General features: G+C 39.5%; 6 protein-coding genes and 1 pseudogene across 6 annotated transcripts; all 7 read right to left on the reverse strand.

Annotated features, from left to right (window-relative positions):
• Positions 1-1,364: 1,364 nt before the first annotated feature.
• Positions 1,365-2,371, reverse strand: LOC110538047 (interferon beta-like). Its single transcript, XM_021624609.2, has 5 exons — positions 2,228-2,371; positions 2,045-2,131; positions 1,764-1,913; positions 1,579-1,671; positions 1,365-1,475 (listed from the first exon to the last, which is right to left on the reverse strand). The coding sequence occupies exons 1-5, from the start codon at positions 2,351-2,353 to the stop codon at positions 1,368-1,370; spliced, it is 564 nt and encodes a 187-aa protein (XP_021480284.2). The 5' UTR covers positions 2,354-2,371; the 3' UTR covers positions 1,365-1,367.
• Positions 2,372-6,410: 4,039 nt separating this feature from the next.
• On the reverse strand, positions 6,411-13,023 carry LOC110538045 (interferon beta). Its single transcript, XM_021624607.2, has 7 exons — positions 12,975-13,023; positions 7,704-7,765; positions 7,459-7,604; positions 7,276-7,362; positions 6,995-7,144; positions 6,810-6,902; positions 6,411-6,707 (listed from the first exon to the last, which is right to left on the reverse strand). The coding sequence occupies exons 3-7, from the start codon at positions 7,582-7,584 to the stop codon at positions 6,600-6,602; spliced, it is 564 nt and encodes a 187-aa protein (XP_021480282.1). The 5' UTR covers positions 7,585-7,604; positions 7,704-7,765; positions 12,975-13,023; the 3' UTR covers positions 6,411-6,599.
• Positions 13,024-22,439: 9,416 nt separating this feature from the next.
• On the reverse strand, positions 22,440-24,363 carry LOC110510821 (interferon a3-like). Its single transcript, XM_036939661.1, has 5 exons — positions 24,229-24,363; positions 23,947-24,024; positions 23,672-23,821; positions 22,932-23,024; positions 22,440-22,717 (listed from the first exon to the last, which is right to left on the reverse strand). Exons 1-5 carry the CDS (start codon positions 24,361-24,363, stop codon positions 22,622-22,624), a joined length of 552 nt encoding a protein of 183 aa, XP_036795556.1. The 3' UTR covers positions 22,440-22,621.
• Positions 24,364-28,301: 3,938 nt separating this feature from the next.
• LOC110538046 (interferon beta-like) lies at positions 28,302-29,387 on the reverse strand. Its single transcript, XM_021624608.2, has 5 exons — positions 29,262-29,387; positions 29,079-29,165; positions 28,798-28,947; positions 28,608-28,700; positions 28,302-28,503 (listed from the first exon to the last, which is right to left on the reverse strand). Exons 1-5 carry the CDS (start codon positions 29,385-29,387, stop codon positions 28,396-28,398), a joined length of 564 nt encoding a protein of 187 aa, XP_021480283.1. The 3' UTR covers positions 28,302-28,395.
• Positions 29,388-36,346: 6,959 nt separating this feature from the next.
• LOC118936262 (interferon a3-like) lies at positions 36,347-38,389 on the reverse strand. Its single transcript, XM_021622406.2, has 5 exons — positions 38,255-38,389; positions 37,972-38,049; positions 37,722-37,871; positions 36,882-36,974; positions 36,347-36,667 (listed from the first exon to the last, which is right to left on the reverse strand). The coding sequence occupies exons 1-5, from the start codon at positions 38,387-38,389 to the stop codon at positions 36,572-36,574; spliced, it is 552 nt and encodes a 183-aa protein (XP_021478081.2). The 3' UTR covers positions 36,347-36,571.
• A 1,615-nt stretch (positions 38,390-40,004) lies between these two features.
• On the reverse strand, positions 40,005-45,742 carry LOC118937822 (annotated as a pseudogene).
• Positions 45,743-52,843: 7,101 nt separating this feature from the next.
• LOC100136140 (type I interferon) lies at positions 52,844-63,476 on the reverse strand. The gene is given in 5 exon segments (NM_001124433.1): positions 52,844-53,162; positions 53,377-53,469; positions 62,752-62,901; positions 63,027-63,104; positions 63,310-63,476. Coding segments are annotated over 5 exon segments (552 nt in total). The 5' UTR covers positions 63,445-63,476; the 3' UTR covers positions 52,844-53,066.
• Between the last annotated feature and the right edge of the window lie 7,904 nt (positions 63,477-71,380).

Consider the following 71,380-nt stretch of genomic DNA (forward strand, 5'->3'; position numbering starts at 1 on the left):
GCAGAACAGAGTCAGACAGACGCACATCCATTTCAAGCCATGTTTCTTTTGATAGAACTTGAGAGCAACAGACATTATAAATGATTAACAACCTATTATCTTGATTCGATATGATACGTACATTGTTGAAGTATAAAACCAAGTATCGCTCCATGAAGATATAAAACAATTATTTGTGTTGAAGAAGGTTGCATTGTTCAGGCTTTTGCTTCACTTTATAAGCCCACATTTTCAGTGAGTGATTCTTAATTATTCTATTGTGAAATGAATCAGATGAATATAATGCAAGTGAGCAGTTTTCATACATGTCTATGCAAAGAATTGCATTGGAGCAGTAAGTAACAGTAACAGTAAGCAGATATTTAGCGGGCAATAATTGAATATGAAAAACGAATAACTGTAACACAATGGTGCAGGTCTCTGTCTTATTAAATGAGGGCCATGTTCAATATAAATATGCTGAAATTGTGCATATTGCACACCACACTTTTCAGATTCTGTGTAGGGTTAGCTAGATCCGTTGTTTCAAATGACATTTCACAGAGACCACATTTTGCTCACACAATATGTCTGTTGACTCTCTTTTAATCAGATTGCAGTGCAATCTAAACATATGGCTGTTCGGTATTTGTAAAACACATATTTGAAATGTAAATGCATGTTATTAATAGAGAGACTGATAGTGTTGAATGAAGGCTAAAGATCGACCATTTTACCTCACTGCTTGTGAAATCACTGTGCACCTGTTCAGTCTATTCAGCTAAAATTGTTCCGATTACGGTATTGATAGTGGATCGCAATTCCACAGAGTGGGTTGGAACCATAGAATTAGGATTTCGAATCATTTAATAGGATCTCTAGAGTAGGAACTGAATTCGTATAGGAACTCTAAGTACAACGTTCAAAACAGGTCCGCCATGTCCAGTGCTAAAACACACTTAACTGAAAAAAGGATTTTCAATAAAACCACATTTTGAGAAGATACATTTGACTTGATTTTAGGGCTTTCCATGATGGATTCGTAGGCTAAAGCACTAAATGTACTGCAATCCATATGTTCTGAGCATGTTTAATACAAATATGAATGTTAACACATCGACTGACTTGGCTACAGAATGAGAACTCCGATTAACAATATTTAAAAGTATAGAAGTGTTTATTAACTTAACATTTGATGAAGAGCAACATATTTTCAAATAGATAAATCAATAAATTCATGAATAGGCATGCATAAAAACATAACCTTGTTAAATAAATAAATAAATACATGAATAATATTGCTGTTTGACGTTGCACACTACATGATTGTAGAATAGTAAGCTTTTAAAATCAAACACAACTGTAAAAAAAGATCTGCAAGTTCAAATTCATGTTCTGTTGGCCCACAGAAGGCTATCAGAGTTGTGTTCCAGAATGAACTGTAGGCTGTACAGGAGCTCTTTTCGAACCACTTCCCAGGCGCAGTAACTAAAATTCTGTGAAAATACAAATAAACTGTTAGCGCAATGTAGGGTAATATTGTCCAATGTAGAGATATTATCAAAAAAATGGTCTATTTGTGTTAAACCTATAGTCTACCTTTTCGTTTAGGACTGCTGCAATGTTCCCAAAGTACGTATTCAGTCCTTCTGTCCTGATGAGATAATCACTTGTATCCACACTGCCCATCATCTGCCAGAAAGAAAAAGGCAGGCGATGAATAATAATAAAAATGCCACAATACCACAATTAAACAGTTAACCTATGTTGGCATAGTAACTCACACATTTGCTCTCTTCAATCTGGCGGTATACAATATTCTGAAAATTCTCTAACTTCCGTTGGTCCCACTTAGTAGGCAGGTCGTCAGCTCCAAACAATGTGTCGATGTTCTTCAATGTCTCATAAATAGCCATAGCACCACTGCTGCTCAACTGAAACGGACAACAACAATAATTTCAAATAACATAAATGGCAGTTTAAAGTTTTCTACTTTCTTATCCTAACGGCTGCAAATACTCTTTCATGCTGTAAAGAACACTCGGATGTACTCGCTTGCCCTTACCTGTGGCGCACCGGAGGTTGCAAATGCGGTGGCTGGGAATGCCACGAAGACATTCTCCTGCAGGCACTCCAGAGGAAAATTACCCCCCTGAAAGTTAGAGAAAACACAGCATTCACGTTGAGCTATTCAGTTAAACATAGTTGGATAATACTTCTCAAGACAAAAGTAATTTAATAAATGTACCATGTCTCTCAGTAGGTTGTGGGTTATTCGCACCAGCTGTCCTTGTAGCTGGCAAGGCATGGGCATTGAGCAAACTTGCGCGAGGCAGAGGAAGGCGCTCATCCAAGTGACAGTCTGAAGTGTCATTCTTATTGTAGTTAGATGATCTGTAGCAGATGATCATTGTTAGTAGAATATAATCCTGAAAATAATTCATTATTTGTATCCTGAAGCAATTATCAAATGATAGCATATTGCTGACTCACCTGTTGCCAGTAAATTGAAAATGTCCTCCAGTGAGAATGTGGTTTGTGTTCTGATCCCATATCTGTGGATGAATTTAAATAGTGAGGATTGAAAGGATGTACAAAAAGTGAAAGGGTGTCTCGCTAAATTAAGTGTTAAAATGAATGAATTTGGGAAAGTTTTGCCTAGTGAACCGTAAGACCAGATTTCTCTTTCCTTGTGCTTCACTACCCTCTCATCGTGTTTCGAGTGTTCCTTCATGGGAGGCACGTTGTCCTAAGTAGTTTTAAAAAATGTAACTCACAGCTGGCCTTGTGAAAGCTCAAACGTTTCTAAGAAAGACAGGGCGAAGGAGAGAGAGGGAGAGAGAGAGAGAGAGAGAGAGAGAGAGAGAGAGAGAGAGAGAGAGAGAGAGAGAGAAATGCGACCCCTTAACTTTACAATGAATGCAGTAGACCTCTTTAAGTCTTTATTAACACCAACATTAAACTATTGGCACTTTTATGGACTAAGGGTAGGCCTACTACAATGTTTGTTTTTCAATCACAAAACTGCTATTTGCTTATTTGTTTGTTTCTCTCTCTCTGTGGGTGTGTGTGTGTGTCTGTGAGAGGGAGGGAGGGAGGGAGGGAGAGAGAGAGAGAGAGAGAGAGAGAGAGAGGGAGATGATGATGATTTAATATGATCTCGTTCTGTTTGGATCTTCTGTCTTTAATCCCATTCATGTCTATACATTTGAATTAAACTTTTGGTAACAACTGATGATTCAATAACTGATGAATAATCAGGCTAACATTAACATTTGACTATTTATTCCTTACGAGAGACTAGCAAGAATATTCCTATAAATAAACCAATGTGCCAATGTGTTGTGATGACGTTATCGTAGGTTTATTAGAAAAATAGCTAAATCCTAATAATACTACTTTTCATCGTCTGGGATATGCTTAGCAAAAGGGGACATTTCTGCGATTGCTACATCCCATATAGACTTTTAAATTAATGATACACAGGCTTATTGACTCTTGAAGAATATATACCTTTTAAATGCCTCATGAGCTTCGTTCACCTGTCTTACCTCAACAGAACCCAAAATACTTTTTTATGACATTGTTTGAAACAACGTACATCTAAACAAACATGGTATAGCTTCAAAATGTAGTTAAAATTAAATGTTGAACTCTTGGATGGTCATTACTTGAATCAATATCTCTGACAGTGGTTACTTTTATTGAAACCTATCACTCAGCTATTTACCAAAATAGGGGTTGAGTGACCACTATGCTGTTGTTTTGAACTGCATATTGCCTGTAAACAAATTAATGCATGAAAGTCTGAATGGATGAATGCATGGATGGCTGAATATGTAAATTAACACAAACAATATGATAATAGATGTATGTTTTTTTCTTTTAATTTTAGTATAAAATGGTAAAGGAATAAATAAATACATAGCCTTCACATATAAATAAATCAGTCAGTCAGTAAATATATCATTCAGCAATCTATTAGCCAGCCTCAGGTACATGTCACACGTCTCTGATGATGATGTGGTTTGTCCAACAGACCGCTTCTTCCTCACTGCTTGACTCTGCAGTCGATTCGTCACCGCTTGACTCTGCAGTCGAGGAATTTTTGAAGCGAACCTCAACCCCACGATCTCACATGCGCATGCGCTGTGTTGCTGGTATGCAAACAAGACATGCATTTTTTAAGTTAACTCAACCACAGCAGGTGCTGCGCCAACGCATCCGACGGCAAAAACGGCATTTGGAAGTTCCATGTTTCACATGTGAGTTGTGGCAGCAAAATTCATCCGGTTTGCGGTTATGTAGAACTTGCATATGATTAATTTAGCCTCTTTTCGATGACATTTGATATTGGACCCACCTTTTGTTTCAAGACGGTGCTCAGCTTGTCGAAATATGTTTTCATGACGCGTTGCCTGAAGTAACCGAGCCTCCATCTCCAGAGGATGCCCCAACAACACACCCGACCTGGAGACAATATTAAATGGTGGTCAGTGAATTAGTTCTGTCTTAAGATATGTTCTGAAAATATTATGAAAAAATGATTTAGATTAAATCACAATTTAAAGACCCGTGCCAATTATTATCTGCCCCCCAAATATAGCTAAGTTTACACCATGAGGGATCATACTTACGCATCCCTCTAATTTCTATTTAACTAGGTAATCTGTTAATGAACAGGTTCAGCGTTACCTTGTTCCACGCGATAGGACTACGGTCATTATTTAATTGGACAATGTATCCCGAAGCCTCTAATGCAACCACAGAGAGGTCCTCGCCCTGCATGATAGAAAACAGGGTTTTAGGCATTAGGGTGTCTCATAAATTCCATGGTTAAACTTCCAATTTATCATTTTGAAATGGTAAAAATCATATACTATAGTTTAGGCTATCAAAATCTTGCTATATGATACTGAAGTGTATCCTGCCTGTGTGTTCTTGTAAACATGCGGTGGAAACATGCGCTCGACTTTTCCTTTAGACACAGAGCTGGAACGTGTCCACTCTGAAATAAAGTCATATCTATGTCAAAAAATGAACTGTATTGGAATAGTAACCTTACATTAAACGTTGTGGTACAGATAGTGAACGCATTGGTTAAATAAAATGTGTTATAATGAAATAAAATAAATGTAGGCCTAAAATTGAGATGTAAATTGTGTTCCCCAAAGAGCGGACTGGTGCAAAATTTAGCGGGTTGGTGCGTGAACTGCGTCCACCTGCACCAATCGGAGCCTGCTGTGCCTCGGCCGAACAGAGTCAGGCAGATACTCAATAGAACCATGTTTCTTTTTATATCATTTAAGTGTAGCAGACTTTCGAAATGATTAACAACCAATTATTTTAATCTTGATTCGATATGATACCTACATTGCTAAAGTTGTCCATCTTCTATAATAATGATGAAGTAGCTTTGTGGTGAAGCAGGCTGCATGGTTCAGGCTTTCGCTTCTCTTTATAAATCCAACTTTTCAGTGGTTGATTCTTAATTATGCTATTGTAAAATTAATAAGAATGTTTTTTGCCCAGCAAGATAACAGTTTTCATACATGTATTTGCAGAGAATTGCATTGGAGCAATGCATTTCATGAGGTCAGACAGCAGTTATTCAGCAAGCAATATTGAATATGAAACACACAACAAAAAAAACAGTAGCCTATTTATACAATGGTGCAGGGCTTCATCTTAGTAAATGAGGGCCATGGTCAATATTGTGGACATTGCTCACCACATCTTTTAGATTCTGTGTAGGGTTAACCAGAAACTTGTTTCAATAGGCGAGGAACAGCGATCATATTTTGCTCACACGTTAAGTCTGTGGTGACTTTCTTTTAATCGGGTAGATCAATCTGAAGCATGACTGTTCAGTGTTAATATGGCACATTTTTTATAATTAAACACATTCCATTGACAGAGTGACTGGTAGTTAACTGGTAGTGTTGAATGAAGGCTGAAGCCGACCCGCCTCTAAAATCGAGAGTAGAGGGCGGTGGTATTGTCTTCACTTTTCCTTTTCTCTCATGCGGTTCATTCTTATTACATTGATTCGGTAAATTCAAACTTTTTACAATTTGGTCATTTCTAGTTGATAAAAGGGTATGTGCCCTAGATTAACCTTTATTGGGCGCTTACCAAGACGACGAAAATGATGACGATGATGTGTGAGTTTGGCCTAATGTGAATGAGTAAGAAAGTCTGATATATAGACTCATATAATGATGCTGTTGCTGATGGTGATGTGATGATGACGAAGACGTTAATTGGAGATGTAGGCTTCTGATTATGCAGCTTTTATATTAATATTAAGTATTTATCTTATGAAACTTTGCAACAACGAACTGATCATGGCATTGATAGAACAACATTGTATGCCTATCAACAAATTAACTATAGAAATGTTTATTAATTTAACAATTGAAAAAGAGCAACATATTTTCAAATAGATTAATCAATAAATGAATAATAGGCATACATAAATAAATAACCTTGTTAAATAAATAAATACAGATTTAATATAGCTATTTGACGTTCCACATTAGATGATTGTAGAAGAGTAGGCTTTTAAAATCAAGCACAATCGTAAAACACAATTGTAAAAAAGTTCTGCAAGTTCAAATTCATGTTCTGTTGGCCCACAGAAGGCTATCAGAGTTGTGTTCCAGAATGAACTGTAGGCTGTACAGGAGCTCTTTTCGAACCACTTCCCAGGCGCAGTAACTGAAATTCTGTGAAAATACAAATAAACTGTTAGGGCAATGTAGGGTAATATTGTCCAATGTAGAGATATGATCAAAACATGGTATATTTGTGTTTAACCTATAGTCTACCTTTTCTTTTAGGACTGCTGCAATGTTCCCAAAGTACGTCTTCAGTCCTTCTGTCCTGATGAGATAATCACTTGTATCCACACTGCCCATCATCTGCCAGAAAGAAAAAGGCAGGCGATGAATAATAATAAAAATGCCACAATACCACAATTAAACAGTTAACCTATGTTGGCATAGTAACTCACACATTTGCTCTCTTCAATCTGGCGGTATACAATATTCTGAAAATTCTCCAACTTCTGTTGGTCCCACTTAGTAGGCAGGTCGTCAGCTCCAAACAATGTGTCGATGTTCTTCAATGTCTCATAAATAGCCATAGCACCACTGCTGCTCAACTGAAACGGACAACAACAATAATTTCAAATAACATATATGGCAGTTTAAAGTTTTCTACTTTCTTATCCTAACGGCTGCAAATACTCTTTCATGCTGTAAAGAACACTCGGATGTACTCGCTTGCCCTTACCTGTGGCGCACCGGAGGTTGCAAATGCGGTGGCTGGGAATGCCACGAAGACTTTCTCCTGCAGGCACTCCAGAGGAAAATTACCCCCCTGAAAGTTAGAGAAAACACCGCAATCACGTTGAGCTATTCAGTTAAACATAGTTGGATAATACTTCTCAAGACAAAAGTAATTTAATAAATGTACCATGTCTCTCAGTAGGTTGTGGGTTATTCGCACCAGCTGTCCTTGTAGCTGGCAAGGCATGGGCATTGAGCAAACTTGCGCGAGGCAGAGGAAGGCGCTCATCCAAGTGACAGTCTGAAGTGTCATTCTTATTGTAGTTAGATGATCTGTAGCAGATGATCATTGTTAGTCGAATATAATCCTGAAAATAATTAATTATTTGTATCCTGAATCAATTATCAAATGATAGCATATTGTTGACTCACCTGTTGCCAGTAAATTTCAATTTTCCTCCAGTGAGAATGTGGTTTGTGTTCTGATCCCATATCTGCGGGTGAATTTAAATAGTGAGGCTTGAAAGGATGTACAAAAAGTGAAAGGGTGTTTCGCTAAATTAGGAGTTAAAATGAATGAATTTGGGAAAGTTTTGCCTAGTGAACCGCAAGACCGGATTTCTCTTTTCGTGTGCTCCACTTCTCTCTCAGCATGTTTCGAGTGTTCCTTCATGGGAGGCAGGTTGAAAGAAAGTAACTCATAGCTGGTCTTGTGAGAGCTCAAACGTTTCTAAGACAGGTAGAACAACGACCCCTTAACTTCACAATGAATGCAATAGTCCTCTTCATGTCTTCATTTTACTAGGAAAGTCAGTTAAGAACATATTGAACAAATAAACTAATGTAAAAGATTATAAAAAGTAACACAATAAAATAACGATGGTGTAGACAGGGGGTACCAAGTCAATGTCTGGGGGTAATTTGTTCATGTAGGTAGGGGTAAAGTTACTATGCACAGATAATAAAGAGCGAGTGACAGCAGTGTAAAAACAAATGGGGGGGTTGTCACCACGCGGCCATTTTATTAATTGTTCAGCAGTCTTATGGCTTGGGGGTAGAAGCTGTTAATGAGCCTTTTGGTCCTAGACTAGGAGCTCAAGTACAGTACCGCGTTCAGTGCAGTAGCAGAGATCACAGTCTATGACTTGGGTGTCTGAAGTCTTTGACCATTTTTTGGGCTTTCCTCTGACACCGCCTAGTACATAGGTCCTGGATGGCAGGAAGCTTGGCTCCGGCGATGTACTGGACCGTGCGTACTACCCTTACGGCCAGATGCAGAGCAGTTGCCATACCAGGAAGTGATGCAAGCGGTCAGGATGATCTCTGCTGTATAACTTTTTGAGGATCTGGGGACCCATGCCAAATATTTTCATTCTCCCGATGGGGATATTGGCCACTCTATGGAAAGGAGAGACTTACACGATATGATAATGCTCTTCCTTTTGCTCTACGACCCCCACAAGTGTCAAAGGACTTGTCTGATGTCGGTACCATCAATGTGCCAACTTCTGTTCGTAGGTCAAAACCGTTTGGACTACAAATTAATGTGAACCCACTGTGGAACGTGGAGATTCTCGTTTTGCTCTAAACTCCCCATTAATGTCACAGAACTCATCTGAAGGTAACCAGTGCTGGTAAAAAAAATGGAAGTATGGAGGGAGTTTTGTGCCTACCCCAAAAATATATTTCCTGAGCGTTGTTTTTTTTAACAAGAAAGCTAAAACTGGTTTTGAGAAATGTTTGAAAATGAATTACAAATTTAAAACTGAAATAACACATTTACATAAGTATTATGACCCTTTACTCAGTACGTTGTTGAAGCACCTTTGGCACCGAGTACAGCCTAGTGTCTTCATGGGTATGACGCTACAGGCTTGGCACACCTGTATTTGGGGAGTTTCTCCCATTTTTCTCTGTAGTACCTCTCAAGATCTGTCAAGTTGGATGGGGAGCGTCGCTGCACAGCTATTTTCAGGTCTCTCCAGAGATGTTCAATATGTTCAAGTCCAGGCTCTGGCTGGGCAATTCAAGGACATTCAGAGACTTGTCCTGAAGCCACTCCTGCGTTGTCTTGGCTGTGTGGTTAGGGTCATTGTCCTGCTGGAATGTGAACCTTCGCCCCAGTCCGAGGTCCTGAGCTCTCTGGAGCAGGTTTTCATAAAGGATCTCTATGTACTTTGCTCTGTTCATCATTCCCTCGATCCTGACTAGTCTCCTAGTCCCTGCTGCTGAAAAACAACCCCACCATGTGATGCTGCCACCACCATGCTTCACCGTAGGGATGGTGTCAGGTTTCCTCCAGAAGTGATGCTTGGCATTCAGGCCAAGAGTTCAAACTTGGTTTCATCAGATCAGATCATCTTGTTTCTCATGTTCTTACTCCAATAGGTGCCTCTTGGCGAACTCCAAGCGGATTGTCATGTGCCTTTTACTGGGGAGTGGCTTCTGTCTGGCCACTCTACCATAAAGGCCTGATTGGTGGGGTGCTGCAGAGATGGTTGTCCTTCTGGAAGGTTCTTCCATCTCCAAAGAGGAACTCTGGAGGTCTGTCAGAGTGTCATGGTGACATTTAAGTTCTTGGTCACCTTCATAACCAAGGGCTTTCTCTCCCGATTGCTCAGTTTGGCCGGGCGGCCAGCTCTAGGAAATGTCTTGGTATTTCTGTTTTTATTTTTAATACATTTGCAAAAATGTCTAAAAACTTGTTTTCACTTTGTCATTGTGTGGTGTTATTTGTAGATCAATGATTATTGATTTTTAGAATAAGGTGTAATGTAACAAAGGTGTAATGTAACAATATATGGAAAAAGTCAAGGGGTCTGAATACTTTCCGAATTCACTGTATCAAACAACCTGACAATGATCCACATCATATGGGTAGAATCGAGGCCTTTCCCTGTCATGAAATACAGAGCAGTGTCCCTCTTGGTTCTCATTGGCGAAGACTGAACTCAAGTTAGGGGTCATGTCAGACTCTCCTATACCACTTTGCCCAACATGTTATACCCCAGAGGTTGTAAATACACCCTTTTTAAGTTGATATAACTTGCATTATTACTATAGGGCTGTGAAAACCATAGACTAAAGGCGTCAGACTGAGCATTTGTCACTGGAAATTGCTGATGACATTGAACATAGTTTGGGATTAGGGTATTTCATTCATTTCAGTCTCTCTATTCTGCCCTGGAATTGCATTCCTATGCAAAACTAGACAGATAGCTAACAACTAAATCTTCAATAAAACTCCCAAGGCGTGACTTTTCTGGATTTAATATGTTGAAAACGTTTAAATACAACGCACATGCCAAGGTACCATATGTCTGGCATGATGCCAAACCAGACGACAATTACCATATGAGTTGCAACTAGCCAACTCGTTCACTACTCTAATAATGTGCAAACACCTCTGTACAATAACAAAGCATATTACACTAGAAACAGTAAGAAAACTACAGTATTGTATTTTTACAATTCGTTTAATGAAGCACGAGAGCAAACTAATACAGCTGACGGCATACATGAAAGGCAAGGCAATTTGTGTGAGTAAATGCAACCAACTAACATTGCAAGCAATTCTATCAATAATAATATTATCATCACTAGCAATATGCTTGAATCTAATTTACAAATAAATATTTTCTGGTGCTGAAGCGTAACAAGAAATAACTGCACAGAAAGAACAGCACCGTAGCGTTGCTTTTAGCTGCATCTCTCTGCGTGCAGAAAGACGACTCTATTCTACTTTCTGTTTCCGTACAGTCTAAGTACCAGAAAGCTCCAATAGGAGGCGACAAACACCATGGGACACAATGAAAATCAGTTTTAACCACCGTAATAAAATAATATGTTACCTTCTAACAGGATGGCAGCACTGTTATAAAGAAATTGTGCCGTTATGAAATAAAACATGTATCAAGAAACAAATAATGTCCTTTTATAAAAATTTATATTTTGTCTCTAGGATGCTTCAAAAAGAAGAACAACAATCTCTGAGATTGGTCTCAGAAACACGTTAGCAGCCTCTTGCTTGACAATTTTTTGTTCTACTTTCCTAACCTTTTTGTCAGTCATTTCTGTGCACCTGACTGTCTTTCAATAAGACAACATCTCCCACTTTTACATTTGTCTTTTCTGCGTCTCTGCAGCGTTGTCAGGTACTCCTGTCTCCATCTTTTCCAAAAGGTGTCAGCGATACACTGGACTTGTTCCACTGTTTTCCATTAAGGTTGTTCATGCTGAAGTATCCAGAAGGGGCTCAGGAAGTGCTGGCCTCTTGTGTCAGTTACATTGAGGGTGTGAAAATGGCAGGCATGTCAGGGTCGGTTAACATTGACGTGAGGGTTCTCGCATTGATTATTTCCATAAGAGTGCTCAAGACCTCATGTGTGAGATGAGTGGAGCACGTCTGAAACAGCATAGCATTTGGCAACCCCAATGAGTCTCTCCCAAGAACAACCCATTTGAGACGAGTGTGGGGGATTAAATATTTAAGTACATCCCTTGTCTGAGAGGTATTTAGTCAGTTCTGAGTCATTTGTTTCTATTCCGAGTTCCTTGCAGGCACCTATGAAGTTTGAACCTCAATCAGAGCATAGCACTTTTGCTGGACCACGGGATAGACAAAAAACGCCTCAGTGCACTGATGAATCTGGATGTGGACATGGATTCGATGAGGTCAATATGGACAGCTCTAGTAGACATACATGGAAAGAGCACCACCCAGCGCTTGGAGTCTGCACTACCACCTCTTTTATTTTTTTAATTTCACCTTTATTTAACCAGGTAGGCCAGTTGAGAACAAGTTCTCCTTTCCAAATGCGATCTGGCCTGACCTCTAGTGCTACGAGTTATGACATTCCATGGTCCAAACACATCAACTCCAGCGCTGGTGAATGGTGGTTCAGATGTGAGTCTGTCTGTAAGTCAGCCTTGTTTTGGTCAAGTATCCTCCCTCTAACTTTACAGCAGGTGACACACTTGTGAATGATACCAGAGACCAGACGTTTGCTCCCAATAATCCAGAAGCCTGCTGCTCGAATAGCTCTGAAAGATTAGTGGAATCTGTGTGAGTAGCTGGACAGGTAGGATGACTGACAGTGAAGGTGAACAGGTGGTCACGTGTCAGGTGACAGAGGAATGGATGAGACTGAGGCAGGAATTCCTTTAACCATAAAGTGGTATATTTACTGAGTAGTCTGTGCTGCATCACAAAGGAAACAAATAACATGTATCCAATCAGATTCATAATCAAAGATCAAATCATATCATTCATTATTAACACAAGTTAGGGAGGTCAACAGTTCAGTTCATTAAGTCAATAGTAATCATCCGCGAGACATTTAGGCTCGTAACTATTTATCATAAATCATGAAAGAATACAAACAGGGAATTGTTATACAATCTATAATCCCCATGATCAAAGTCTATCAGTTAGCAAACAATGACGTTTCTCATTTCACTCTTTCAATTATCTTCATGTGTACATATAATCAATTTCAATACATATGAACCATATCGGTTGCATAATTGGCCTATGAGGATCCGTAGGGCCGTGATCATTGACAATTCACATTACACAATATGTTTGAAGCGTGCGCTCCAAGCCGCGCTCCGCGGTAAAACCTATAAACAATAACTGAATGGCCCACTCTCCCGATCGCCACAGATAATTCAGATGAAAGGTAACATAGTCGGTGGACTTACGTGGATTCATGGACGCACAGAACTTCTGGATCAGATGGAGTTAAGGAAGAGAAAGCAGCGAGATCAGGCGATGGCAATTTCCTCCTTTTATGGAGTTGAGATCTGTCGGACATTTCCACCTGACCTAATTAGAGCGCCCTGGTCCAGCTGAGTAAATGGCAATGAATTAAAGGAGTATTCCACCAACTCCATGGGCCTTTTCTACAGCCACCCCGGAAATTTGTTAAATTCCACACTCCTCAAAAAAGGCTCATTGCTACCCGTCCTCTGTCATCTCAGGGAGAGGAATTAGTCGGGCAACTGGCCGGATATATGTCCGGTTCTTCACTGATCTAACACGACCATCGGTCCCAGGCATAGTCTTAGTTATACGGCCCACCGGCCAGGAGGCTCGAGGCAGCTGAGGGTCCACCATCATTACTACTTGGCCAGTTTCCAGGCTGGCCATTTCTCTCCGCCATTTCCCTCTGTGCTGTAGACTTGGTAGGTAATCCCGAATGAATCGGGCCCAAAAATGGTCAGCTAAGATTTGGCTGTGTCGCCACCGGCGTCTGCCTACGAGGTTGGTATCAGCATACATGGCTTGAGGAAGTGACGCATCTCGGCGTCCCATCAAGAGCATATTCGGTGTAACCGGATCGGGGTCAGCGATGTCTGCAGAGAGATATCCCAAGGGTTTGGAGTCAATGATAATTGGGTGGATAGCATCTGGGTCCAAAACCTCTGCTTGGCGCAGCCTCCCTCCGACTCTGATCACTCCAAGGATTGGATCATATTCTGGGGCAAGAGAGAGAAGATGGCTGTCCTTAGCCACTTCCCTACCGGCTTTCAGAGCTTTTAACTCCTCAGGGAAGCTAACTGCTTGTGCTTGCTGGAGTAGTGTCTCTGCCGCGAGGGAGGTAGGTATAGAAGCCACCCCATCTGAGGTCTGGTTTGTGGCAGTGATCAGATCCGGCAGTGTTTGGGATTGTGTTAGGTCAGGGAGAGCCGTTGTTGGTTCCGTAGAAATGCTGTAGCATTGGGCGGACCTCCTTAACTCATAAGCTTCAGTTGGTTGCGGAGGGGCCGTACGCCTGGGGGCTGTCGGCCACTCGTTCTCTGGTTGGGACAAGCCTGCCTTCACAAGGTTATGAATCTCTCGGTTATGAACTTCTGCAAGCTCAGGATTCTTCACCAGGCGTCGCTCCGTTCCACGCAGTAGTGGGAGTACAGCCCGTGTCGTGGTTGCCAGAGGAGGATGGTTGGGCACCCGTAGCAGTGGGGTTGCATACCTGCAAACGCCATCCATTTCAGTGGTGGTGGTGCTCTTCTCCAGGAGGTCTAATGCATAGGAGTCATGTTTCGAGCGAGTGACCTCCTGTAGCTTCCGGTTGGAGAATGTGTCCATCTTCCAGAGCATCTCAACATTCCGCAGGAGGTTAGTGGCTGCATCTGGATTGCTTCTGGTGAAGAGGACTTGCTGTGACTGTACAGCTTGGGTGGAGAGAAGTAGATGGGATGGACCTTGCACAGCCCAACCCAAGGATGTATGGACAGCAATGGGCCCTCCTTCTGGTCCAGCTCGTATAGGCTCAGTCGGGGTAACGAGATGTGGGTGGTCTGACCCAATCAGGATAAGTGGCGCTACTCTGGCCAGGTTAGGAAGAGGCAATCCTCGTAGATGAGGATATTGTTTCTGTAGAAGACTTACCAGGCAGGAGTGCTCTGCGAGATTCAAGCCATCTGCCGTGAAGGCATTGGTGATGTTATAGGCCACGTCCCTGTTTCCTGAAGGTGAAATGCTAAATGTTACAGCAGAGCCTTTCATTTGGATAACATCATGTCGCAACGTTCTGAGATTAAGGGTCTCGGGGGTCCCCTCCAGGTTAAGCTGACGGGTGGCCGCCGTGAGAATGATTGTTCTTTCTGACCCATCATCTAGAACAGCGAATGTATCAATGCTTCTCCCTTCACTTTTCAGAGTGACCTTGACCACCTTCAACATGACCCTTGGAGACCGGTTCTGCTGGTCGAGGTACAGCTCCTTTGCAGCTCCTACCATGAGCATATTCTGCTCCTTCTGTGCTTGCGGAATTAGATCATGCAACACGGTGAGATGGATTCCTTTACAGTGGTTGCAGGGTTTCCTCAATGTGCAGGTCTCCGCCTTATGGCTACGGGCACACTTGTAGCATCGCTCGCCTGAAGTGATCCAGGCCTTCAATTGAGTTTGAGTGAGCTTTTTTACCCTGGGGCATGAGCCAAGGAAGTGCCCCTTACTATTGCAATATGGGCAGTAAGGCTGGAATTTGATGTTCTTGCTCTTGAGAGGGGTCTTCTTCCCGGGTTCCTCCCGGGCCTCACTATTTAAGTACATGGTAGTGGGATTTGGCCTTTTCTGTCCCTCCTGGTGTTCAAATTCCTTCCTTCCCCCGGTGGCTATGGCTGAGATTGTGGCCTGGTGAGCGATGCTCTTCGCCTTCACCTCCAACCATGCGGCCAGGTCTCTAAGAGCATAGGTGCTTCTCGAGCCCTCTTTCAGGATGCCCTTATTCAAACAATGTTCAATGAAACTGTCTCTGAGGTACACTGGAAGTTTGCTAAGAAGCCTGTCCACGTGGGAGCCACATTTCAGCTCGTTCCCGTCTTCTCCTTCAACGGATTGGAGCATCGAGGTCAGGGATTGGACAGCCAGGGAGAATTCTTGGAAGGCAGCATGGTCTCCCATTTTAATTGGAGATGTGTTCAGGATGTTGTTTAGTTCATTCTGGACTAGCTGACGTGGCTCACCATATCTCACCTTCAGGGCCTGGAGAGCAGCAGTGTATGGTGTTGCGGAGTGCATAAAGGATTGGGCCAGCCTGTATGCACTGGGAAACCGCAAATGATCCAGTAGTACTTGGTATTTGTAGCGTTCTGACAGATGACTGTGAATACCCAGTAGGCTCTCCAATGCCATTTCCAAAAGGACAAATTCACTCTCCTTTCCGTTTTCAAAGTATGGCAGTTTGGGTCTGGGAATTCCATAGGCTGAGGCTACTAGAAGTTTCATAATGTTGGCTCCCTCTTCTGGTTGCGTGAAGGATAAACCCGGGACTTCTGATGATCCCACTGTGGCCTCATTGGGCCGGTCCCCTACTTTCCCAGACCCACCATTTGTGGCAGCCGGAATTGGGCGAGAGCCCTCCGACCTGTTGTTTGAGGACTGGTCTGGCCCAGGACGAAAGGAACGATTTGCCTTGGTTGGTAATTGGTGGAAAGGCGAAGGAGTGATGCTTTGTCCAGATGGAGGAATGCTAACTTGTGTCACTGGCATAGAGGGCGTTGGCGGAGCGGCCTGTCTCCCGTGCTCCGTGTTGGCTGTTGACCGCGGAGCCTCCGGGGACTGTGTGCCATGCTGTACCAGAGGGGCAGATTGGGAAAGAAAGGCAGACAGTTCAGGTCCATGTGGAGGGGTGGTCAGGTCAACTCCCTGTTCGTTCCTCTCCAGGAAGGATGATACCATCCGTGCCTCCTCCAATTCCCTTCTGGCTTGACGGTGCCTTCGCTGCTGTGCCAGGTCCTTGGCAATGAATTCCCGTTCCTGTAGAGCTCTACGGGCCTGCACATCCAATTGGTGACATCGTTCATCAGCCTGTCGTTCCTCCTCAATCTGACGCTCAATTTCTTCCAAAGCTAATAGTTTCATCCTCTCTTGTAGGACAGCGGTCTGTGAATCGCTGAGGGCTAGTGAATGGCGGCTGCCATGGCCACTCCCAAAGGGGTATCCACTGGTCGAACTCCCACTCCGTCTAGAGTGCTTCGATGATTTCCCATAAGTTAAGGAGTGAGTGTATTTATGCTGCAGTAGTTTATGTGTCGGGGGGCTAGGGTTAGTTTGTTATATCTGGAGTACTTCTCCTGTCCTATTCGGTGTCCTGTGTGAATCTAAGTGTGCGTTCTCTAATTCTCTCCTTCTCTCTTTCTCTCTCTCGGAGGACCTGAGCCCTAGGACCATGCCCCAGGACTACCTGACATGATGACTCCTTGCTGTCCCCAGTCCACCTGGCTGTGCTGCTGCTCCAGTTTCAACTGTTCTGCCTTATTATTATTCAACCATGCTGATCATTTATGAACATTTGAACATCTTGGCCATGTTCTGTTATAATCTCCACCCGGCACAGCCAGAAGAGGACTGGCCATCCCACATATGCTCTCTGTAATTCTCTCTTTCTTTCTCTCTCTCGGAGGACCTGAGCCCTAGGACCATGCCCCAGGAATACCTGACATGATGACTCCTTGCTGTCCCCAGTCCACCTGACTGTGCTGCTGCTCCAGTTTCAACTATTCTGCCTTATTATTATTCGACCATGCTGGTCATTTATGAACATTTGAACATCTTGACCATGTTTTGTTATAATCTCCACCCGGCACAGCCAGAAGAGGACTGGCCACCCCACATAGCCTGGTTCCTCTCTAGGTTTCTTCCTAGGTTTTGGCCTTTCTAGGGAGTTTTTCCTAGCCACCGTGCTTCTTCACCTGCATTGCTTGCTGTTTGGGGTTTTAGGCTGGGTTTCTGTACAGCACTTTGAGATATCAGCTGATGTACGAAGGGCTATATAAAATAAATTTGATTGATTGATTGATTGAGTGGAGCCTGCCTCAGGAAGCTGGTCGACCTGTGCGGTGGGAGTTACCTCCTCCATAGGTTCTTCATGTAGACCACTTTCCTGCTCCAAAGCAGTTTCCAGTCCTTGGCTCAGAGGGGATGGTTGATGGCTGAAACATATAGTTGATCCATCAACACTTTGATCTCTGGTGGGCTTGCCCTTTGATGTCGGAAACTTGACCACATAATCCGAAAGATAACCAGGTGCTTGCCTGGTTCTTCTGGTGCTGCTGGTGATTGAGGATGAAGCCTTTGTTGCTTTAGGCTTAGCTCCTGGATATTTCCTTTGTTCCAAGACCTTTCCCTCAGCTGCTCTCTCCTCCTCTCTTCTTCCTTCCAGTGGAGACAATTCTTCCCTCTCCGCCTCCATTTCCTTTTCACCTGTCTTTGGTTCAGTCATCATCCGGCTCAAAGGACCATTGAAAGATTAGTGGAATCTGTGTGAGTAGCTGGACAGGTAGGATGACTGATAGTGAAGGTGAACAGGTGGTCACGTGTCAGTTGACAGAGGAATGGATGAGACTGAGGCAGGAATTCCTTTAACCATAAAGTGGTATATTTACTGAGTAGTCTGTGCTGCATCACAAAGGAAACAAATAACATGTATCCAATCAGATTCATAATCAAAGATCAAATCATATCATTCATTATTAACACAAGTTAGGGAGGTCAACAGTTCAGTTCATTAAGTCAATAGTAATCATCCGCGAGACATTTAGGCTCGTAACTATTTATCATAAATCATGAAAGAATACAAACAGGGAATGGTTATACAATCTATAATCCCCATGATCAAAGTCTATCAGTTAGCAAACAATGACGTTTCTCATTTCACTCTTTCAATTATCTTCATGTGTACATATAATCAATTTCAATACATATGAACCATATCGGTTGCATAATTGGCCTATGAGGATCCGTAGGGCCGTGATCATTGACAATTCACATTACACAATATGTTTGAAGCGTGCGCTCCAAGCCGCGCTCCGCGGTAAAACCTATAAACAATAACTGAATGGCCCACTCTCCCGATCGCCACAGATAATTCAGATGAAAGGTAACATAGTCGGTGGACTTACGTGGATTTATGGACGCACAGAACTTCTGGATCAGATGGAGTTAAGGAAGAGAAAGCAGCGAGATCAGGCGATGGCAATTTCCTCCTTTTATGGAGTTGAGATCTGTCGGACATTTCCACCTGACCTAATTAGAGCGCCCTGGTCCCGCTGAGTAAATGGCAATGAATTAAAGGAGTATTCCACCAACTCCATGGGCCTTTTCTACAAGCTCCATCTGAAAAATGACGGCCCTGGTGAGCCACTTGCTTGTGATAATGTCTTACCAGCAGAGCGGCAACATGATGTGATGATGAGAGGATATTTTCCGTCTTGTGACAATGTAAGAAGAGAATAAGCAGCCTCCCACCCTCAGCAATCCATCCTCATCATTCACTGGGTTCAGCTTTTTGAGTGTACATTATTTTAGGAACTCTTTTAATTTTTCAAGGCATTTGAATTCCTTTTTGAAGGATTCATGTTGCACACAGTGAATGATTGCTGTTTTGGCTTGTGACAACTCACTTGTACTGCATGGTTTACTGCAGTCATGCCAGCCTCTGCAGTTGGTGTCGTCCGCACCTTCATAGAAGGATCTGGCAACATGAATGAGTCGTGCTGTGGCTTGATTGAGAGCTTTCCAGCTTGAGAACCTCTCAAAGCGATGAGGGCCGAGTTGAGCTTCAGAAATCTTAGTGGCAAAGGCAGTGACGTCTGCTTGAATCTTTGTGATCTGTGTGAGGCTCTACAAGGTCAGGATTGATTGTCTCAGACTCACTTGAGTTTGCTTGGGTCAGGAAAGGTGGACATGAGAACCAACTGGTGTGCTTTAAGAGCACAGCTAGTATGGGCCTGGTTGCATGGTCTGCTGGACTGCTGTTGGTGTTTACATAACACCACTGGATGGGTAGAATTCCTGATGTGAGTTACCCTATTGGCAACATACACATAGAATCTTTTGGTGACATTGTGGATGTAACCGAGAACTATCTTACTGTTTGTGTAAAACTCTGATCAGTTCATACATCTCAACAGCTAGCACAGCCTCACACAGTTCTAGGCGTGGGATAGTGTTGGCCGGCTGAGGGGCCAATTTTGATTTCCCCAAGATAAATCCAACATGGCATTGACCTTTCAGAGTCAATAACTCTCAGGTAGGCTACCACTCCTATGGCTACTGTAGAGGCATCCGAGAAGATGTGCAGCTCTCTTCTTTGAGTGGTAGACAAGGAGACTGGGGTGTTCATCCTGTACTCAGTTATGTTTTCTATCTGGGTTGTTGTCTTCATACCAGAGAAACCTTAAGTAATCTCTGTGATCCTCACGTACACCAAAACAGTAAATCATTTGTTACACATCTGCCGTTAGTGCAATACAATCCTTGCGGAAGCGCATTAGGACGCCCAAGAGTGTGTTTTTTAAGTCTGGACCACTGAGCAGAACGTTGTTAAGTGACACTCGTTGACGCTTAGCACTGGAGTCAAACACTACTCTTGTATGTTCAGGCTTTTGTGGATAGTGAACACCAAATATGGACAGATACCAGTGTTCTTTGTCTCCCATCTTTTGCATGAAGAATAAAATGACATTTTGTGTCAGGCTTTTTGTCAAAAGTCCTGCGAAGTGATGTGAGACAGTTCATGACCTGCATGGCCTATCGTCTGGCATCATGTCACAGTCTATCAGAGTAGGGAGAGTGAGCTGCATGTGTCCGTCTATAGACTCCACCATGAACTTGACGGCTCTCCTGCCTGAAGTCTCTGTTACCCCAGAACAGGTCTTCATGGTATATGGAGCAGAGTTGTCATTGATGTTGAAGAGATTCAAAAACGCTGTCTTGGCCAGAGATTTGTTGCTCTGTTCATCAAGCACTACATGAATGTTGACGACTCTCTCTCTATTGTCCCAGCTGGATAAGATTTGACTAGGCATATTTTTGACTAAAATCAATTTGGATTTGCTTAACACTTTTTTGGTTACTACATGATTCCATATGTGTTATTTCAAAGTTGTGATGTCTTCACTATTATTTCACAATATAGAATATAGTAAAAATAAAGAAAACCCCTTCAGGAATATATAAAGAAAGAGAATTGTAGCCCTAGGAAGAATAAATAAAGACAATTGTGTAATGTACTGTAGTCTCCACGAACTATCAAATGCATTATGAAGACAATTGTAAAGGCCTACAGTTGGCTACATGAGAAAAGGGTCTTTCTGACTCCAAATACACCAGTATCCTAAAGAATTAAGAGAAAACAAGCATTGGAAAGGGTTTTGGCATTAAGAAAAATTTTAAAAACAATATAAGGCTTCTATTATAATATAATTATTTTGGTGACAACCTGGTTGATGAACAATATTTGGTGTTATCACGTTTTTTTTTTTATATATAAGTATATATGGGACAACAAAAAGGCAGTTGCTCATCAAGCATTACTCAAATAACTTTGAAAAGATTGTTACAAAGTTTGACACCCAAAAAAGTTTGTTCCAATGAATGAAGTTGCACAATAATGTGTCTTTTCCTACGTATTAACTAGCACAAAATGTGTATATTTTCACTCAAATTAAGCCACATTAAAACCCACAAAAATACTTGAAATATGCTAAATTATTTTTGTACATATTTGCACGAAATGAGTGTGAGATTGTGTTGCAACACAACAAACCAATGTACAAACGTGTTTTACACCATTGGTTGAAACAATGTGATTATTAAAAAACACCATAATCTGTACATTTTTCCATTTCCACACGATTTCATTTCGAAAAACCTCACAAATTCAATAACTGTTGTCCTGAAATGATGAAACCCCACAGTCAATTGAATTGAGTAAATGTACCAACGAAAAAGTGATTCAAATACAACCATTCAATATAGGCTTCTGTGTTATTTTAAGCCTTTGCTATTAGAAGTAGATTCATTTTGCTAAAGTAGGGTTTTGCAGAACGATGAAGTGTCTCCATGAAAACGTATAGAATGGTAGAATTCTCGTCTGCAACTGTTTGAAACGATTCAATGTAGTAAGTGGTATTGTCACATCAAAGAAGGCATTTTAAGTTGCTAGCAAAAAATCATACTCATGCATTCAGATACAGTCGTTATCTGTCTGAAAATTAAATTTCTTAAGTAATCCTGGTGCCTTTTGTTCCATGACAGAGTTTGACTAGAACGAGCAAATACAGTACCCTTCTCACTTGATATTAAATGACATATGCTGTCAAAACCATCTCTCTCTGTTGGGAAAAATAAATGTATGTAAATTAATGTGCTACACAATTCTTTGGCTACTTTAAAAGTTACAGCCTTTACCGACCTGTTGATAATGAGTGTCTTCAAATAACAAATGAATGTTGAATGTTGATGTACAAATTCGACCGCTCTAAGGTATCAAAATGAAAATGGTAATGGTCAGGCAAGATGTCAATTGTGTCCAGATGTAGACATTTTACAACCACTGTACATCTTCAAAATGTAGGTCAAACTAGAATTGTGATTTCATGGATCATCCTTCCTTGCATCTATAGTTCTGTGACGGTGGTTATTTTTTCAACCCCATCTCTCAGCTATTTACAAAAAGAGTGTTTGAGTGTGTGCTTTGGTTTAGTTTGAACTGCAGAGTTCCATTTAGAAAGTCGGTCTATAAAAAAATGTATGCATAAAAGAAATGAATGGATGAATGCAGGCATGCGTGAATAAATTATTTAAGTGAATGAAAACAATATGAGAATAGTTGTACGTATTTTTTATTTAAATGTATTATAAATAAAACACGAATAAATAAATACATTGTGTATACATAAATATCCATCTACCAATATATATAAAATAAATAAATCAGTCATTCAGTCAATCGAGCAGCCGAACAGTCAGTCAGTCAGTCAGTATATATATCAGCCATCAATCTGTTAACCAGCCTGAGGAATATGTCACGTTTCCAATGATGATTATGTGGTTCTCCTCACGGCTTGACTCTGCTGTCGATGAATTTCTTGAACTGCACCAAGTTTTCGCGAATCTCCTTTCGCACAATCTCCCATGCGCATGCGCTGTGTTCCTGGAGAGCGTACAAGATTTACATTTTATTTCAGTCAACTCAACCACTGCAGGTGTTGTTGATCCAGCGCATCCATCGACATAAAAACGGCACTTGGCAATTCCAAGTTTCAAATGTGAGTTGTGGCATTGAAATGCGTCCTATTTGTGGTGATCTAGAACGTTTGCTCAGATTAATTTAGCCTCTATTCGAAGACATTTGATATTGGACCCACCTTCTCTTTCAAGACGGTGTTCAGCTTGTTGAAATATGTTTTCAGAGTAACCGAGCCTCCATCTCCAGAGGATTCCCAAACACCGCCTACGACCTGGAGACAATATAAAATGCTGGTTATGAAAATATATATATTTTTTATTGTAGTGTATAAATTATTATTATGTATATACCAATGCCCACGATTGTCTGCCCCAAAATGTGTACACCACATTAGTAACACGTTCATAACATTGAGTTTCACCCCGTTTTACCCTCAAAACAGCCTAAATTCGTCAGGGGCATGTGTTCCACGGCGATACTGGCCCATGTTGACTCCAATACTTCCCACAGATTGGTCATGTTGGCTTGATGTCCATTGGGTGGTGGACCATTGTTCATACACAAGGGAAACGGTTGAGCATGAGAAAGCCAGCGGCGTTGCAGTTCTTGACACATTCAAACTGGTGCGCCTGGCACCTACATCCATACTCCTACATCCAGACATATTTGTTCTTGCACATTCACCCTCTGAATGGCACACGTACACAATCCATGTCTCAATTGTCTCAAGGCTTAAAAATCCTTCTTTAACCTGTCTCCGCCCCTTCCTCCACACCAATAGGAGTGGGTCTAACAAGTGAGGGATCATTGCTTTCACCTGGATTCAGCTGGCCAGTCTATGTCATGGAAAGAGCAGGTGCTAATGTTTTGTTCACACAGCGTATAACCTATAGACTACACAAGAGGGATCGTACTTACACATAACTCTAAGTTTTGAACTTGACGATATATGACGTTTTGGAACATGTTAAGTTTTATTTTGTTCCACGTGACAGACGTCAGACTGTTGTTATATAATTGGTCCACATATCGCATAGCCTCCAATGCAACCACAGAGACGTCCTCACCCTGGATAAAATAAAACAGGGTTTTAGGCATTGGGTGTCTAAATAAATGGTTAAACTTCCAATTTACCATACTGTACTTTAGTTATACTGTACTTTAGTTTATCAATATACTGAAGTGTATCCTACCTCTGTGTTCTTGTAAAGATCCTCTGGAAACATTTGTTCGACGTTTTCTTCTGCACACATAAGTGGAAAGAGTCCACCCTGAAATAGAATTCATATCAATATCAAGAAGTAAACTATATTGTGATAGTAACCTTAAATGAAACTTTGTGGTACAGAAAGTGAAAGTATTGCTTAAAAATAAAATTAGCTATAATGCAAAATAGAAATATAAATATTATTGCGAATTTTCGTCATAAATTTGTGCACATCAAATAGCGGACTGGTGCAGTTTAAATTCCTCACCATATCTGAGAGCAGGTCTATGCTCACATCGTTCAGCTTCCCCAACCTAAACTGCGTCCACCGGCAAGGTTTTGATGCTGCTGTGCCTTGGCAGAACAGAGTCAGGCAAATGCTCAACCATTTCAATACAGCCATGTTTCTTTAATAAGAACTTGAATGGAACAGCTAGTATAAATGATTAACGACCGATTATCTTAATCTTGATTGATATGATACCTAGTCTGTTGATGTTGCCCATTTTATATAACCCAAGTATCGCTACGTAAAGGTATCAAAATCCCTTTGTGGTGAAGAAGGGTTTCATGGTTCAGACTTTCGCTTCCCTTTATAAGCCCCAATTTTAGGGGGTAATTCTTAATTATGCTATTGTAAAACTAATCAAGAAAATGTTTTCCTATCAAGTTAACAGTTTTCATATGTAGAGAATTGCATTGGGGCAATGCATTTCATGCTAACATATTCAGCAGGTGTTAAAATGTAGGCCATTTTGAATATTAAAAACTAAGAAAACCGTGGCTGATTTGTTATTTCTATAATACAATGGTACAGGGCTCTCTCCTATGAAATGAGGGCCATGTTTAGTAAATATGCTGTAGTTTTGGACATTGCACACCACATTTTTCAGATTCTGTGTAGAAAAGTATTTTTGATAGGAGTAGCATGGAGATCCATTTTTGCTCACACTCGTTTAATCTGTTGTCGACTCTCTTTTCATCCGGTAGTGCAGTCTGAATCATTACTGTTCAGTGTTAATATTGCAAATGTTTTAAATAACAAAACGTTTTATTAATAGAGTGACTGGTAGTGTTGAATGAAGACTAAAGCCGCCGCCTCTAAAATCGAGAGTAAAGTGCGGTGGTATTGCGGTGGTGTTGGCAGCATGCTGGGGAATTACTTTTCCTTTTCTCTTATGCGCTTCATTCTTATTAAATTGATTCGGTAAATTCCAAGAGGTCCTTTTAAAGTTGGTTCATTTTTGTTTAAAAAAAGAGTTATATGCCCTAAATTTGCCTTGACGATAATGTGCGAATTTTACCGAATGCTAATGATGGTTGTAGCTATATTTTTCCAAACTTTTTTTAACCATGAAAATCCCATTCAGATATAAAATCATATGACAATGATGACTACGACGTTAATTGGAGGTGTAGGTTTCTGATTATGCCGTTTTTATGTTAAGCCTTTATATTAGGTTACCTTGTAACCTAATGCCATTGATTGTTTTCAAACTTGAGATGAATTTCACATTACACATGTTGTTAAATGGGTCAACAGGTTTATTTCGGCAGCCTACAGTCGTGGTACGAAATAAATATATTACATCTGCTTATTTGTAGTGCATAGACTCCACTATGTTGTTGTTTTGAACTGCATATTGCATATGAACAAATTAATGCATGAAAGACTGAATGGATGAATTAATATGTAAATGAATACAAAACAATATGATAATAGATGCATGTTTTTTTCATTTAATTTTAATATAAATAAATTACAGAATAAATAAATACATAGCCTTCACATATAAATAAATCAGTCAGACAGTAAATATATAATCCATCAATCTATTAACCAGCCTCAGGTACATGTCACATGTCTCTGATGATGATTATATGGATTGTCCAACAGACCGCTTCTTCCTCACTGCTTGACTCTGCAGTGGATTTCGTCACCGCTTGACTCTGCTGTCAAGGAATTTTTTTAACTGCACCTGTTTGTAGCAAACCTAAGCCCCCAAGATCGTACATGCTCATGTGCTGTGTTCCTGGAGCTCAGACAATACATTCATTTTTTAGTCAACTCAGCCACAGCAGGTGACGCGCTTACGCATCCTTCGACTAAAACGGCGTTTGGAAGTTCCATGTTTCACATGTGAGTTGTGGCAGCAAAATTCATCCGATTTGTGGTGATCTTTTCCTGTGATTAATTTATCCTCTTTTCGAGGACATTTGATATTGGACCCACCTTCTGTTTCAAGACGGTTTTCAGCTCGTCGACATATGTTTTCATGATTCGTTACCAGAAGTAACCGACCCTCCATCTCCTGAGGATGCCCCAACACCACACCCGACCTGGAGACAATATAAAATGGTGGATAGTGAAATAGTTCTGTATTAAGTCAAGTTCTGACAATATTAGGCAAAAAATAATTTAGATTAAATTACAAATTAAAGACCTGTGACAAGTATTGTCTGCCCCCCAAATATAGCTTAGGCTACCACGAGGGATCATACTTACTTTCTTAACTTAACTAGGTCATCTGTTTTTGAACAGGTTCAGTGTTTCCTTGTTCCACGTGACAGGAGTCAGGCCATTAAATAATTGGGCCGTATGTCCCGAAGCCTCTAATGCAACCAGAGAGGTCCTCGCCCTGCATGATAGAAAACAGGGTTTTAGGCATTAGGGTGTCTCATAAATTCCATGTTTAAACTATCAATTTATCATTTTGAAATGGTAAAAAATCATACGCTATATTTTAGGTTTAGAACGTGTCCACTCTGAAATAAAGTTATATCAATGTCAAAAAGTGAACTGTATTGGAATAGTAACCTTACATTAAACTGTGTCCACTTGCACCGGTCGGAGTCAGCTGTGCCTCGGCAGAGCAGTCAGGCAGATACTCAACTATTTCAATAGAACCATGTTTCTTTTGATATAATTTAAGTGTAACAGACTTTCGAAATGATTAACAACCAATTATCTTTATCTTGATTCGATATGATACCTACATTGCTGAAATTGTCCATCATAATATATCCCTGGTACTGCTGTACTTTGAGGTATAAAACATTCCTTTGTGTTGAAGAAGGCTGCATGGTTCAGGCTTTCGCCTCGTTTTATAAGCCAATTTTTTTAGTGGGTGATTCTTAATTATGCTATTGTGAAATTAATAAGAATGATTTTTTTGTCCAGCAAGTTAACAGTTTTCATACATGTCTTTGCGGAGAATGTATTGGAGCAATGCATTTCATGAGGTCAGACAGACAGCAGTAAATCAGCAGACAAAATGTTACATGAAAAACTAATAAAACAGTTGCCTATTTCTACAATGTTGCAGGGCTTCATTTTAGCAAATGGGGGCCATGGTCAATATTGTGGACATTGCTCACCACATTTTTCAGATTCTGTGTAGGGTTAACCAGACAGTTGTTTCAATAGGCGTAGCACATGTTGCTGTTGTGACTTTCTTTTAATCAGGTAGATCAATCTGAAGCATGACTGTTCAGTGTTTATATTGCACATCTTTGAAAAGTAGACACATTTTATTGACATAGTGACTGATAGTGTTGAATGAAAGCTGAAGCCGACCCGCCTCTAAAATCGAGAGTAATATGCTGTGGTATTGGCTTTACTCTTCATGTTCTCTCATGCGGTTCATTCTTAATACATTGTTTCTGCAAATTCCAACTTTATACAGTTTGTTCATTTCTGGTTAAAAAAATTGTATTTGCCCCAGATTAGCCTTTATTGGGCGCTGACCAAGACGACGAAAATGATGACGATGACGTTTGAGTTTGGCCTAATGTGAATGAGCAGGAAAATCACATTGATATCTCGTCTCATATAATGATGCTGATGATGATGCTGATGTGATGATGACGACGACGTTCATTGGAGATGTAGGTTTCTGATTATGCAGCTTTTATATTAAGTATTTATCTTATGTAACTGTTAAAATGAACTGGTAATGGCATTGATAGAACAACATTGTATGCCTATCAACAAATTAAGTCGTATAGGAGCTCAAAGTACAACGTTCAAAACAGGCCCGCCCTGTCCAGTGTTAAAACACACTTCATTGACAAAAAGCTTTTGAGTATAACTACATTTTGTACTGTCATCCATATGTCCTGAGCATGTTTAACACAAATATGAATGTTCACACATCGACAGACTTGGCTACAGAATGAGCACTCAGATTAACAATATTAAAAATTATAGAAATGTTTATTAACTTAACAATTGAAAAAGATCAACAGATTTTCAAATAGATGAATCAATAAATGAATAAATAGGCATACATAAATAAATAACCTTGTTAAATAAATAAATACATATTTAATATAGCTATTTGACGTTCCACATTAGATGATTGTAGAAGAGTAGGCTTTTAAAATCAAGCACAATCGTAAAACACAATTGTAAAAAAGTTCTGCAAGTTCAAATTCATGTTCTGTTGGCCCACAGAAGGCTATCAGAGTTGTGTTCCAGAATGAACTGTAGGCTGTACAGGAGCTCTTTTCGAACCACTTCCCAGGCGCAGTAACTGAAATTCTGTGAAAATACAAATAAACTGTTAGGGCAATGTAGGGTAATATTGTCCAATGTAGAGATATTATTAAAACAATGTGTATATTTGTGTTTAACCTATAGTCTACCTTTTCTTTTAGGACTGCTGCAATGTTCCCAAAGTACGTCTTCAGTCCTTCTGTCCTGATGAGATAATCACTTGTATCCACACTGCCCATCATCTGCCAGAAAGAAAAAGGCAGGCGATGAATAATAATAAAAAATGTCACAATACCACAATTAAACAGTTAACCTATCTGTGTTGGCATAGTAACTCACACATTTGCTCTCTTCAATCTGGCGGTATACAATATTCTGAAAATTCTCCAACTGCTGTTGGTCCCACTTAGTAGGCAGGTCGTCAGCTCCAAACAATGTGTCGATGTTCTTCAATGTCTCATAAATAGCCATAGCACCACTGCTGCTCAACTGAAACGGACAACAACAATAATTTCAAATAACATAAATGGCAGTTTAAAGTTTTCTACTTTCTTATCCTAACGGCTGCAAATACTCTTTCATGCTGTAAAGAACACTTCGACATGCTCGCTTGCCCTTACCTGTGATTCGCCGGAGATTGTAAATGCGGTGGCTGGGAATGCCACGAAGACATTCTCCTGCAGGCACTCCAGAGGAAAATTACCCCCCTGGAAGTTAGAGAAAACACCGCAATCACGTTGTGCTATTCAGTTAAACATAGTTGGATAATACTTTTCAAGACAAAAGTCATTTAATAAATGTACCATGTCTCTCAGTAGGTTGTGGGTTATTCGCACCAGCTGTCCTTGTAGCTGGCAAGGCATGGGCACGGAGCAAACTTGCGCGAGGCAGAGGAATGCGCTCATCCAAGTGACAGTCTGAAGTGTCATTCTTGTTGTAGTTAGATGATCTGTAGCAGATGATCATTGTTAGTCGAATATAATCCTGAAAATAATTCATTATTTGTACCCTGAATCAATAATCAAATGATAGCATATTTTTGACTCACCTGTTGCCAGTAAATTTTAATTTTCCTCCAGTGAGAATGTGGTTTGTGTTCTGATCCCATATCTGCGGGTGAATTTAAATAGTGAGGATTGAAAGGATGTACAAAAAGTGAAAGGGTGTTTCGCTAAATTAGGAGTTAAAATGAATGAATTTGGGAAAGTTTTGCCTAGTGAACCGCAAGACCGGATTTCTCTTTTCGTGTGCTCCACTTCTCTCTCAGCATGTTTCGAGTGTTCCTTCATGGGAGGCAGGTTGAAAGAAAGTAACTCATAGCTGGTCTTGTGAAAGCTCAAACGTTTCTAAGAAAGACAGGTAGAACAACGACCCCTTAACTTCACAATGAATGCAACAGACCTCTTCATGTCTTTATTTTACTAGGAACCCGGCCATTTTTTTAATTGATCAGCAGTCTTATGGCTTGGAGGTAGACGCTGTTAAGGAGCCTTTTGGTCAAGTACAGTGCAGTAGCAGAGATAACAGTCTATGACTTCGGCGTCTGAAGTCTTTGACAATTTTTTGGGCTTTCCTCTGACACCGCCTAGTATATAGGTCCTGTATGGCAGGAAGCTTGGCCCCGGCGATTAACTGGACCGTACGTACTACCCTCTGTAGCGCCTTACGGCCAGATGCAGAGCAGTTGCCATATCAGGAAGTGATGCAAGCGGTCAGGATGATCTCTGCTGTATAACTTTTTGAGGATCTGGGGACCCATGCCAAATATTTTCATTCTCCCGATGGGGATAATGACCACTCTATGGAAAGGAGAGACTTACACGATATGATAATGCTCTCCCTTTTGCTCTACGACCCCCACAAGTGTCAAAGGACTTGTCTGATGTCGGTACCATCAATGTGCCAACTTCTGTTTGGAGGTTAAAACCGTTTGGACTACAAACTAATGTGAACCCACTGTGGAAAGGGGAGATTCTCGTTTTGCTCTAAACTCCCCATTAATGTCACAGAACTCATCTGGAGGTAACCAGTGCTGGTAAAAAAAATTGAAGTATGGAGTGAGTTTTGTGCCTACCCCAAAAAAATATTTCCTGAGTGTTGTTTTTTTAAACAAGAAAGCTAAAACTGATTTTGAGACATGTTTGAAAATGAATTACAAATTTAAAACTGAAATAACACATTTACATAAGTATTATGACCCTTTACTCAGTACGTTGTTGAAGCACCTTTGGCACCGATTACAGCCTCGAGTCTTCATGGGTATGACGCTACAGGCTTGGCACACCTGTATTTGGGGAGTTTCTCCCATTTTTCTCTGCAGATCCTCTCAAGATCTGTCAAGTTGGATGGGTAGCGTCGCTGCACAGCTATTTTCAGGTCTCTCCAGAGATGTTCAATCTGTTCAAGTCCAGGCTCTGGCTGGGCAATTCAAGGACATTCAGAGACTTGTCCTGATGCCACTCCTGCGTTGTCTTGGCTGTGTGGTTAGGGTCATTGTCCTGCTGGAATGTGAACCTTCGCCCCAGTCCGAGGTCCTGAGCTCTCTGGAGCAGGTTTTCATCAAGGATCTCTCTGTACTTTGCTCTGTTCATCATTCCCTCGATCCTGACTAGTCTCCTAGTCCCTGCCGCTGAAAAACAACCCCACCATGTGATGCTGCCACCACCATGCTTCACCGTAGGGATGGTGCCAGGTTTCCTCCAGAAGTGATGCTTGGCATTCAGGCCAAGAGTTCAAACTTGGTTTCATCAGATCAGATCATCTTGTTTCTCATGTTCTTACTCCAATAGGTGCATTTTGGCAAACTCCAAGCGGACTGTCATGTGCCTTTTACTGGAGCGTGGCTTCTGTCTGGCCACTCTACCATAAATGCCTGATTGGTGGAGTGCTGCAGAGATGGTTGTCCTTCTGGAAGGTTCTTCCATCTCCAAAGAGGAACTCTGGAGCTCTGTCAGAGTGTCAGAGTGACATTTAAGTTCTTGGTCACCTTCATAACCAAGGGCTTTCTCTCCCGATTTCTCAGTTTGGCCGGGCGGCCAGCTTTAGGAAATGTCTTGGTATTTCTGTTTTTATTTTTAATACATTTGCAAAAATGCCTAAAAACTTGTTTTCACTTTGTCATTGTGGGGTGTTATTTGTAGATCAATGATGATTGATTTTTAGAATAAGGTGTAATGTAACAATATATGGAAAAAGTCAAGGGGTCTGAATACTTTCCGAATTCACTGTATCAAACAACCTGACAATGATCCACATCATATGGGTAGAATCGAGGCCTTTCCCTGTCATGAAATACAAAGCAGTTTCCCTCTTGGTTCTCATTGGCGAAGACTGAACTCAAGTTAGGGGTCATGTCAGACTCTCCTATACCACTTTGCCCAACATGTTATACCCCAGAGGTTGTAAATACACCCTTTTTTAAGTTGATATAACTTGCATTATTACTATAGGGCTGTGAAAACCATAGATTAAAGGCGTCAGACTGAACATTTGTCACTGGAAATTGCTGATGACATTGAACATAGTTTAGGATTAGGGTATTTCAATCATTTCAGTCTCTCTATTCTGCCCTGGAATTGCATTCCCATGCAAAACTAGACAGATAGCTAACAACTAAATCTTCAATAAAACTCCCAAGGCGTGACTTTTCTGGATTTAATATGTTGAAAACGTTTAAATACAACGCACATGCCAAGGTACCATGTGTCTGGCATGATGCCAAACTAGACAGCCAATTACCATATGAGTTGCTACTAGCCAACTCGTTCATTACTCTAATAATGTGCAAACACCTCTGTACAATAACAACGCATATTACACTAGAAACAGTAAGAAAACTACAGTATTGTATTTTTACAATTCGTTTAATGAAGCACGAGCAAACTAATACAGCTGACAGCATACATGAAAGGCAAGCCAATTTGTGTGAGTAAATGCAACCAACTAACATTGCAAGCAATTCTATCAATAATAATATTATCATCACTAGCAATATGCTTGAATATAATTGACAAATAAATATTTTCTGGTGCTGAAGCGTAACAAGAAATAACTGCACAGAAAGAACAGCACCGTAGCGTTGCTTTTAGCTGCATCTCTCTGCGTGCAGATCGACGACTCTATTCTACTTTCTGTTTCCGTACAGTCTAAGTACCAGAAAGCTCCAATAGGAGGCGACAAACACCATGGAACACAATGAAAATCAGTTTTAACCACCGTAATAAAATAATATGTTACCTTCTAACAGGATGGCAGCACACTCCCCGCCTGGTATAAAGAAATTGTGCCGTTATGAAATAAAACATGTATCAAGAAACAAATAATGTCCTTTAATAAAAATTTATATTTTGTCTCTAGGATGCTTCAAAAAGAAGAACAACAATCTCTGAGATTGGTCTCAGAAACGTTAGCAGCCTCTTGCTTGACAATTTTTTGGTTCTACTTTCCTAACCTTTTTGTCAGTCATTTCTGTGCGCCTGACTGTCTTTCAATAAGACAACATCTCCCACTTTTACATTTGTCTTTTCTGCGTCTCTGCAGCGTTGTCAGGTACTCATGTCTCCATCTTTTCCAAAAGGTGTCAGCGATACACTGGACTTGTTCCACTGTTTTCCATTAAGGTCATTCATGCTGAAGTATCCAGAAGGGGCTCAGGAAGTGCTGGCCTCTTGTGTCAGTTACATTGAGGGTGTGAGAATGGCAGGCATGTCAGGGTCGGTTAACATTGACGTGAGGGGTCTCGCATGGATTATTTCCATAAGAGTGCTCAAGACCTCATGTGTGAGATGAGTGGAGCCCGTCTGAAACAGCATAGCATTTGGCAACCCCAATGAGTCTCTCCCAAGAACAACCCATTTGAGACGAGTGTGGGGGATTAAATATTTAAGTACATCCCTTGTCTGAGAGGTATTTAGTCAGTTCTGAGTCATTTCTGTCGATTCCCAGTTCCTTGCAGGCACCTATGAAGTTTGAACCTCAATCAGAGCATAGCACTTTTTCTGGACCACGGGATAGACAAAAAACGCCTTAGCGCACTGATGAATCTGGATGTGGACATGGATTCGATGACCTCAATATGGACAGCTCTAGTAGACATACATGGAAAGAGTACCACCTCTTTTATTTTTTTTATTTCACCTTTATTTAACCAGGTAGGCCAGTTGAGAACAAGTTCTCCTTTCCAAATGCGACCTGGCCTGACCTCTAGTGCTACGAGTTATGACATTCCATGGTCCAAACACATCAAGTCCAACGCTGGTGAATGGTGGTTCAGATGTGAGTCTGTCTGCAAGTCAGCCTTGTTTTGGTCAAGTATCCTCCCTCTAACTTTGCGGCAGGTGACACACTTGTGAATGATACCAGAGACCAGACGTTTGCTCCCAATAATCCAGAAGCCTGCTGCTCGAATAGCTCCATCTGAAAAATGACGGCCCCGGTGAGCCACTTGCTTGTGATAATGTCTTACCAGCAGAGTGGCAACATGATGTGATGATGAGAGGATGTTTTCCGTCTTGTGACATGTAAGCAGAGAATAAGCAGCCTCCCACCCTCAGCAATCCATCCTCATCATTCACTGGGTTCAGCTTATTGAGTGTACATTATTTTTAGGAACTCTTTTCCTTTTTCAAGGCATTTGAATTCCTTTTTGAAGGATTCATGTTGCACACAGTGAATGGTTGCTGTTTTGGCTTGTGACAACTCACTTGTACTGCATGGTTTATTGCAGTCATGCCAGCCTCTGCAATTGGTGTCGTCCGCACCTTCACAGAAGGATCTGGCAACATTAATGAGTCGTGCTGTGCTGAGTTACCCTATTGGCAACATACACATAGAATCTTTTGGTGACATTGTGGATGTAACCGAGAACTATCTTACTGTTTGTGTAAAACTCTGATCAGTTCATACATCTCAACAGCTAGCACAGCCTCACACAGTTCTAGGCGTGGGATAGCGTTGGCCGGCTGAGGGGCCAATTTTGATTTCCGCAAGATAAATCCAACATGGCATTGACCTTTCAGAGTCAATAACTCTCAGGTAGGCTACCACTCCTATGGCTACTGTAGAGGCATCCGAGAAGATGTGCAGCTCTCTTCTTTGAGTGGTAGACAAGGAGACTGGGGTGTTCATCCTGTACTCAGTTATGTTTTCTATCTGGGTTGTTGTCTTCATACCAGAGAAACCTTAAGTAATCTCTGTGATCCTCACGTACACCAAAACAGTAAATAATTTGTTACACATCTGCCGTTAGTGCAATACAATCCTTGCGGAAGCGCATTAGGACGCCCAAGAGTGTGTTGTTTAAGTCTGGACCACTGAGCAGAACGTTGTTTAGTGATACTCCTTGACGCTTGGCACTGGAGTCAAACACCAGTCTAATTTGTTCTGACTCTTATGGATAGTGAACACCAAATATCGCCAGATACCAGTGTTCTTTGTCTCCCTCGAGTGGTGGAGAAGGTTTGACTTGCTCGTTATCAGCATCTTTTGCATGAAGAATAAAATTACGTTTCATGTCCGGCTTTTTGTCAAAAGTCCTGCGAAGTGATGTGAGACGGTGGCCTATCATCTGGCATCATGTCGCAGTCTATCAGAGTAGGGAGAGTGAGCTGCATGTGTCCGTCTATAGACTCCACCATGAAGTTGACGGCTCTCCTGCCTGAAGTCTGTTACCCCAGAACATGTCTTCATGGTATATGGAGCAGAGTTGTCATTGATGTTGAAGAGATTCAAAAACGCTGTCTTGGCCAGAGATTTGTTGCTCTGTTTTATCAAGCACTACATAAATATTGACGACTCTCTTTATTGTCCCAGCTGGATAAGATTTGACTAGGCATATTATTGACTAAAATACATTTTGATTTGTTTAACACTTTTTGGGTTACTACATGATTCCATATGTGTTATTTCAAAGTTGTGATGTCTTCACTATTATTTCACAATGTAGAATATAGTAAAAATAAAGAAAACCCCTTAAAGAATATATAAAGAAAGAGAATTGTAGCCATAGGAAGAATAAATAAAGACAATTGTGTAATGTACTGTAGTCTCCACGAACTATGAAATGCGTTATGTAAACAATAGTAAAGGCCTATTGTTGGCTACATGAGAAAGGGGTCTTTCTGACTCCAAATACACCAGTATCCTAAAGAATTAAGAGAAAACAAGCATAGGAAAGGGTTTTGGCATTAATAAAAAAAACTATGTAAGGCTTCTATTATATAATTAGTTTGGTGACAACCTGGTTGATGAACAATATTTGGTGTTATCACGTTTGTTTTTTTTATATAAGTATATATGGGACAACAAAAGGCAGTTGCTCATCAAGCATTACTCAAATAACTTTGAAAAGATTACAAAGTTTGACACCCGAAAAAGTTTGTTCCAATGAATGAACTTGCACAATAATGTGTCTTTTCCTACGTATTAACTAGCACAAAATGTGTATATTTTCACTCAAATTAAGCCACACAAAAAAACACATAAAATACTTGAAATATGCTAAATTATTTTCGTACATATTTGCACGAAATGAGTGTGAGATTGTGTTGCAACACAACAAACCAATGTACAAACGTGTTTTACACCATTGTTAAAAAAAAGCGATTATTAAAATCCACTTTACATTTTCAAAATGTAGGTAAAACTAGAATTGTGATTTCATGGATTATCCTTCCTTGCATCTATAGTTCTGTGACACTGTTTTTTTTTTTTCAACCCCATCTCTCAGCTGTTTAGAAAAAGAGTGTTTGAGTGTGTGCTTTGGTTTAGTTTGAACTGCAGAGTTCCATTTAGAAAGTCGGTCTATAAAAAAAATTATGCATAAAAGAAATGAATGGATGAATGCAGGCATGCGTGAATAAATTATTTAAGTGAATGAAAACAATATGAGAATAGTTGTACGTATTTTTTATTTAATTGTATTATAAATAAAACACGAATAAATAAATACATTGTGTATACATAAATATCCATCTACCAACATATATAAAATAAATAAATCAGTCATTCAGTCAGTCAATCGAGCAGCCGAACAGTCAGTATAAATATCAGCCATCAATCTGTTAACCAGCCTGAGGAATATGTCACGTCTCCAGTGATGATTATGTGGTTCTCCTCACGGCTTGACTCTGCTGTCAATGAATTTCTTGAACTGCACCAAGTTTTCGCGAATCTCCTTTCGCACAATCTCCCATGCGCATGCGCTGTGTTCCTAGAGAGCGGACAAGATAAACATTTTATGTCGGTCAACTCAACCACTGCAGGTGTTGTTGATCCAGCGCATCCATCGACATAAAAAGGCACTTGGCAATTCCAAGTTTTCAAATGTGAGTTATGGCATTGAAATGCGTCCTATTTGTGGTGATCTAGAACTTTTGCTCAGATTAATTTAGCCTCTATTCGAGGACATTTGAAATTGGACCCACCTTCTCTTTCAAGACCGTGTTCAGCTTGTTGAAATATGTTTTCAGAGTAACCGAACCTCCATCTCCAGAGGATTCCCAAACACCACCCACGACCTGGAGACAATATACAATGCTGGTGAGGGCATGCATTTTGTCTTATGAGACGGTTATGAAAATATTAGAATATGTTTTGGTGTGTTTGAAGTGTTTAAATTATTTAAATACCAATGCCCACGATTGTCTGCCCCAAAATACACTGAGTGTACACCACATAAGTAAAACATTCATAACATTGAATTTCACCCCGTTTTACCCTCAAAACGGCCTAAATACGTCAGGGCATGTGTTCAACGGCGAGACTGGCCCACGTTGACTCCAATACTTCCCACAGTTGTGTCATGTTGGCTGGATGTCCTTTGGGTGGTGGACCATTCTTCATACACAAAGGAAACTGCTGACCTTGAGAAAGCCAGCAGCGTTGCAGTTCTTGAAACATTCGAACTGGTGCGCCTGGCACCAACATCCATTCTCCCGTGAAGAAAGACACTTACATCTTTTGTCTTGCCCATTCACCCTCTGAATTGCAAACATACACATTCCATGTCTCAATGGTCTCAAGGCTTAAAAATCCTTCTTTAACCTGTCTCCGCCCCTTCCTATACACCAATAGGAGTGGATCTAACAAGTGAGGGATCATTGCTTTCACCTGGATTCAGCTGGAAAGTCTCTGTCATGGAAAGAGCTCTTTCACTTGTTAGATCCACTCCTATTGCTGTATAGGAAGGGGCGGAGACAGGTGTTCCTAATGTTTTGTACAATCAGCGTATAACCTACAGCCTACACAAGAGGGATCATACTTACACATAACTCTAAGTTTTGAACTTGACGATATATGACGTTTTGGAACATGTTAAGTTTTGTTCTGTTCCACGTGACTGGCGTCAGACTGTTGTCATATAATTGGTCCACATATCGCATAGCCTCTAATGCAACCACAGAGACGTCCTCACCCTGGATAAAATAAAACAGGGTTTTAGGTTTTAGGCAATGGCTAAACTTCCAATTTACCATACTGTACTTTAGTCTATCAATATACTGAAGTGTATCCTGCCTCTGTGTTCTTGTAAAGATCCTCTGGAAACATTTGTTCGACGTTTTCTTCTGCACACATAAGTGGAAAGAGTCCACCCTGAAAAATAATTCATATCAATATCAAGAAGTAAACTATATTGTGCTAATAACCTTAAATTAAACATTGTGGTACAGAAAGTGAAAGCATTGCTTAAAAATAAAATGTGCTATAATAAAAAAATAGATATTTGAATATCATTGCGAATTTTGCTCATCAATTTGTGCACACCAAATAGCGGACTGGTGCAGTTTAAATTCCTCACCATATCTGAGAGCAGGTCTATGCTCACATCGTTCAGCTTCCCCAACCTAAACTGCGTCCACCTGCAAGGTTTTGATGCTGCTGTGCCTTGGCAGAACAGAGTCAGGCAAATGCTCAACCATTTCAATACAGCCATGTTTCTTTAATAAGAACTTGAATGGAACAGCTATTATAAATGTTTAACGACGGATTATCTTAATCTTGATTGATATGATACCTAGACTGTTGATGTTGCCCATTTTATATAACCCAAGTATCGCTACGTAAAGGTATCAAAATCCCTTTGTGGTGAAGAAGGGTTTCATGGTTCAGACTTTCGCTTCCCTTTATAAAGCCCAATTTTAGGGGGTAATTCTTAATTATGCTATTGGAAAACTAATCAAGAAAATGTTTGCCTATCAAGTTAACATTTTTCATATGTAGAGAATTGCACTGTATCAATGCATTTCATGCTAACATATTCAGTAGGTGTTAAAATGTAGGCCATATTGAATATTAAAAACCATGGCTGATTTGTTATTTCTATAATACAATGGTACAGGGCTCTCTCCTATGAAATGAGGGCAATGTTCAATATAAATATGCTGTACTTTTGGACATTGCACACCACCTTTTTCAGATTCTGTGTAGAAAGGTATTTTGATAGGAGTAGCATGGAGATGAATTTTTGCTCACACACGTTTAATCTGTTGTCGACACTCTTTTCATCTGGTAGTTCAATATGACGCATTATTGTTCATTTTTAATATTGAAAATCTTTGAAAAAAGATAATCCGGTAGTGCAGTCTGAAGCATTTACTGTTCAGTGTTAATATTGCAAATGTTTGAAATAACAAAACGTTTTATTAATAGAGTGACTGGTAGTGTTGCATGAAGACTAAAGCCGCCGCCTCGAAAATCGAGGTATTGCGGTGGTATTGCGGTGGTGTTGCCAGCACGCAGGGGAATTACTTTTCCTTTTCTCTTTTTTTTCTCTTATGCGCTTCATTCTTATTAAATTGATTCGGTAAATTCCAAGGGTTCTTTTTAAAGTTTGTTCCTTTGTGTTTAAAAAAAGAGTGTATGCCCTAAATTAGCCTTGACGATGATGTATGAATTTGACCTAATGTGAATGACGATGATGCTAATGATGGTTGTAGTTATATTTTTCTATACTTTTTTTTAACCATGAAAGTCCCATTCAGATATAGAATCATAGGATGACGATGATGACTACGACCTTAATCGGAGATGTAAGGTTTCTGATGATGCAGTTTTCATGTTAAGTCTTTATATCAGGTTAACTGGTAACAATGAACTATCTGATCATGACATTGATTGTTCGAGTTTTTTGGCCAATCAACTAATTAAAGATTGTTTTCAAACTTGAGATGAATTTCACTGTACTTGTGCAGTCAGTTAATTAAAAATGTTGTTAAGTGGGTCAACAGGTTTATTTCGGCAGCCGACAGTCGTGGTAGGAAATAAATATGTTACATCTGCTTATTTTATAGTGCATAGACTCCACTATGCTGTTGTTTTGAACTGCATATTGCCTAAACAAATGAATGCATGAAAGACTGAATGGATGAATGCATGGATGACTGAATATGTAAATGAATACAAACATTATGATAATAGATGCACGTTTTTTTTTTTATTATATATAAATAAATTACAGAATAAATAAATACATAGCCTTCACATGTACATAAATCAGTCAGTCAGTAAATATATCATCCATCAATCTATTAACCAGCCTCAGGTACATGTCACATGTCTCTGATGATGATTATGTGGTTTGTCCAACAGACCGCTTCTTCCTCACTCAGCAATTTGTTTAACTGCCCCAGTTTGTTTGTAAGCCCCACGATCTCACATGCGCATGCGCAGTGTTCCTTGAGCGCATACAATACATTCATTCTTAAGGCAACTCAACCACAGCAGGTGCAGCGCCAATGCACCCGTCGACTTAAACGGCGTTTGGAAGTTCCATGTGTCACATGTGAGTTGTGGCAGCAAAAATCATCCGATTTGTGGTGATCTAGAACTTTTCCTGTGATTAATTTAGCCTCTTTTCGAGGACATTTGATATTGTACCCACCTTCTGTTTCAAGACGGTGTTCAGCTTGTCGACATATGTTTTCATGACGCGTTACCAGAAGTAACCGACCCTCCATCTCCAGAGGATGCCCCAACACCACACCCGACCCGGAGACAATATAAAATGGTGGTCAGTGAATTAGTTCCGTATTAGGTAAACTTCTGAAAATATTATACAAAAATAATTTGGATTGAATCACAAATTAAATACATGTGCCAATTAATGTCTGCCCCCCAAATATAGCTTAGGCTACACCACGAGGGATTTTATTTATTTTATTTATTTTTATTTTACCTTTATTTAACCAGGTAGGCTAGTTGAGAACAAGTTCTCATTTACAATTGCGACCTGGCCAAGATAAAGCAAAGCAGTTCGACAGATACAACGACACAGAGTTACACATGGAGTAAAACAAACATACAGTCAATAATACAGTATAAACAAGTCTATATACAATGTGAGCAAATGAGGTGAGAAGGGAGGTAAAGGCAAAAAAGGCCATGGTGGCAAGGTAAATACAATATAGCAAGTAAAACACTGGAATGGTAGTTTTGCAATGGAAGAATGTGCAAAGTAGAAATAAAAATAATGGGGTGCAAAGGAGCAAAATAAATAAATTAATTAAATACAGTTGGGAAAGAGGTAGTTGTTTGGGCTAAATTATAGGTGGGCTATGTACAGGTGCAGTAATATGTGAGCTGCTCTGACAGTTGGTGCTTAAAGCTAGTGTTTCCAGTTTCAGAGATTTTTGTAGTTCGTTCCAGTCATTGGCAGCAGAGAACTGGAAAGAGAGGCGGCCAAAGAAAGAATTGGTTTTGGGGGTGACTAGAGAGATATACCTGCTGGAGCGTGTGCTACAGGTGGGAGATGCTATGGTGACCAGCGAGCTGAGATAAGGGGGGACTTTACCTAGCAGGGTCTTGTAGATGACATGGAGCCAGTGGGTTTGGCGACGAGTATGAAGCGAGGGCCAGCCAACGAGAGCGTACAGGTCGCAATGGTGGGTAGTATATGGTGCTTTGGTGACAAAACGGATTGCACTGTGATAGACTGCATCCAATTTGTTGAGTAGGGTATTGGAGGCTATTTTGTAAATGACATCGCCAAAGTCGAGGATTGGTAGGATGGTCAGTTTTACAAGGGTATGTTTGGCAGCATGAGTGAAGGATGCTTTGTTGCGAAATAGGAAGCCAATTCTAAATTTAACTTTGGATTGGAGATGTTTGATATGGGTCTAGAAGGAGAGTTTACAGTCTAACCAGACACCTAAGTATTTGTAGTTGTCCACGTATTCTAAGTCAGAGCCGTCCAGAGTAGTGATGTTGGACAGGCGGGTAGGTGCAGGTAGCGAACGGTTGAAGAGCATGCATTTAGTTTTACTTGTATTTAAGAGCAATTGGAGGCCACGGAAGGAGGGGAAGGGATCATACTAACTCATTTCTAATTTCTTATTAACTTAACTAGGTCATCTGTTTTTTAACAGGTTCAGTGTTTCCTTGTTCCAGGTGACAGGATTCAGGCCTTTAAATAATTGGACCATATTTCCCAAAGCCTCTAATGCAACCACAGAGATGTCCTCGCCCTGTATAAAAGATAAACGGCATTAGGGTGTCTCACAAATTCCATGGTAAAACTTCCAATTTGTAATTTTGAAATGGTAAAAAATCATGTACTGTAGTTTAGGCTATCAAAATCTTGCTATATGATACTGAAGTGTATCCTGCCTGTGTGTTATTGTAAACATGCTGTGGAAACATGCGTTCGATCTTTTTCCTTTAGACACAGAGCTGGAACGTGTCCACTCTGAAATAAAGTCATATCAATGTCAAAAAGTGAACTGTATTGGAATAGTTCCCTTACATTAAACGTTGAAGCACAGATAGTGAACGCATTGGTTACATTAAATGTGTTATAATGAAATAAAATAAATGTAGGCCTAATAATGAGATGTATTGAGCATCAAATTGTGTTCACCAAAGAGCGGACTGGTGCAAAATTTAGCGGGTTGGTGCATAAACTGTGTCCACTTGCACCGGTCGGAGTCAGCTGTGACTCGACAGAACAGAGTCAGGCAGATACTCAACTATTTCAATAGAACCATGTTTCTATTGATATCATTTAAGAGTAACAGATTTTCGAAATTATTAACAACAGATTATCTTAATCTTAATTCGATATGATACCTACATTGCTAAAGTTGTCCATTTTATATAATTAACCGAATTATCGATGAACTTCAAGTTATAAAACATTCCTTTGTGGTGAAGAAGGCTACATGGTTCAGGCTTCAGCTTCCCTTTAAAAGCCAATTTTTTTTAGTGGGTGATTCTTAATTATGCTATTGTGAAATTAATAAGAATGTTTTTTTGTCCAGCAAGTTTAACAGTTTTCATACATGTCTTTGCGGAGAATTGCATTGGAACAATGCATTTCATGAGTTCAGACAGCAGTTTTTCAGCAGACAATATTGAATATGAAAAACTGATAAAACAGTAGCCTATTTCTACAATGGTGCAGGGCTCTATATTAGCAAATGGGGGCCATGGTCAATATTGTGGACATTGCTCACCACATTTTTCAGATTCTGTGTAGGGTTAACCAGACAGTTGTTTCAATAGGCGTAGCACAGCGATCACATGTTGCTGTTGTGACTTTCTTTTAATCAGGTAGATCAATCTGAAGCATGACTGTTCAGTGTTAATATTGCACATCTTTAAAATAAAAACACATTTTATTAACTGGTAGTAACTGGTAGTGTTGAATGAAAGCTGAAGCCGACCCGCCTCTAAAATGGAGAGTAGAGGGCGGTGGTATTGTCTTCACTTTTCCTTTTCTCTCGTGCGGTTCATTCTTATTACATTGATTCGGTAAATTCCAACTTTTTACAGTTTGTTAATTTCTGGTTAATAAAAAAATATGTGCCCTAGATTAGCCTTTCTAAGGCGCTTACCAAGACTACGGAAATTATGACAATGATGTTTGAGTTTGGCCTAATGTGAGTGAATAGGAAAGTCACTTTGTTATATAGACAAGTAGAATGATGCTGGTGATGATGCTGATGGTGATGTGATGATGACGACATTAAATACCTGTTGTAAATTTAATTGATCTGACATGATTTGGAAAGGAACACACCTGTCTATGTAATGTCCCACAGTTGACAGTGCATGTCAGAGCAAAAACCAAGCCATGAGGTCGGAGCAATTGTCCGTAGACCTCCGAGACAGGATTGTGTCGCTGCACAGATCTGGAGAAGGGTATCTGTAGACCCGTAAATAGCTGTGCAGCGACGCTCCCAACCTGACAAAGCTTGAGAGGATCTACAGAGAAGAATGAGAGAAACTCCCCAAATACAGGTGTGCCCAGCTTGTCGCGTCACACCCAAGAGGACTCGAGGCTGTAATCGCTGCCAAAGGGGCTTCAACAAAGTACTGAGTACAGGGTCTGAATACGTATGTAAATGTGATATAATGTAATTGCAAAAACGTGAGATTAATGTAACTGTATTTGTGCAGTCAATTAATTACAAATGGGTTAGATTGGTCGACAGGTTTATTTCGGTAGCCTACAGTCGTGTTATTAAAGGTATATTTCATTGTATGTTGGTTTATAGAATGGAGTATAATCTGTACATTTTTCCATTTCCACACGATTTCATTTCGAAAAACCTCACAAATTCAATAACTGTTGTCCTGAAATGATGAAACCCCACAGTCAATTTAATTGAGTAAATGTACCAACGAAAAAGTGATTCAAATACAACCATTCAATATAGGCTTCTGTGTTATTTTAAGCCTTTGCTATTAGAAGTAGATTCATTTTGCTAAAGTAGGGTTTTGCAGATCGATGAAGTGTCTCCATGAAAACGTATAGAATGGTAGAATTATCGTCTGCAACTGTTTGAAACGATTCAATGTAGTAAGTGGTATTGTCACATTGGCATTTTAAGTTGCTTGCAAACAAATCATACTCATGCATTCAGATACAGTCGTTATCTGTCTGAAAATTAAATTTCTTAAGTAATCCTGGTGCCTTTTGTTCCATGACAGAGTTTGACTAGAATGAGCAAATACAGTACCCTTCTCACTTGATATTAAATGACATATGCTGTCAAAACCATCTCTCTCTTTTGGGAAAAATAAATTTGTGTAAATTAATGTGCTACACAATTCTTTGGCTACTTTAAAAGTTACAGCCTTTACCGACCTGTTGATAATGGGTGTCTTCAAATAACGTTGATGTATAAATTCTCTTGCCAGCCCTGCACCCGAAACGACCGCTCTAAGGTATCAAAATGAAAATGGTATGGTCAGGCAAGATGTCAATTGTGTCCAGATGTAGACATTTTACAACCACAGTACATCTTCAAACATGTAGATAAAACTAGAATTGTGTTTTCATGGATCATCCTTCCTTGCATCTATAGTTCTGTGACGGTGGTTATTTGTTTCAACCCCATCTCTCAGCTATTTACAAAAGTATTGTTTGAGTGTGTGCTTTGGTTTTGTCCGAACTGCAGAGTTCCCCTTGAGAAAGTCTTTCTGTACAAAAATGAATGCATGAAAAAATGAATGGAAGAATGCAGGAATGCATGAATGCATGAATGCATGAATGCATTAATTAATTATTATATAAGATAATGAAAAAAACTATATGAGAATAGTTGAATGTATTTTTTTATTTAATTGTATTATAAATAAAACACGAATAAATAAATACATTGTGTATACATAAATATCAGTCTATCAATATATATAAATAAATAAATAAATTAGTCATTCAGTCAATCGGGCAGCCGGCCAGTCAGTCAGTCAGTCAGTATCAATCTGTTAGCCAGCCTGAGGAATATGTCACGTCTCCAGTGATGATTATGTGGTTCTCCTCACGGCTTGACTCTGCTGTCAATGAATTTCTTCAACTGCACCAAGTTTTCGCGAATCTCCTTTCGCACAATCTCCCATGCGCATGCGCTGTGTTCCTGGAGAGCGGACAAGATAAACATTTTATGTCAGTCAACTCAACCACTGCAGGTGTTGTTGATCCAGCGCATCCATCGACATAAAAACGGCACTTGGCAATTCCAAGTTTCAAATGTGAGTTGTGGCATTGAAATGCGTCCTATTTGTGGTGTGAAAGCATTGTGAAAGTGAAAGCATTGCTTAAAAATAAAATGTGCTATAATAAAAAAATAGATATTTGAATATCATTGCGAATTTTGCTCATCAATTTGTGCACACCAAATAGCGGACTGGTGCAGTTTAAATTCCTCACCATATCTGAGAGCAGGTCTATGCTCACATCGTTCAGCTTCCCCAACCTAAACTGCGTCCACCTGCAAGGTTTTGATGCTGCTGTGCCTTGGCAGAACAGAGTCAGGCAAATGCTCAACCATTTCAATACAGCCATGTTTCTTTAATAAGAACTTGAATGGAACAGCTATTATAAATGTTTAACGACGGATTATCTTAATCTTGATTGATATGATACCTAGACTGTTGATGTTGCCCATTTTATATAACCCAAGTATCGCTACGTAAAGGTATCAAAATCCCTTTGTGGTGAAGAAGGGTTTCATGGTTCAGACTTTCGCTTCCCTTTATAAAGCCCAATTTTAGGGGGTAATTCTTAATTATGCTATTGGAAAACTAATCAAGAAAATGTTTGCCTATCAAGTTAACATTTTTCATATGTAGAGAATTGCACTGTATCAATGCATTTCATGCTAACATATTCAGTAGGTGTTAAAATGTAGGCCATATTGAATATTAAAAACCATGGCTGATTTGTTATTTCTATAATACAATGGTACAGGGCTCTCTCCTATGAAATGAGGGCAATGTTCAATATAAATATGCTGTACTTTTGGACATTGCACACCACCTTTTTCAGATTCTGTGTAGAAAGGTATTTTGATAGGAGTAGCATGGAGATGAATTTTTGCTCACACACGTTTAATCTGTTGTCGACACTCTTTTCATCTGGTAGTTCAATATGACGCATTATTGTTCATTTTTAATATTGAAAATCTTTGAAAAAAGATAATCCGGTAGTGCAGTCTGAAGCATTTACTGTTCAGTGTTAATATTGCAAATGTTTGAAATAACAAAACGTTTTATTAATAGAGTGACTGGTAGTGTTGCATGAAGACTAAAGCCGCCGCCTCGAAAATCGAGGTATTGCGGTGGTATTGCGGTGGTGTTGCCAGCACGCAGGGGAATTACTTTTCCTTTTCTCTTTTTTTTCTCTTATGCGCTTCATTCTTATTAAATTGATTCGGTAAATTCCAAGGGTTCTTTTTAAAGTTTGTTCCTTTGTGTTTAAAAAAAGAGTGTATGCCCTAAATTAGCCTTGACGATGATGTATGAATTTGACCTAATGTGAATGACGATGATGCTAATGATGGTTGTAGTTATATTTTTCTATACTTTTTTTTAACCATGAAAGTCCCATTCAGATATAGAATCATAGGATGACGATGATGACTACGACCTTAATCGGAGATGTAAGGTTTCTGATGATGCAGTTTTCATGTTAAGTCTTTATATCAGGTTAACTGGTAACAATGAACTATCTGATCATGACATTGATTGTTCTAGTTTTTTGGCCAATCAACTAATTAAAGATTGTTTTCAAACTTGAGATGAATTTCACTGTACTTGTGCAGTCAGTTAATTAAAAATGTTGTTAAGTGGGTCAACAGGTTTATTTCGGCAGCCGACAGTCGTGGTAGGAAATAAATATGTTACATCTGCTTATTTTATAGTGCATAGACTCCACTATGCTGTTGTTTTGAACTGCATATTGCCTAAACAAATGAATGCATGAAAGACTGAATGGATGAATGCATGGATGACTGAATATGTAAATGAATACAAACATTATGATAATAGATGCACGTTTTTTTTTTATTATATATAAATAAATTACAGAATAAATAAATACATAGCCTTCACATGTACATAAATCAGTCAGTCAGTAAATATATCATCCATCAATCTATTAACCAGCCTCAGGTACATGTCACATGTCTCTGATGATGATTATGTGGTTTGTCCAACAGACCGCTTCTTCCTCACTCAGCAATTTGTTTAACTGCCCCAGTTTGTTTGTAAGCCCCAAGATCTCACATGCGCATGCGCAGTGTTCCTTGAGCGCATACAATACATTCATTCTTAAGGCAACTCAACCACAGCAGGTGCAGCGCCAATGCATCCGTCGACTTAAACGGCGTTTGAAAGTTCCATGTGTCACATGTGAGTTGTGGCAGCAAAAATCATCCGATTTGTGGTGATCTAGAACTTTTCCTGTGATTAATTTAGCCTCTTTTCGAGGACATTTGATATTGTACCCACCTTCTGTTTCAAGACGGTGTTCAGCTTGTCGACATATGTTTTCATGACGCGTTACCAGAAGTAACCGACCCTCCATCTCCAGAGGATGCCCCAACACCACACCCGACCCGGAGACAACATAAAATGGTGGTCAGTGAATTAGTTCCGTATTAGGTAAACTTCTGAAAATATTATACAAAAATAATTTGGATTGAATCACAAATTAAATACATGTGCCAATTAATGTCTGCCCCCCAAATATAGCTTAGGCTACCACGAGGGATTTTATTTATTTTATTTATTTTTATTTTACCTTTATTTAACCAGGTAGGCTAGTTGAGAACAAGTTCTCATTTACAATTGCGACCTGGCCAAGATAAAGCAAAGCAGTTCGACAGATACAACGACACAGAGTTACACATGGAGTAAAACAAACATACAGTCAATAATACAGTATAAACAAGTCTATATACAATGTGAGCAAATGAGGTGAGAAGGGAGGTAAAGGCAAAAAAGGCCATGGTGGCAAGGTAAATACAATATAGCAAGTAAAACACTGGAATGGTAGTTTTGCAATGGAAGAATGTGCAAAGTAGAAATAAAAATAATGGGGTGCAAAGGAGCAAAATAAATAAATAAATTAAATACAGTTGGGAAAGAGGTAGTTGTTTGGGCTAAATTATAGGTGGGCTATGTACAGGTGCAGTAATATGTGAGCTGCTCTGACAGTTGGTGCTTAAAGCTAGTGTTTCCAGTTTCAGAGATTTTTGTAGTTCGTTCCAGTCATTGGCAGCAGAGAACTGGAAAGAGAGGCGGCCAAAGAAAGAATTGGTTTTGGGGGTGACTAGAGAGATATACCTGCTGGAGCGTGTGCTACAGGTGGGAGATGCTATGGTGACCAGCGAGCTGAGATAAGGGGGGACTTTACCTAGCAGGGTCTTGTAGATGACATGGAGCCAGTGGGTTTGGCGACGAGTATGAAGCGAGGGCCAGCCAACGAGAGCGTACAGGTCGCAATGGTGGGTAGTATATGGGGCTTTGGTGACAAAACGGATTGCACTGTGATAGACTGCATCCAATTTGTTGAGTAGGGTATTGGAGGCTATTTTGTAAATGACATCGCCAAAGTCGAGGATTGGTAGGATGGTCAGTTTTACAAGGGTATGTTTGGCAGCATGAGTGAAGGATGCTTTGTTGCGAAATAGGAAGCCAATTCTAAATTTAACTTTGGATTGGAGATGTTTGATATGGGTCTGGAAGGAGAGTTTACAGTCTAACCAGACACCTAAGTATTTGTAGTTGTCCACGTATTCTAAGTCAGAGCCGTCCAGAGTAGTGATGTTGGACAGGCGGGTAGGTGCAGGTAGCGAACGGTTGAAGAGCATGCATTTAGTTTTACTTGTATTTAAGAGCAATTGGAGGCCACGGAAGGAGGGGAAGGGATCATACTAACTCATTTCTAATTTCTTATTAACTTAACTAGGTCATCTGTTTTTTAACAGGTTCAGTGTTTCCTTGTTCCAGGTGACAGGATTCAGGCCTTTAAATAATTGGACCATATTTCCCAAAGCCTCTAATGCAACCACAGAGATGTCCTCGCCCTGTATAAAAGATAAACGGCATTAGGGTGTCTCACAAATTCCATGGTAAAACTTCCAATTTGTAATTTTGAAATGGTAAAAAATCATGTACTGTAGTTTAGGCTATCAAAATCTTGCTATATGATACTGAAGTGTATCCTGCCTGTGTGTTCTTGTAAACATGCTGTGGAAACATGCGTTCGACCTTTTTCCTTTAGACACAGAGCTGGAACGTGTCCACTCTGAAATAAAGTCATATCAATGTCAAAAAGTGAACTGTATTGGAATAGTTCCCTTACATTAAACGTTGAAGTACAGATAGTGAACGCATTGGTTACATTAAATGTGTTATAATGAAATAAAATAAATGTAGGCCTAATAATGAGATGTATTGAGCATCAAATTGTGTTCACCAAAGAGCGGACTGGTGCAAAATTTAGCGGGTTGGTGCATAAACTGTGTTCTGTCGAGTCAGCTGTGACTCGACAGAACAGAGTCAGGCAGATCGGAGTCAGCTGTGACTCGACAGAACAGAGTCAGGCAGATACTCAACTATTTCAGTAGAACCATGTTTCTATTGATATCATTTAAGAGTAACAGATTTTCGAAATTATTAACAACCGATTATCTTAATCTTAATTCGATATGATACCTACATTGCTAAAGTTGTCCATTTTATATAATTAACCGAATTATCGATGAACTTCAAGTTATAAAACATTCCTTTGTGGTGAAGAAGGCTACATTGTTCAGGCTTCAGCTTCCCTTTAAAAGCCCATTTTTTTTAGTGGGTGATTCTTAATTATGCTATTGTGAAATTAATAAGAATGTTTTTTTGTCCAGCAAGTTTAACAGTTTTCATACATGTCTTTGCGGAGAATTGCATTGGAACAATGCATTTCATGAGTTCAGACAGCAGTTTTTCAGCAGACAATATTGAATATGAAAAACTGATAAAACAGTAGCCTATTTCTACAATGGTGCAGGGCTCTATATTAGCAAATGGGGGCCATGGTCAATATTGTGGACATTGCTCACCACATTTTTCAGATTCTGTGTAGGGTTAACCAGACAGTTGTTTCAATAGGCGTAGCACAGCGATCACATGTTGCTGTTGTGACTTTCTTTTAATCAGGTAGATCAATCTGAAGCATGACTGTTCAGTGTTAATATTGCACATCTTTAAAATAAAAACACATTTTATTAACTGGTAGTAACTGGTAGTGTTGAATGAAAGCTGAAGCCGACCCGCCTCTAAAATGGAGAGTAGAGGGCGGTGGTATTGTCTTCACTTTTCCTTTTCTCTCGTGCGGTTCATTCTTATTACATTGATTCGGTAAATTCCAACTTTTTACAGTTTGTTAATTTCTGGTTAATAAAAAAATATGTGCCCTAGATTAGCCTTTCTAAGGCGCTTACCAAGACTACGGAAATTATGACAATGATGTTTGAGTTTGGCCTAATGTGAGTGAATAGGAAAGTCACTTTGTTATATAGACAAGTAGAATGATGCTGGTGATGATGCTGATGGTGATGTGATGATGACGACATTAAATACCTGTTGTAAATTTAATTGATCTGACATGATTTGGAAAGGAACACACCTGTCTATGTAATGTCCCACAGTTGACAGTGCATGTCAGAGCAAAAACCAAGCCATGAGGTCGGAGCAATTGTCCGTAGACCTCCGAGACAGGATTGTGTCGCTGCACAGATCTGGAGAAGGGTATCTGTAGACCCGTAAATAGCTGTGCAGCGACGCTCCCAACCTGACAAAGCTTGAGAGGATCTACAGAGAAGAATGAGAGAAACTCCCCAAATACAGGTGTGCCCAGCTTGTCGCGTCACACCCAAGAGGACTCGAGGCTGTAATCGCTGCCAAAGGGGCTTCAACAAAGTACTGAGTACAGGGTCTGAATACGTATGTAAATGTGATATAATGTAATTGCAAAAACGTGAGATTAATGTAACTGTATTTGTGCAGTCAATTAATTACAAATGGGTTAGATTGGTCGACAGGTTTATTTCGGTAGCCTACAGTCGTGTTATTAAAGGTATATTTCATTGTATGTTGGTTTATAGAATGGAGTATAATCTGTACATTTTTCCATTTCCACACGATTTCATTTCGAAAAACCTCACAAATTCAATAACTGTTGTCCTGAAATGATGAAACCCCACAGTCAATTTAATTGAGTAAATGTACCAACGAAAAAGTGATTCAAATACAACCATTCAATATAGGCTTCTGTGTTATTTTAAGCCTTTGCTATTAGAAGTAGATTCATTTTGCTAAAGTAGGGTTTTGCAGATCGATGAAGTGTCTCCATGAAAACGTATAGAATGGTAGAATTATCGTCTGCAACTGTTTGAAACGATTCAATGTAGTAAGTGGTATTGTCACATTGGCATTTTAAGTTGCTTGCAAACAAATCATACTCATGCATTCAGATACAGTCGTTATCTGTCTGAAAATTACATTTCTTAAGTAATCCTGGTGCCTTTTGTTCCATGACAGCTGGATAAGATTTGACTAGGCATATTATTGACTAAAATACATTTTGATTTGTTTAACACTTTTTGGGTTACTACATGATTCCATATGTGTTATTTCAAAGTTGTGATGTCTTCACTATTATTTCACAATGTAGAATATAGTAAAAATAAAGAAAACCCCTTAAAGAATATATAAAGAAAGAGAATTGTAGCCCTAGGAAGAATAAATAAAGACAATTGTGTAATGTACTGTAGTCTCCACGAACTATGAAATGCGTTATGTAAACAATAGTAAAGGCCTATTGTTGGCTACATGAGAAAGGGGTCTTTCTGACTCCAAATACACCAGTATCCTAAAGAATTAAGAGAAAACAAGCATAGGAAAGGGTTTTGGCATTAATAAAAAAAACTATGTAAGGCTTCTATTATATAATTATTTTGGTGACAACCTGGTTGATGAACAATATTTGGTGTTATCACGTTTTTTTTTTTATATAAGTATATATGGGACAACAAAAGGCAGTTGCTCATCAAGCATTGCTCAAATAACTTTGAAAAGATTGTTACAAAGTTTGACACCCGAAAAAGTTTGTTCCAATGAATGAACTTGCACAATAATGTGTCTTTTCCTACGTATTAACTAGCACAAAATGTGTATATTTTCACTCAAATTAAGCCACACAAAAACCCACATAAAATACTTTAAATATGCTACATTATTTTCATACATATTTGCACGAAATGAGTGTGAGATTGTGTTGCAACACAACAAACCAATGTACAAACGTGTTTTACACCATTGGTAAAAAAAAAGCGATTATTAAAATCCACTTTACATCTTCAAAATGTAGGTAAAACTAGAATTGTGATTTCATGGATTATCCTTCCTTGCATCTATAGTTCTGTGACACTGTTTTTTTTTTTCAACCCCATCTCTCAGCTGTTTAGAAAAAGAGTGTTTGAGTGTGTGCTTTGGTTTAGTTTGAACTGCAGAGTTCCATTTAGAAAGTCGGTCTATAAAAAAATGTATGCATAAAAGAAATGAATGAATTCAGGCATGCGTGAATAAATTATTTAAGTGAATGAAAACAATATGAGAATAGTTGTACGTATTTTTTATTTAATTGTATTATAAATAAAACACGAATAAATAAATACATTGTGTATACATAAATATCCATCTACCAACATATATAAAATAAATAAATCAGTCATTCAGTCAGTCAATCGAGCAGCCGAACAGTCAGTATAAATATCAGCCATCAATCTGTTAACCAGCCTGAGGAATATGTCACGTCTCCAGTGATGATTATGTGGTTCTCCTCACCGCTTGACTCTGCTGTCAATGAATTTCTTGAACTGCACCAAGTTTTCGCGAATCTCCTTTCGCACAATCTCCCATGCGCATGCGCTGTGTTCCTAGAGAGCGGACAAGATAAACATTTTATGTCGGTCAACTCAACCACTGCAGGTGTTGTTGATCCAGCGCATCCATCGACATAAAAAGGCACTTGGCAATTCCAAGTTTTCAAATGTGAGTTATGGCATTGAAATGCGTCCTATTTGTGGTGATCTAGAACTTTTGCTCAGATTAATTTTGCCTCTATTCGAGGACATTTGAAATTGGACCCACCTTCTCTTTCAAGACCGTGTTCAGCTTGTTGAAATATGTTTTCAGAGTAACCGAACCTCCATCTCCAGAGGATTCCCAAACACCACCCACGACCTGGAGACAATATACAATGCTGGTGAGGGCATGCATTTTGTCTTATGAGACGGTTATGAAAATATTAGAATATGTTTTGGTGTGTTTGAAGTGTTTAAATTATTTAAATACCAATGCCCACGATTGTCTGCCCCAAAATACACTGAGTGTACACCACATAAGTAAAACATTCATAACATTGAATTTCACCCCGTTTTACCCTCAAAACGGCCTAAATACGTCAGGGCATGTGTTCAACGGCGAGACTGGCCCATGTTGACTCCAATACTTCCCACAGTTGTGTCATGTTGGCTGGATGTCCTTTGGGTGGTGGACCATTCTTCATACACAAAGGAAACTGCTGACCTTGAGAAAGCCAGCAGCGTTGCAGTTCTTGATACATTCGAACTGGTGCGCCTGGCACCAACATCCATTCTCCCGTGAAGAAAGACACTTACATCTTTTGTCTTGCCCATTCACCCTCTGAATTGCAAACATACACATTCCATGTCTCAATGGTCTCAAGGCTTAAAAATCCTTCTTTAACCTGTCTCCGCCCCTTCCTATACACCAATAGGACAGAGACTTGACAGACAGAGACTTTCCAGCTGAATCCAGGTGAAAGCAATGATCCCTCACTTGTTAGATCCACTCCTATTGCTGTATAGGAAGGGGCGGAGACAGGTGTTCCTAATGTTTTGTACAATCAGCGTATAACCTACAGCCTACACAAGAGGGATCATACTTACACATAACTCTAAGTTTTGAACTTGACGATATATGACGTTTTGGAACATGTTAAGTTTTGTTCTGTTCCACGTGACTGGCGTCAGACTGTTGTTATATAATTGGTCCACATATCGCATAGCCTCTAATGCAACCACAGAGACGTCCTCACCCTGGATAAAATAAAACAGGGTTTTAGGTTTTAGGCAATGGCTAAACTTCCAATTTACCATACTGTACTTTAGTCTATCAATATACTGAAGTGTATCCTGCCTCTGTGTTCTTGTAAAGATCCTCTGGAAACATTTGTTCGACGTTTTCTTCTGCACACATAAGTGGAAAGAGTCCACCCTGAAAAATAATTCATATCAATATCAAGAAGTAAACTATATTGTGCTAATAACCTTAAATTAAACATTGTGGTACAGAAAGTGAAAGCATTGCTTAAAAATAAAATGTGCTATAATAAAAAAATAGATATTTGAATATCATTGCGAATTTTGCTCATCAATTTGTGCACACCAAATAGCGGACTGGTGCAGTTTAAATTCCTCACCATATCTGAGAGCAGGTCTATGCTCACATCGTTCAGCTTCCCCAACCTAAACTGCGTCCACCTGCAAGGTTTTGATGCTGCTGTGCCTTGGCAGAACAGAGTCAGGCAAATGCTCAACCATTTCAATACAGCCATGTTTCTTTAATAAGAACTTGAATGGAACAGCTATTATAAATGTTTAACGACGGATTATCTTAATCTTGATTGATATGATACCTAGACTGTTGATGTTGCCCATTTTATATAACCCAAGTATCGCTACGTAAAGGTATCAAAATCCCTTTGTGGTGAAGAAGGGTTTCATGGTTCAGACTTTCGCTTCCCTTTATAAACCCCAATTTTAGGGGGTAATTCTTAATTATGCTATTGGAAAACTAATCAAGAAAATGTTTGCCTATCAAGTTAACATTTTTCATATGTAGAGAATTGCACTGTATCAATGCATTTCATGCTAACATATTCAGTAGGTGTTAAAATGTAGGCCATATTGAATATTAAAAACCATGGCTGATTTGTTATTTCTATAATACAATGGTACAGTGCTCTCTCCTATGAAATGAGGGCAATGTTCAATATAAATATGCTGTACTTTTGGACATTGCACACCACCTTTTTCAGATTCTGTGTAGAAAGGTATTTTGATAGGAGTAGCATGGAGATGAATTTTTGCTCACACACGTTTAATCTGTTGTCGACACTCTTTTCATCTGGTAGTTCAATATGACGCATTATTGTTCATTTTTAATATTGAAAATCTTTGAAAAAAGATAATCCGGTAGTGCAGTCTGAAGCATTTACTGTTCAGTGTTAATATTGCAAATGTTTGAAATAACAAAACGTTTTATTAATAGAGTGACTGGTAGTGTTGCATGAAGACTAAAGCCGCCGCCTCGAAAATCGAGGTATTGCGGTGGTATTGCGGTGGTGTTGCCAGCATGCTGGGGAATTACTTTTCCTTTTCTCTTTTTTTTCTCTTATGCGCTTCATTCTTATTAAATTGATTCGGTAAATTCCAAGGGTTCTTTTTAAAGTTTGTTCCTCTGTGTTTAAAAAAAGAGTGTATGCCCTAAATTAGCCTTGACGATGATGTATGAATTTGACCTAATGTGAATGACGATGATGCTAATGATGGTTGTAGTTATATTTTTCTATACTTTTTTTTAACCATGAAAGTCCCATTCAGATATAGAATCATAGGATGACGATGATGACTACGACCTTAATCGGAGATGTAAGGTTTCTGATGATGCAGTTTTCATGTTAAGTCTTTATATCAGGTTAACTGGTAACAATGAACTATCTGATCATGACATTGATTGTTCTAGTTTTTTGGCCAATCAACTAATTAAAGATTGTTTTCAAACTTGAGATGAATTTCACTGTACTTGTGCAGTCAGTTAATTAAAAATGTTGTTAAGTGGGTCAACAGGTTTATTTCGGCAGCCGACAGTCGTGGTAGGAAATAAATATGTTACATCTGCTTATTTTATAGTGCATAGACTCCACTATGCTGTTGTTTTGAACTGCATATTGCCTAAACAAATGAATGCATGAAAGACTGAATGGATGAATGCATGGATGACTGAATATGTAAATGAATACAAACATTATGATAATAGATGCACGTTTTTTTTTTTATTATATATAAATAAATTACAGAATAAATAAATACATAGCCTTCACATGTACATAAATCAGTCAGTCAGTAAATATATCATCCATCAATCTATTAACCAGCCTCAGGTACATGTCACATGTCTCTGATGATGATTATGTGGTTTGTCCAACAGACCGCTTCTTCCTCACTCAGCAATTTGTTTAACTGCCCCAGTTTGTTTGTAAGCCCCACGATCTCACATGCGCATGCGCAGTGTTCCTTGAGCGCATACAATACATTCATTCTTAAGGCAACTCAACCACAGCAGGTGCAGCGCCAATGCATCCGTCGACTTAAACGGCGTTTGGAAGTTCCATGTGTCACATGTGAGTTGTGGCAGCAAAAATCATCCGATTTGTGGTGATCTAGAACTTTTCCTGTGATTAATTTAGCCTCTTTTCGAGGACATTTGATATTGTACCCACCTTCTGTTTCAAGACGGTGTTCAGCTTGTCGACATATGTTTTCATGACGCGTTACCAGAAGTAACCGACCCTCCATCTCCAGAGGATGCCCCAACACCACACCCGACCCGGAGACAATATAAAATGGTGGTCAGTGAATTAGTTCCGTATTAGGTAAACTTCTGAAAATATTATACAAAAATAATTTGGATTGAATCACAAATTAAATACATGTGCCAATTAATGTCTGCCCCCCAAATATAGCTTAGGCTACCACGAGGGATTTTATTTATTTTATTTATTTTTATTTTACCTTTATTTAACCAGGTAGGCTAGTTGAGAACAAGTTCTCATTTACAATTGCGACCTGGCCAAGATAAAGCAAAGCAGTTCGACAGATACAACGACACAGAGTTACACATGGAGTAAAACAAACATACAGTCAATAATACAGTATAAACAAGTCTATATACAATGTGAGCAAATGAGGTGAGAAGGGAGGTAAAGGCAAAAAAGGCCATGGTGGCAAGGTAAATACAATATAGCAAGTAAAACACTGGAATGGTAGTTTTGCAATGGAAGAATGTGCAAAGTAGAAATAAAAATAATGGGGTGCAAAGGAGCAAAATAAATAAATAAATTAAATACAGTTGGGAAAGAGGTAGTTGTTTGGGCTAAATTATAGGTGGGCTATGTACAGGTGCAGTAATATGTGAGCTGCTCTGACAGTTGGTGCTTAAAGCTAGTGTTTCCAGTTTCAGAGATTTTTGTAGTTCGTTCCAGTCATTGGCAGCAGAGAACTGGAAAGAGAGGCGGCCAAAGAAAGAATTGGTTTTGGGGGTGACTAGAGAGATATACCTGCTGGAGCGTGTGCTACAGGTGGGAGATGCTATGGTGACCAGCGAGCTGAGATAAGGGGGGACTTTACCTAGCAGGGTCTTGTAGATGACATGGAGCCAGTGGGTTTGGCGACGAGTATGAAGCGAGGGCCAGCCAACGAGAGCGTACAGGTCGCAATGGTGGGTAGTATATGGGGCTTTGGTGACAAAACGGATTGCACTGTGATAGACTGCATCCAATTTGTTGAGTAGGGTATTGGAGGCTATTTTGTAAATGACATCGCCAAAGTCGAGGATTGGTAGGATGGTCAGTTTTACAAGGGTATGTTTGGCAGCATGAGTGAAGGATGCTTTGTTGCGAAATAGGAAGCCAATTCTAAATTTAACTTTGGATTGGAGATGTTTGATATGGGTCTGGAAGGAGAGTTTACAGTCTAACCAGACACCTAAGTATTTGTAGTTGTCCACGTATTCTAAGTCAGAGCCGTCCAGAGTAGTGATGTTGGACAGGCGGGTAGGTGCAGGTAGCGAACGGTTGAAGAGCATGCATTTAGTTTTACTTGTATTTAAGAGCAATTGGAGGCCACGGAAGGAGGGGAAGGGATCATACTAACTCATTTCTAATTTCTTATTAACTTAACTAGGTCATCTGTTTTTTAACAGGTTCAGTGTTTCCTTGTTCCAGGTGACAGGATTCAGGCCTTTAAATAATTGGACCATATTTCCCAAAGCCTCTAATGCAACCACAGAGATGTCCTCGCCCTGTATAAAAGATAAACGGCATTAGGGTGTCTCACAAATTCCATGGTAAAACTTCCAATTTGTAATTTTGAAATGGTAAAAAATCATGTACTGTAGTTTAGGCTATCAAAATCTTGCTATATGATACTGAAGTGTATCCTGCCTGTGTGTTCTTGTAAACATGCTGTGGAAACATGCGTTCGACCTTTTTCCTTTAGACACAGAGCTGGAACGTGTCCACTCTGAAATAAAGTCATATCAATGTCAAAAAGTGAACTGTATTGGAATAGTTCCCTTACATTAAACGTTGAAGTACAGATAGTGAACGCATTGGTTACATTAAATGTGTTATAATGAAATAAAATAAATGTAGGCCTAATAATGAGATGTATTGAGCATCAAATTGTGTTCACCAAAGAGCGGACTGGTGCAAAATTTAGCGGGTTGGTGCATAAACTGTGTCCACTTGCACCGGTCGGAGTCAGCTGTGACTCGACAGAACAGAGTCAGGCAGATACTCAACTATTTCAATAGAACCATGTTTCTATTGATATCATTTAAGAGTAACAGATTTTCGAAATTATTAACAACCGATTATCTTAATCTTAATTCGATATGATACCTACATTGCTAAAGTTGTCCATTTTATATAATTAACCGAATTATCGATGAACTTCAAGTTATAAAACATTCCTTTGTGGTGAAGAAGGCTACATGGTTCAGGCTTCAGCTTCCCTTTAAAAGCCCATTTTTTTTAGTGGGTGATTCTTAATTATGCTATTGTGAAATTAATAAGAATGTTTTTTTGTCCAGCAAGTTTAACAGTTTTCATACATGTCTTTGCGGAGAATTGCATTGGAACAATGCATTTCATGAGTTCAGACAGCAGTTTTTCAGCAGACAATATTGAATATGAAAAACTGATAAAACAGTAGCCTATTTCTACAATGGTGCAGGGCTCTATATTAGCAAATGGGGGCCATGGTCAATATTGTGGACATTGCTCACCACATTTTTCAGATTCTGTGTAGGGTTAACCAGACAGTTGTTTCAATAGGCGTAGCACAGCGATCACATGTTGCTGTTGTGACTTTCTTTTAATCAGGTAGATCAATCTGAAGCATGACTGTTCAGTGTTAATATTGCACATCTTTAAAATAAAAACACATTTTATTAACTGGTAGTAACTGGTAGTGACTGGTAGTGTTGAATGAAAGCTGAAGCCGACCCGCCTCTAAAATGGAGAGTAGAGGGCGGTGGTATTGTCTTCACTTTTCCTTTTCTCTCGTGCGGTTCATTCTTATTACATTGATTCGGTAAATTCCAACTTTTTACAGTTTGTTAATTTCTGGTTAATAAAAAAATATGTGCCCTAGATTAGCCTTTCTAAGGCGCTTACCAAGACTACGGAAATTATGACAATGATGTTTGAGTTTGGCCTAATGTGAGTGAATAGGAAAGTCACTTTGTTATATAGACAAGTAGAATGATGCTGGTGATGATGCTGATGGTGATGTGATGATGACGACATTAAATACCTGTTGTAAATTTAATTGATCTGACATGATTTGGAAAGGAACACACCTGTCTATGTAATGTCCCACAGTTGACAGTGCATGTCAGAGCAAAAACCAAGCCATGAGGTCGAAGCAATTGTCCGTAGACCTCCGAGACAGGATTGTGTCGCTGCACAGATCTGGAGAAGGGTATCTGTAGACCCGTAAATAGCTGTGCAGCGACGCTCCCAACCTGACAAAGCTTGAGAGGATCTACAGAGAAGAATGAGAGAAACTCCCCAAATACAGGTGTGCCCAGCTTGTCGCGTCACACCCAAGAGGACTCGAGGCTGTAATCGCTGCCAAAGGGGCTTCAACAAAGTACTGAGTACAGGGTCTGAATACGTATGTAAATGTGATATAATGTAATTGCAAAAACGTGAGATTAATGTAACTGTATTTGTGCAGTCAATTAATTACAAATGGGTTAGATTGGTCGACAGGTTTATTTCGGTAGCCTACAGTCGTGTTATTAAAGGTATATTTCATTGTATGTTGGTTTATAGAATGGAGTATAATCTGTACATTTTTCCATTTCCACACGATTTCATTTCGAAAAACCTCACAAATTCAATAACTGTTGTCCTGAAATGATGAAACCCCACAGTCAATTTAATTGAGTAAATGTACCAACGAAAAAGTAATGTGTTATTCTGTGTTATTTTAAGCCTTTGTTATTAGAAGTAGATTCATTTTGCTAAAGTAGGGTTTTGCAGAACGATGAAGTGTCTCCATGAAAACGTATAGAATGGTAGAATTCTCGTCTGCAACTGTTTGAAACGATTCAATGTAGTAAGTGGTATTGTCACATTGGCATTTTAAGTTGCTAGCAAAAAAATCATACTCATGCATTCAGATACAGTCGTTATCTGTCTGAAAATTAAATTTCTTAAGTAATCCTGGTGCCTTTTGTTCCATGACAGAGTTTGACTAGAACGAGCAAATACAGTACCCTTCTCACTTGATATTAAATGACATATGCTGTCAAAACCATCTCTCTCTGTTGGGGAAAATAAATGTATGTAAATTAATGTGCTACACAATTCTTTGGCTACTTTAAAAGTTACAGCCTTTACCGACCTGTTGATAATGAGTGTCTTCAAATAACAAATGAATGTTGAATGTTGATGTACAAATTCTCTTGCAAGCCCTGCACCCGAAACGACCGCTCTAAGGTATCAAAATGAAAATGGTATGGTCAGGCAAGATGTCAATTGTGTCCAGATGTAGACATTTTACAACCACAGTACATCTTCAAACATGTAGATAAAACTAGAATTGTGTTTTCATGGATCATCCTTCCTTGCATCTATAGCTCTGTGACGGTGGTTATTTGTTTCAACCCCATCTCTCAGCTATTTACAAAAGTATTGTTTGAGTGTGTGCTTTGGTTTTGTCCGAACTGCAGAGTTCCCCTTGAGAAAGTCTTTCTGTACAAAAATGAATGCATGAAAAAATGAATGGAAGAATGCAGGAATGCATGAATGCATGAATGCATGAATGCATGAATTAATTATTATATAAGATAATGAAAAAAACAATATGAGAATAGTTGAATGTATTTTTTTATTTAATTGTATTATAAATAAAACACGAATAAATAAATACATTGTGTATACATAAATATCAGTCTATCAATATATATAAATAAATAAATAAATTAGTCATTCAGTCAATCGGGCAGCCGGCCAGTCAGTCAGTCAGTCAGTCAGTCAGTATCAATCTGTTAGCCAGCCTGAGGAATATGTCACGTCTCCAGTGATGATTATGTGGTTCTCCTCACGGCTTGACTCTGCTGTCAATGAATTTCTTCAACTGCACCAAGTTTTCGCGAATCTCCTTTCGCACAATCTCCCATGCGCATGCGCTGTGTTCCTGGAGAGCGGACAAGATAAACATTTTATGTCAGTCAACTCAACCACTGCAGGTGTTGTTGATCCAGCGCATCCATCGACATAAAAACGGCACTTGGCAATTCCAAGTTTCAAATGTGAGTTATGGCATTGAAATGCGTCCTATTTGTGGTGATCTAGAACTTTTGCTCAGATTAATTTAGCCTCTATTCGAGGACATTTGAAATTGGACCCACCTTCTCTTTCAAGACGGTGTTCAGCTTGTTGAAATATGTTTTCAGAGTAACCGAACCTCCATCTCCAGAGGATTCCCAAACACCGCCCACAACCTGGAGACAATATACAATGCTGGTGAGGGCATGCATTTTGTCTTATGAGACGGCTATGAAAAGATTAGAAAATATTTGGTGTGTTTGAAGTGTTTAAATTATTTAAATATCAATGCCCACGATTGTCTGCCCCAAAATACACTGAGTGTACACCACATTAGTAACACGTTCATAACATTGAGTTTCACCCCGTTTTACCCTCAAAACAGCCTAAATTCGTCAGGGGCATGTGTTCCACGGCGATACTGGCCCATGTTGACTCCAATACTTCCCACAGTTGTGTCATGTTGGCTTGATGTCCATTGGGTGGTGGACCATTGTTCATACACAAGGGAAACGGTTGAGCATGAGAAAGCCAGCGGCGTTGCAGTTCTTGACACATTCAAACTGGTGCGCCTGGCACCTACATCCATACTCCTACATCCAGACATATTTGTTCTTGCACATTCACCCTCTGAATGGCACACGTACACAATCCATGTCTCAATTGTCTCAAGGCTTAAAAATCCTTCTTTAACCTGTCTCCCCTTCCTCCACACCAATAGGAGTGGGTCTAACAAGTAAGGGATCATTGCAGGTCTTGTTAATGTTTTGTACAATCTGCGTCTAACCTACAGACTACACAAGAGGGATCATACTTACGCATAACTCTAAGTTTTGAACTTGACGATATATGACGTTTTGGAACATGTTAAGTTTTATTTTGTTCCACGTGACAGACGTCAGACTGTTGTTATATAATTGTTCCACATATCGCATAGCCTCCAATGCAACCACAGAGACGTCCTCACCCTGGATAAAATAAAACAGGGTTTTAGGCATTGGGTGTCTAAATAAATGGTTAAACTTCCAATTTACCATACTGTACTTTAGTTATACTGTACTTTAGTTTATCAATATACTGAAGTGTATCCTACCTCTGTGTTCTTGTAAAGATCCTCTGGAAACATTTGTTCGACGTTTTCTTCAGCACACATAAGTGGAAAGAGTCCACCCTGAAATATAATTCATATCAATATCAAGAAGTAAACTATATTGTGATAGTAACCTTAAATTAAACATTGTGGTACAGAAAGTGAAAGTATTGCTTAAAAATAAAATGAGCTATAATAGAAAAATAGAAATGTGAATATCATTGCGAATTTTGCTCATCAATTTGTGCACATCAAATTGCGGACTGGTGCAGTGTAAATTCCTCACCATATCTGAGAGCAGGTCTATGCTCACATCGTTCAGCTTCCCCAACCTAAACTGCGTCCACCTGCAAGGTTTTGATGCTGCTGTGCCTTGGCAGAACAGAGTCAGGCAAATGCTCAACCATTTCAATACAGCCATGTTTCTTTAATAAGAACTTGAATGAAACAGCTATCATAAATGTTTAACGACGGATTATCTTAATCTTGATTGATATGATACTTAGACTGTTGATGTTGCCCATTTTATATAACCCAAGTATCGCTACGTAAAGGTATCAAAATCCCTTTGTGGTGAAGAAGGGTTTCACGGTTCAGACTTTCGCTTCCCTTTATAAACCCCAATTTTAGGGGGTAATTCTTAATTATGCTATTGTAAAACTAATCAAGAAAATGTTTGCCTATCAAGTTAACAGTTTTCATATGTAGAGAATTGCACTGTAGCAATGCATTGCATGCTAACATATTCAGCAGGTGTCAAAATGTAGGCCATATTGAATATTAAAAACTAAGAAAACCATGGTTATTTTTTATTTCTATAATACAATGGTACAGGGCTCTCTCCTATGAAATGAGGGCAATGTTCAATATAAATATGCTGTACTTTTGGACATTGCACACCACATTTTTCAGATTCTGTGTAGAAACGTTTTTTTTTTTTTTGATAGGAGTAGCACTGAGATTTTTGCTCACACTCGTTTAATCTGTTGTCGACTCTCTTTTCATCCGGTAGTGCAGTCTGAATCATTACTGTTCAGTGTTAATATTGCAAATGTTTGAAATAACAAAACGTTTTATTAATAGAGTGACTGGTAGTGTTGAATGAAGACTAAAGCCGCCGCCTCTAAAATCGAGAGTATTTTGCGGTGGTATTGCGGTGGTGTTGCCAGCACGCAGGGGAATTACTTTTGCTTTTCTCTTATGCGCTTCATTCTTATTAAATTGATTCGGTAAATTCCAAGGGGTCTTTTTAAAGTTTGTTAATTTTTGTTTAAAAAAATAGTATATGCCCTAAATTTGCCTTGACGATGATGTGTGAATTTGACCTAATGTGAATGACGATGATGCTAATGATAGTTATGGCTGTATTTTTCTATACTTTTTTTTAACCATGAAAGTCCCATTCAGATGTAGACTCATAGGATGATGATGATGTTAATTGGAGGTGTAGTTGTCTGATTATGCAGTTTTTATGTTAAGCCTTTATATTAGGTTACCTTGTAACAATGAACTAACTATCTGATCATGGCATTGATTGTTCAAGATTGTTGGCCAATCAACAAATTAGTGATTATTTTCAAACTTGAGATGAATTTCGATGCATTTGTGCAGTCAGTTAATTACAAATGTTGCTAAATGGGTCAATAGGTTTATTTCGGCATCCTACAGTCGTGGTAAGAAATAAATATATTACATTGCTAATTTGTAGTGCATTTGTAGTGCATATAGACTCGAGTAGAATCTGTCAGTTCTTCAATATGCTTGCTGTTTGTTTTTTTTGCTGGGTTTATGTGTAGCACTTTGTGACGTGCTGCTGTCTAAAGAGCTTTATAAATACATTTGATTGATTCATTTATTGAATATCCACAGGATTTTCATTTCGAACAACCTCCCAGGTACTGTTTTCCCGAAATGATAAAACCCCACAATAAATTGAAATGAGTAAATGTAGCAGCGATAAAGGGATTCAAATAAAACCATTCAATATAGGCTTCTGTGCTATTTTAACCTTTTGCTATTGAAGTTGCTTCATCTTGCCAAAGTAGCGTTTTGTAGAACGACGTAGTGTCTCCATGAGAATCTATTCTATCCAGGAATTCCAAGTTTTATGAAAGGACTGTGGGCTGCCTCGTAGGCCTATGTAATACATATTTTTTTCTAAAGTCATAAAGGAATTGACCTAATTTATTAATTGAGAGATACTGTATTAGGATGCCACTTAAAAGTTATATTTATTTTTGATATATCACTCAGCTAAATCAATTGTTATTTCTATGTTTTGCCTACCATCTCGTTCAGGGGGACTAAAGTATTATCTTTTGAATGTATTGTTTTTTTTTTTTTCAATTTTTCCTTTCCATGTGTTTTTTCTTATTTTCACACCAATTATAGTAAGACATTCATTAAGGTGTTTAATACAATGGAAAGTCTTTATAAATAAACATCCCACAATGGCAAGTGGGAGCTAAAAGTTCCTGGTCCCCCAAATGATCCTCTATTCCTCACCCAGATCTCCCCTTTCTGCCCACTGCCCCAGTGTGATTGACAGATGAAAACAAACAAGAAAAACAGTAACCCCCCACAAAGTACAAAAACACATTAATAAAAAGAAACAAAACAAATAGAATATACACTATATATTCAAATGTATGTGGACACGCCATCAATTTAGTGGATTCGGCTAATTTCAGCCACACCAGTTGCTGACAGGTGTATAAAATCAAGCACACAGCCATGCAATCTCTGTAGACAAACACTGGCAATATAATGGCCTTACTGAAGAGCTCAGTGACTGTCAACGTGGCACCGTCATAGGATGATGAATCATGCTTCACCATCTGGCAGTCTGACAGATGAATCTGGGTTTAGCGGATGCTAGGAGAATGCTACCTGTCCGAATGCATAGTACCAACTGAAAAGTTTGGTGGAGGAGGAATAATGGTCGAGGGGTATTTTTCATGGTTTGGGCTAGTAAGCTTCCAATGAAGGGAAATCTTAACACTACAGCATACAATGACATGCTAGACGATTCTGTGCTTCCAACTGTAATGGCACATTTTAATTGTATGTGTCCACCCACCTGAGTATGTGACTAACCTTGTAAAACTGTGCAAAACTGTCCAATTATCATGTCCTATTCTTGGGAGTATCATCCTGTGTTGCAAACCAGCTTGCACCTGTGTCCTTGCATGGATAAAGTCCCACCCAAGGACAGGAAACTATAAAAAAATATGTTCTCATCACTCATTGCTTCGGAATTCAGACTGCCTACATTGTGCAGTGTAAATCTGTTATTCCCTCTGAGCTCAGAGAAATAACAAATCTTAGCTTGACTTGGGCTCCAGCAAATTGTTATTTTATAATATCCACCACACAACTTTGGCAACAGTTTGGGGAAGACCCTTTCCTGTTTCAGCATGACAATGACTCCGTGCATAAAGCAAGGTCCGTACAGAAATGGTTTGTCAAGATCGGCGTGTAAGAACCTGACTGGCCTGCACAGAGCCCTGATCTCAACCCTATTGAAAACATTTGAGATGATTTGGAATGCCGACTGCGAGCCAGGCCTAAATGTCCAACATCTGTGCCCAGCCTCACTAATGTTTGTGGCTGAATGGAAACAAGTCCCCACAGCAATGTTCCAAGTTTCATCTAGTGGAAAACCTTCCCATAAGAGTGGAGGCTGTTATAGCAGCATAAGATGTTCGATTAGTCATCTGGTGTATAAACTTAAAGTAGAATTATCACGTGACTGTGACTGACTATCAGCAACAAGTTTAATCTGCATCCCCTCAGATGGTTAGATAAATCCACTTTCATTGGTTTTAGACAAGAATGACATTTGGAGATTTCACACAAAATCCTTTTTTTAATTCACATTTTCAATATTCATTTTTCCACAGGTTTTACAAGTAGACAGGCAATACAGTTCTATTCAACACATGCACAAAAAGGAAATGCAAAACGTAAATAGGAATTTATAATAATAAAAAACAACCATTTATGGATCTAAATATAGTAAAGAGACTAACAGGGTCCCACATGATTGTAAATAAACTGGTAAGGGCGTACCAATCGTTGCAGATGACGTTTCGTCTCTTTCCTAATGAGCTCCCAAGACTGTGGACTGTAGTTCTGAAAAACAAAAGAAAATGTCAATATTAGTGGTTTGGACTTTCTGGCCATTATAATGATCATATTGTCTTGAACAACAAAGAAAGGCCTGGTGCAGTATATAATAATAATAATAATAATAATAATAATAATAATAATAATAATAATAATAATAAATTAAGATTCTCAGAGTAGGAGTGCTTATTTTTGATCAGTTGTGCATTTTAGGTCACTATAAATAAGGACAGAGGAGGCTTGATGCTAGATCAGCACTTCTCTGAGACACTTGACACATACTGTATGGCCCCAGAGCACAAAAGTGTTTCAAAACTGCTCCTGTTTAGCCAAGTTTATATTAATTTAATTCCATGTATTAAACACATTGCCATTCGAAATCGAACTCACTAATTTTCTCAGAACCTCAACTTCTTGAAGTAGTGTTTCAGTCTCCTCTCAGGTTTCTTGGCAGGTGATACCTGTTGGACAAGATTAAAACATTAGCCTCCAATTGAACATAATAGCCCACATAGATTTTCTCACTTGTACAGTTAGTAGTCTACACCTTGTTGGGGTTTGTTCCTTGTTAATCATTGGCTCATTTGTGAAATTAGCATTCAGACAATAGCAGCCTCCAGTATTTATTCTGCAGTAGTTTATGTGTCGGGGGGCTAGGGTCAGTTTGTTATATCTGGAGTACTTCTCCTGTCCTATTCGGTGTCCTCTGTGAATTTAAGTGTGCTCTCTCTAATTCTCTCTTTCTCTCTCTCTGAGGACCTGAGCCCTAGGACCATGCCTCAGGACTACCTGACACGATGACTCCTTGCTGTCCCCAGTCCACCTGGCCGTGCTGCTGCTCCAGTTTCAACTGTTCTGCCTTATTATTATTCGACCATGCTGGTCATTTATGAACATTTGAACATCTTGGCCATGTTCTGTTATAATTGATTATAATTGATCTGTTATATTGATTTGATTTGATATCTTTAAGTAAATCAATCAAAAACTTTATTAATGCAATTGCAGACAGAAGTTGACAACGGGAACATAGCACGCATGTTTCCGAGTAAGATCTGCAAAATAGTAAAGGGTCCAAGTTGTTCTATTATGCCTGCAGTCAACCCCTAGTGATGTCACTGCCTATGTCATTACCTTCTACTCATGAGACCAGTCCATGCATACACAACTATACAAACAATAGTTTCAGTGTTATCTAAAGGCTCAGCAGTAAATGTCCACTCCCCAAGTTGATTTATAGTGGTATGTCTGACTAGTCTCTTATCTCTTTCACTCCCCTGCAGGGTTCGATGTCTATGAATCTCTTTTAGCCTTGTGGCGCTTCCTCACAGACACCCTGTTTTGACTGCAATAACACACATCTCTCAGACCGTGTCTTTATAGGAGGCAGAGACTAGAAAGGAATAGTGGAACAATATTAAACCTTATAATGAATATATATATATTGCTAATCTGTAGTCTAGGACCCTTCCCCTTCTATTGATACAACATAAGCATAATAAATTATTATTATACATCGAACATTTGGTGTCGAAACAGGGACTATACTTTAAATGGACTCGTTACTTACACAGAAATTAAGGTTCTCAAATTGAATGTTCAGGAAATCGTCCAGATTTTTTTATTTTATTTTTTTACCCCTTTTTCTCCCCAATTTCATGGTGTCCAATTGTTGTAGTAGCTACTATCTTCTTAACACAGCGCACTGCGCCTTAACACAGCGCGCATCCAAGCCAGAAGCCAGCCGCACCAATGTGTCGGAGGAAACACTGTGCACCTGGCAACCTTGGTTAGCGTGCACTGCGCCCGGCCCGCCACTGGTGCGCGATGAGACAAGGACATCCCTACCGACCAAGCCCTCCCCAACCCGGACGACGCTAGGCCAATTGTGCGTCGCCCCATGGACCTCCCGGTCACGGCCGGTTACGACAGAGCCTGGGCGCGAACCCAGAGTCTCTGATGGCACAGCTGGCACAGCTGGCGCTGCATTACAGCGCCCTTAACCACTGCGCCATCCGGGAGGCCCCAGATTTTTCTTGTCCCAGGCAGCCTTCATATTCTGATAAAATAATGTATATGTTGAAAGATAATGATAAAATAATTCCACTCTGAAACCTTACAACTGTATGAAATTGATTAGAATCATAAAATTATAATCTGATGATGTGTGTAGTTTTAGTCAGAATTAGGTTAAACAATGTGTCTGTATAGTGGAAAAACACAGACTGTCTGAGCGAGGCGTAGCTTAGGATTTGAACTAATTAGGTCTATGATTTGATAGAGCAGTCTGACTGAGCGGTGGTAGGCGGCAACAGGCTCGTAAGCATTCATTCAAACTTTACTGCATTTGCCAGCAGCTCTTAGTAATGCTTGCTTCACAGAGCTGCTTATGACTTCAAGCCTATCAACTCCTGTCATGCCCTGACCTTAGATATCTCTGTTTTCTATGTATTTTGGTTAGGTCAAGGTGTGACTAGGGTGGGTACTCTAGTGTTGTATGTCTGGGGTTTTGTATGTCTAGGGTTTTTTGTATTTCTATGTTGGCCTGATATGGTTCCCAATCAGACTCAGCTGTTTATCATTGTCTCTGATTAGGAATCGTATTTAGGCAGCCCTGTTTCCCACTTTCTGGTGTGGGATCTTGTCTACAGTTAGGTGCCTGTGTGCACACTAGTAGCTTCACATTTAGTTTGGTTGTTTGCTGTTTTGTTTCAGTGAGTTTCAGTTGATAAAAAATATGTGGAACTCTATTCACGCTGCGCCTTGGTCACATCATTACGATGATCGTGACAACTCCTGAGATTAGGCTGGCAATAGTAAAGTGCCTATTCGATCATCCAATAGTCAAATGTACATGAATTACAAATGGTATAGAGAGAAATGGTTAATTCTTCATAATTCCTAATAATAACTACAACCTAAAACATATTAACTGGGAATATTGAACCAGCAGCTGTCATATGATCTCATGTTCTGAGCAAGGAACTTAAACGTTAGCATTTTCACATGGCACATATTGTACTTTTACTTTCTTCTCCAACACTGTTTTTGCATTATTTAAACCAAATTGAGCATGTTTCATTATTTATTTGAGACTAAATAGATTTTATTTATGCATTATATTAAGTTAAAATACGTGTTAATTGTTCATTCAGTATTGTTGTAATTGTCTTTGTTGTAATTGCCATTATTACAAATATATATATATATATATATATATATACATTTTAAAAAATTGGCCTAATAATCGGTATCGGCTTTTTTTGGTCCTCCAACAATCAGTATCGTGTTGAAAAATCATAATCGGTCAACTTCTAGTTATGAAAGGCTAGTTAAGGATCATATCACTTTCACCTTACTCGACACCCTGCATCCACTCAATTTGCATACCGCCCCAATAGATCCAATTATGATCCAATCGCCATCACACTGCACACTGCCCTTTCCCATATGGACAAGAGGGATGCCTATGTAAGAATGCTATTAATTGACTACAGCTCAGCCTTCAACACCATAGTGCTTTCCAAGCTAGGGGCCCTGGGTCTGACTCAATCATTAAGTTTGCACACAACACAACAGTGATGGGCCTGATTCTCGAAAATGATGAGATAGCATACAGGGAGGAGGTGAGAGCCCTGGTGGAGTGGTGCCAGGAAAATTACCTCTCTCACAACATCAACAAAACAAAGGAGCTGATCGGACTTCAGGAGGCTGCAGAGGGAGAACGCCCCCATCCACATCGACAGGACCTGGTGAAAAGCTCCAAGTTCCTTGGCGTACACATCACTGATAATCTGAAATGTTGCATCCATACATAGTGTGGCAAAGAAGTTATTAAGTAATGTAATGAAAAAATCCCCATCAAAACCCGTCAGTTTAAGCTGGAGATATCTTGGACACCTGCCGATGTCGCACTTCCGTGTTGCACTTCCACAATGGAATGTGGGCAGAACTAGAGCGTTGTCTGTCAGACCAAATCGGTCTCCTCACGAAGTCGTTACCATTGATGTGCCAACTCCTGTTTGTAGCGTCTGAACTGTTTGGGCAACAAATGAATGTGACCCCACTGTAGAAAGGGGAGATTCTCGTTTCGCTCTATAACTCCTTCAAGTTTCACAGGACTCGTCTAAAGGTAACCAGTACTGGTTAAAAAAATGAATGGAAGATTGGAGGTAGTTTTGTGCCTACCAAAAAAAAAAGGGTTAAATATGTGTCATAAATATGTGTCA

This window comes from Oncorhynchus mykiss, chromosome 12, assembly GCF_013265735.2.
Source record: "Oncorhynchus mykiss isolate Arlee chromosome 12, USDA_OmykA_1.1, whole genome shotgun sequence".
Taxonomy (NCBI): domain Eukaryota; kingdom Metazoa; phylum Chordata; class Actinopteri; order Salmoniformes; family Salmonidae; genus Oncorhynchus; species Oncorhynchus mykiss.

Excerpts from the sequence above, each read along its gene's own strand:
- LOC110538047 (XM_021624609.2), bottom strand. The coding sequence starts at position 2,353 with ATGACACTTCAGACTGTCACTTGGATGAGCGCCTTCCTCTGCCTCGCG. Across the intron at positions 2,132-2,227 it reads ACAACCTACTGAGAGACATG|GGGGGTAATTTTCCTCTGGA; the intron begins GTACATTTATTA and ends TCTAACTTTCAG. Across the intron at positions 1,476-1,578 it reads CAGCAGTCCTAAACGAAAAG|AATTTTAGTTACTGCGCCTG; the intron begins GTAGACTATAGG and ends GTATTTTCACAG.
- LOC110538045 (XM_021624607.2), bottom strand. The coding sequence starts at position 7,584 with ATGACACTTCAGACTGTCACTTGGATGAGCGCCTTCCTCTGCCTCGCG. Across the intron at positions 7,145-7,275 it reads CAACCTCCGGTGCGCCACAG|TTGAGCAGCAGTGGTGCTAT; the intron begins GTAAGGGCAAGC and ends TGTCCGTTTCAG. Across the intron at positions 6,708-6,809 it reads CAGCAGTCCTAAAAGAAAAG|AATTTCAGTTACTGCGCCTG; the intron begins GTAGACTATAGG and ends GTATTTTCACAG.
- LOC110510821 (XM_036939661.1), bottom strand. The coding sequence starts at position 24,363 with ATGGCTGTATTGAAATGGTTGAGCATTTGCCTGACTCTGTTCTGCCAA. Across the intron at positions 24,025-24,228 it reads TAGACCTGCTCTCAGATATG|GGTGGACTCTTTCCACTTAT; the intron begins GTGAGGAATTTA and ends ATTCTATTTCAG. Across the intron at positions 23,025-23,671 it reads TTCAAAACTTAGAGTTATGT|GTCGTAGGCGGTGTTTGGGA; the intron begins GTAAGTACGATC and ends TATTGTCTCCAG.
- LOC110538046 (XM_021624608.2), bottom strand. The coding sequence starts at position 29,387 with ATGACACTTCAGACTGTCACTTGGATGAGCGCATTCCTCTGCCTCGCG. Across the intron at positions 29,166-29,261 it reads ACAACCTACTGAGAGACATG|GGGGGTAATTTTCCTCTGGA; the intron begins GTACATTTATTA and ends TCTAACTTCCAG. Across the intron at positions 28,948-29,078 it reads CAATCTCCGGCGAATCACAG|TTGAGCAGCAGTGGTGCTAT; the intron begins GTAAGGGCAAGC and ends TGTCCGTTTCAG.
- LOC118936262 (XM_021622406.2), bottom strand. The coding sequence starts at position 38,389 with ATGGCTGTATTGAAATGGTTGAGCATTTGCCTGACTCTGTTCTGCCAA. Across the intron at positions 37,872-37,971 it reads ATCTTTACAAGAACACAGAG|GGTGAGGACGTCTCTGTGGT; the intron begins GCAGGATACACT and ends TATTTTATCCAG. Across the intron at positions 36,975-37,721 it reads TTCAAAACTTAGAGTTATGT|GTCGTGGGTGGTGTTTGGGA; the intron begins GTAAGTATGATC and ends TATTGTCTCCAG.